Raw genomic sequence first — 67,196 nt, forward strand, 5'->3', positions numbered from 1 at the left:
CACAGCAGGCCCAGGAACAGGAGAGGGATTTGCAGAAGGATGAACTGGCTTTTAGTGCTGGGCTAAGCAGTAAAAGGTAAAGAAAAAGGGAAGCATGGAGCAGAAAGGTAGGGAGAAAAGACAGGTCTAAAGAGAGGAAGGATACAATACCTGAGCAAAGGTTTTTATTTTAAGTTGAAAAGAGCTCTCATTGATTTTCCTAAGAACAAGCAAAATTTCAAAGCTATCATCAATATACGGCATTTCTGACATGCTGGGGTCAAGTTCACATGTGTGACTAGGAATAACAGATTCTCTCTACTGGCATTTAACTGTATCATCTCCATTTTCAACCTCTTTGTCCAACATCTTTCTGTTCCTTTTATCAGTCTCTCCCTGGCAGCAGTTTAAAGTTGAGTATATGATAAGTCTAGTGATTCTAGCTGGTTGCCAAATTACACAAAACAACCACATGCATTCAATATTTTAATGTGTGATGTCTCCAGAGTAGCAATGGGAAGGACACATTGCTCTTTGGAGTGGTCTCAATTATTTAGCTTATCTGTTTCAGCTACAATTCTATTTTAATCAATTCTACTGCTCAGTTTCTTTGAAATAACAAAAAGACCATCTCTTCTATAATATAAATGCAGACTCAGCAGTCTAAAATTACATCAAGAGAACACCAGTAGATTTATGCAAGATATATTTTGACCCAGAAAAATATTTACTACTCTGTCCTAGCAAACAGTTTATATGGGCAATGAGCCCATATACGGGATTGCAAAAATCAAAAGGAAAAAAATGGTTTTGTTCCATAACACATACATGAAGTATCACAGTATCAAACATTGTTCTCTACTGATGCTTACATACTGTCAGAGGTGAATGTAGAGAGCACTCAGCTCTGAACAGACCATCACTTAAAATATCTTCATTTTCTCTTTGAGTATTTATGATCCCATACTGTTTTCTTATACTTGAGAGATGACAATCACACACCATTTCTCATCAAGTGTCCCCTTTACAGGTCTTTCACATTGTAGAAGTAACACAAACACAAATGTCAATCAATCTTTGCTTCTAGAACCGTGTAAACCATCAATATGTAAATGTAGTATATTATCTGAATAATCCTTTGGCATTTATTTTAAGTCAAATACTCTGAGTGCTGACTTATATAAATATTATGATAGCCATGGCAAACACTCCAGCAGGGGATATCAATATTTTAAATACAACCTAGTTCCCATAAAAATCCAACACATCATAAGATTGTTGTCATTTACACCACTACTTTAGAGAAACTTACAGTGATGCGCACTTCTACCAGTATCATTCATATCAACAAAATGGTAAGCAAATAACTCTCTTATGATGCTTATCAAATGTGTTTTTTTAACATCCTACAAGTTTTTTACAAACCACAATCCACTGTGCATAAAATAACAAAACAAGACTATTAAAGTAATGAACTCATCTGCAAACAGAGCTCAGATGGTTCTTGAGAGATCATGTAGATTAGCTTTTTTCCCAGTGCAGGATCAACTCTGTGTATCATTCCATGAGAGATAACTTATGCTCAAACATCTCCAATGATGATCTATTCCATTACCATTTCAAACTGTATCATACTGTCAAACTTAATCTCCTCAGACAGACTAAATCTCCTGCTCAGCCTTACAGCTACTTTTTATGTTCCTGAAGACTCTTACTGAAGTCTACCCTCACCCTTCCCACCGTGAAGCATTACTTCTCATTTTGTCAGCTGTACTCCTGTTTCCACAGCCACTATGATAATTGCCTTTCATCTACCCCCAAATAGCAGGGTATCACTAACTTATATTCACGTTGTCATCCACTATTCTTTGCAGACATTTTTTTTCTGCAGAACTGGTTCTGATTTGTCACTTGCCATCCTATGCTGATCACTACACTCAGTTGCATCCCCATTCTCTAAAAGCATTGCCTCAAACTGTCAGGATCCTTTTCTAATCCTCTCTTTCAGTGTGCTTGTAACCCTGCTGCTATCTGCACATTTAGTGAGTGTGCTCTGCTCCAACATGAAAGTCACATAGTAGAGTTGACTGTACTATGGATTGTGCCCGATAACTTTAGGGAGAGGAAAGTATGACATACATTTCATAACAGGATGTTGATGTATTGTTTGTGTTTTAGCCAATATACTGTGGGCTGAATTTCTCAAATTTGCCTAGTAAAATACAAAAGGAGAAATACTTTTCACACTATTCTATTTATTCCCTAAATGGAAAGATTATTACATGTTATGTCCCCTTGTGGAATATACTTGTATTTTTTTTCTTTTATAATTCCACTAAAATACTGTCTGGAAATGTAGGAACAATGAAATTTTCTAGCATAAACCGACTTTGTTGCAATCCCGAAGTCCCTCAGAAGAACACCCCACAGATGGCACTGAAGCAGCATCAACTTCAGCTGACAGAGAAAACTTGGCCATTGTATCTCACTTGGTACTTTTTTAATCCAAGTGAGCCTCTCTCCAATGTTTAATTTCCAGTTCACTGGATTAGTGGTAAGTGGCGAAAGATGCAATAAAGATCGGACAGTGGAGCATTCAAACAGTATTTCTCCACAAAGACTTCTGCCATGGCTCCCATGGGGACCATCAAGAGCCTGCAGTTATGGGTGGGACTGGTAAAAAAAAAAAACCCTCATTGCAGACAATACCCATCACATTGGGTGCCTGTTCTACAGTAACACTGCAAATAGTCAGTCTCTTCTCGGGGAATCTGTTGTGCAGCCACAACTTTAATGACCAGAGTACTGCAGATTGCTCAACAATAGTCTGGTATTCTGGAGATCATCTAGCAATCTTGTTCCTGAATTTCCAATCCCTTTAGCACAGTCGAGGATTGTAAAACTACTCCTCCTGATGCATAATATTCTTCCCTGGAACTGGAGGGTGATATGAAAGAGCAAAAGTAATACGTCTGCCAACTGAAGAAAAGAAACAGATTCCTTCCATGAAACAAGTCAGGGCATCTGAATTTCTCTGTGCACATGTAGAGGTGAAATGACGATTTCCTCCTAGAGGCTTGGAAATCTTAGATCAAATAATCAACCTGCTAATTTTTGGCATGCTTTATAAACCAATAGTCTATTAAAGAAAAAAAAAAAAAAGCCTTTTTCGATTGGCAAATGATTTATCGTAACTATGTTGACCCTGAGCAGCCAGTAGCAACTTTGCTGAAGTTGCAGCATGGATATATTTTTATATATATGCATGTATAGTACATATATATTGTGTATAGCTGTACTTCAGTTTGAGGAAAGCATGTCTTGATTTGGCACCAACATACACTGTGATGGAATCATTGGCTGGAACAATTTAGTTACTTCATAGTCAGATTTAGAAATATGCCTGGCTATGAGTATACTTGTGCACAGAGCCAGAACCCAAGTTGTTTATACCCACATGCGTGTGTAGAAAACACCCTTTCACACTAAAATCACGTCAGAAACAGCATCTGGTTGAGAAAACCTAATGGAGTTTATCCTCCAACTCTTTTGGTGTTGATACCTCTCCCATGCCTCATAGTTAGCACCACTGCCTGATACTGTCTTTTCTTTCTTAATATGAACTTCCAGCACCTCTATCCCCCATTCCACCTGCTCTGCCTTTAAAGCTAGGAACTGCTCACAACCTCAGTCACAACCTCCTCAAAACTCTGCCTCAAGCATCTCTGTTTGTGAAAGCTCCTTGTTCTTAAATTCATTTCAGTCTCCCACAGGAGAAGAAAAGCCTGTTTGGAGCATCCAGGTCATAAGCAAGAAGTCAGTAACTACATGTGTACACAGTATCTCTGTTTCACAGACATTATTTCTAGAACAGTACCACAGAAACAGCCACCTCATCTATTTTACAATGGAAATCCTTGTAACTGCCTAGTACAATGAGTACAGCTCTCAGCAGCATCCTTTATATTTCATTTATATATAAGACGTTTTTCCTGTGGAGAAGAGGCAGCAGAATCCCTTTGCCATGCCTATTACGAAATACACAACTTAGTAAGCCTGGCTGGAAACACAGGTTTAATGCTCCAAATGAACTGGAAGAAAAATATCTCTCAGAGACAGAAAAAAAAATCCCTTGTGTACCCAGCACCATTACCAGGCAGCATTAACAACGTTAGTATGGAAACTGAAGCAAATTATATCAAAGTTACCTATACTGTGCATGGTTGGCTTGTGTTGTAGCTCCTGACAGGACTGCAGATACGGCTCTAACCGTATCATTCAGACAGCTCCTCCTGTGTTTCAGTGTGTGCCCATTGCCTCTGGTCCTGTCACTGGGCGCCACTGAAAAGATCCTGGCTCTGTCCCCTTTGCACCTTCCTTCAGGTATTTGTACACATGGATGAGACGCCCTCGAGCCTTCTCTGTGCTGAACAGCCCCAGCTCTCTCAGCCTTTCCTCTGAGGAGACATGCTCCAGTCCCTTCATCATCTTCATGGCCCTTTGTGGGACTCTCTCCAGCATGTCCATCTCTCTCTTGTACTGGGAAGCCCAGAACTGGACCCAGCACTCCAGGTGTGGCCCCACCAGTGCTGAGTAGAGCAAAAGGATCCTCTCCCTCAACCTTTTCGCAACACTCCTCTTAATGCAGCCCAGGACACTATCAGCCCTCCTTTGCAGCAAGGGCACATTGCTGGCTCACAGTCAACCTGGTGTCCACCAGGACTACCAGGTCCTTTTCTGCGAAGCTGCTTTCCAGCTGGCAGTGACTCCCAGTATGTCCTGGTGCCTGGGGCTGTTCCTCCCCAGGTGCAGGACTTTGGGTTTCCCCTTGCTGAACTTCATGAGGTTCTTGTTAGTCCATTTCCTTTGCGTCATGAGTCTTTAACCTTTTTTAGGTAAAATGACACAGAATTATTTGCATAAGTGTTCTGTGAAGCTTTCATATGCCTATCGTCATTTTCATTACTCGTTTAAGATTTTCTATAACCAAGTGCTTCACTACCAATAAAAGGCAGGCTACAATTGAAGACTTTTTTTTGTGTGCATAAGGCATCCAGTGGGGAGGCCAGTGCCTCTGTTAGCGTTCAATGTACATGTTAGTGAACCCAGATCAACTAAGATGTCACAGCACGGGTTCTTTACTTTCTTTGTAACTGTTGTGGTTTTGCCCTGTCAATGAGCTCAGCTAGCTTGGGAGCAAAGACCCACTTTCCCCTTGGAGAAAGATGAATCCCATCTGACGCCAGCAATGCTGTGTAGGCCATCCCATTATTGACAAACCCCAAACTGTGGTAGTGACACCAGTCACGGAACCATGCATTAATAGACTGGGCCCATCTGTTTCTTCCAATGTCACTGCCTCCAACGGGAAGGAGATGAAAAAAGATAACCTGTGCTTCACATTCCCTTACCAATCGTCCCAAGGCCCTGAAGTCTCTTTTGATTGCCCTTGGACTAAGAGTTGTGGCTTCGTTGCCACCCACATGGAAGAGCAGTAATAGATAATAGTCTGAGGGCCGTACCAGGCGCGGAAGTTTCCTAGTGAAATGGCATGTTCCTAGGGTTACACTGGCATAGTCTGAATTTCTCAGGTGAAATCTTACTGAGAAACTCAGTGTAACTGGCACCTAACTTGCAGCAAAAATGGCCTCTTCTCTGTTCTGAAGGAAATAATAATAGTAATAATAATAATAATAATTATTTATCAACAACACAATAGGTCTTACTCGTTACAGCATTATACTAATGCTTGCAGTAGCAATTTTCAGAGATTTGGTTGATGTATTGTAATTTCTTTTGCATTTTTGAGGAGTTGAGACTAAATGTTTTGTTTGGTACAGTACTGCCACAAATGATTACTGACTTAAGTTCAGCTCCGAAACAGGACATACATGGAGTTTAGATACTTGCATTCAAAAGCAACATCCAAAAAACCCCTTTATTACCTAATAGGCTGGAAGACCAGGCACCTAACTTCAGTATACCCTGTTCCAGTTTTGATCTGACATTTCCCAGGTTTGCACTTTCACCAGACAAGAGCACATCATGCTAAGCACTCTGAATAAAGAATAGAAATGCATCCCCTGCCCTACAGAGCTGTACTGGGTCTGGCCAGGATGGAGTTAACTTTCTTCGTAGCAGCCCACATGGTGATGTGTTTTATAGCTGTGACCAAAACAGTGTTGGTAAGACACCAATGCTTTAGCTACTGCTGAGCAGTGCTTGTACAGTGTCAAGGCCTTCTCCGTTTCTCACTCTGCTCCCTGCAGCAAGTAGGCTGGGGTGGGCAAGAGGTTGGAGGGGAGTACCGAAGCACGCATGTTCATTAATTGGGTAAGCCTGCTTTTGCAGTTCACAGACATTCAAATCTTCTAATCCATGACAGTTTTGTGCAAGTAACATTTGAGGATATTATCAGGGCTGTTCCTGGTAAAGGAGCATATGTAAAGGGACCAAAGATGGTATATGATACCCAGTGACTTATGGATACTAGACTGCACATTCCACATAGATTATTACCAAATATGTTGTTTAAATATTCTGGCAGCAATGTGTAGAAGGATGCAGTGTAACTAGACTTCATTTTAAATTACTTTAAGATCTTACTATAATTCATTCCAGAAGTGATTTTTTTTTTTTTCTCCCAGGAACCTCAGCAACTAAACTTACAATTCAGAAAATCTGCAAATTTTCTACTAGAAAATAAGAGTAACAAAATGATGCATGCTTCAAGAATCTAAATCTAATTCTAAATAATCTTTGGTATCCAGGAGAAAGAAACAGAGAAAAACAATTTGGAAAGATACAGAAGAAAAAGTAGATGCAAAAAAGGATATATATTCTATTTAAAATGTAGATTCCTTCATGACAGTGTTTCAGCAGTTAGTATACTTAGTAGAGGTGTGAAATTTCTGGAAGTGATTATCAGAACAAAGTAATTATAAGGGTCTCCCATTTGCCTCCCAGTTCCTCAGAAGACTGGATACAAAAAGATGCAATAAAGCATCTTGGAGAGTAGGAGTTTATTAGGATTCACACACCTGAATATAACAAAGAAATTTTTCATTTTCAGAGTGTAACTGGATGTGTAACAGCATTTAATGTATGAAATATCCTCTTTCCAGGGCATTACTGAAGTAATTTGCATTGTCATCTTGTCAAGCAAAAACTCCACTAAATGATACTTAAAAATATACAAGCTCGTATAATTTAGTTGACTTCTCACAAATCAGCAATTTGCAGAGTAACACCTGACTACTAACACAGCAATGAAGGTAACCTGACCAAACACTTCTTTTCAAGCAAAACTCATAGCAAAGACAACCAAAAAAAATACCACCAGTGCAGATCTGCCATTTAACTAGTAACAGGTCTGGTGCTTTTTTTCTTTTCAGCAGGTACTCCTCAAAACCAGTGGATTGTTGGGGTATGTTTTATGCAGTATTCAGGTTTTAACATTACTGTATCAGTATATTAGTGCTCAGTGTGGTGGGTGTATTTAACCTGGACAGATACAGAATACTCAGCAACAATTAGGCATTTGAGAGATGTTATATATTCATTCAATGAATTTCCTGCACTCATGAAACATTCATCCATCAGATTTAAAATAATATTTTTTGTGAAATATGTATGTGGCTGTTAAGGCAAGAAAAGCATCCGAAAAGAAAGTGTGACAAGTGGCTTGAAAATTAAAGTAGGGAATCTGGCAGAAAGTCAGACAGGTGTCTATTCTTGGATCAAATTGGTTTTTTTTCTTGTAACCTGATTTATTAGTTAAATTCTGTTTGTTCACTGTTAACAGAACTTGGTTTTATGGATTTTGTTGCAGGTTGGAAGAGTCTGGAGAGTGTACCAAAGCTGGTGTCTGACTATATGGCAAAGAAATTTTATTTGCATGCCTTGGTGTCATATCCATTGCCATCTGACAAAGATCAATGATGCTTTTGACCTTATGATTGCAGGAAAGAGGTAAGTTATCAAGAAATCAAATCTACCTTATACTGTTCATGAGGTGTATTTTAATCATAGAAGCTGAATGTTTTGCTGTCCTATGAGTCTATCATCATGGATGCATTTAAAAAGAAAAAAGAAAAAAAAAACGCCTTCAAACACTCCAAGGAAACCTCATTCCCGCCACTAATTCATATCTAAAAATGAAAATTAACATGCAGTCAATAAGGCTAAGTATTTCCACAGCTTTAGATAGCTGGTGCTGAGTCTTTATGAGGAAAGCAAATGCACACTGAAATCTGTATTGCTCTTTCAAACTGAAGTATGTGTCTGGGCATTTAGGCCACAGTAAGAGAGTTTCAAGAGGAGTTAGCCTACAGAACCTAGAGCTTTCTACATCTACACCCCAGCTGACTGCAGTAACTTCAAGCAAACTTCTACCTTGCTGGAAAAGCTTCACTACTGAACTATATAACCATCATAAGCTGACAGGATAGAGTCAAAAATAAAATTTTCAGCTTACATAATAGAAAATATACAGGATTGGGGCAGACACAAGAAGCATGGAGTGGGAGAATAATTTAACAGATCACAGAGGTGTCTTGATTGAGGGATGTTTGAAAATACTTTGTCTTCACAAATATTTTTGTCATACTCTCTTTCAGGTGTGACTTTACCTGTGTCAAGGGCAATTTACCAAAGAGCAAGGGTAGAAAACTTCCCCAAATTTCTCTTCAGCATGAGGACAGTTTCTCTGGGGTTTCAAAAAAGTTACGGATCCAACCAATTAAGCTATCACTTTTGCTGCCTGCCATAGGACAGCAATGCTACTAAGCTGATGAACAACCCACAGCGATAGGATTGTCTGAAGCTGTAATGGAACAGGAATGTCTAAAGACAGTAAGTGAATACTATACATGTCCAAGTTCCATATACCGATGTTTTGTGTTTGTGGGTTGGGCTTTTTTCTTAAGTTTAAAACAAACTTTTACGTGGCTGATTTTCTTTCAATCGAACTGTCCTCGTTGTCTAAGGATTGATCTCAAAGTTTTGAAGACTCTCACTTGAACTTAAGCCTTATTTTTGTCTGGTCTCATTATTTAACAAATTGATTTAATATTTAATATTTAATATTTAATGTTTGATATTTACTTAATATGTATTAAGAATTAATATATAGTAAAGAAAGTGCAGCTCACACAATTATAGAATGGTTAGCACTGAAAGCTAATCAGGGACAGTAGGTAGCTCTACAGTATTTGAAGCATATTATATAAAGCAGTAGATAGCTTGCTTATTATCGTGTAACATTTATACATGCATACATGGTTGTAGTTTCATTTTTGCAAATGCTGTCGTACTTTTAATATATTTCCAGCACCAATAATTTAATAAATTTCCAGTCCCACAGAATATTACAGCATAACTGTGCAAAATCTTGCCCAGAGAACAGAATTGCCACTGTGAGCGGGTCATTCTGATAAACAGACCTTTCTTTCGGGTGCTAAACATTTGACTCATAACACTGTAACGCTTTTTGACCTCTTTTGAGCAACTCTTATCCCAGTCCATAGCTCTTTGAACTTCTGGAAACCCTTCAGCACGATCAGCAATCACACAGCCCATCATGAACACACAAATGAGTTATCAAAGGTTAACAAACTCCACCTTGTCTGCCAATTTATAATAACTTCTGCACATAGAACTCACTTTGCCCTGCTATAAAAGTTACCTGTAATTCTCTTAACTACTTTTTAAGCATAAAACAATAAGACTGCAGGTAATAAGATAAAAGCAAAGTAACTTGTTAAATGTTTTGAGTTCTAGCACTTCCCTACCAAGAAAACACTACAAGAATTTCCTCCCAATAAACAGTAAGTTCCCCTAATACTGCATGTGTGGCTGCATAGCTTTAATTTAATACTAGTGACACGTCTCAAAAAAAAGTAATCAATTAGCCTAGTAACTCTGTAATAAATACAAACACAAATAGATTTGTGCAGGATTGGCAAAAAAAAAAACCAAACACATGACACTGATATGTTAGAAGCAAACCACCTCTTCCATCTGTACCATCATGCATAAGTTTTGCTCATTTCACAGAAACATTAACTTTTCATTTTTGAAAAAATCTAAGCCTAGATGAAAGAAAATTTGATTGCTGTAAAACAACTCTGCCTTAAGTCAATTGTAACTTGCACTTCACTAATTATTTTGAACTGTTGCTACATGAAAAATTGTGTATGCACTTCTGCGTAGTGGTGAGTTCTATCATTATAGCAGTGCCACCAGGTGGTTACCTGTCACTGCTTTCCCTGCGTACTGCCCATCCACTTCTGACCACCCTGGAAGAGTTGGATTTCAGCACAGCTCAAGCACCTGCCTTCAGCAGACCTCCGTGGCCGAGGTTTGCCCTGTGCACAGCGAGGTGTGTGGGCACATGCATGTGCAGCTGCCAGCTCCACAGAACGTCCTGCCATCCTCGTCGCTAAGCTCTGCTACCAGCCGCAACATGACGAGGGCCAGTGAGAAGCTGTTCGGCTGCCCATTCCTTGAGCCAACAAATGCGTTACTGCTAACTTTCCAGTACCTTGGAGATTCTCCTGCCCCTTTGATAATGATCACTAACTGGGCAGGACTTCAAATTTCAGCAGATAATTAGAGAGCTCCTCAAGTTCTGCGTGGTTCCTAAAACATCACTGGTTTCACAGCTGACCAAATAATTATGTTTGAAAGACATTTATACATACCAGAAGAAAATGCTGTCAAGTGCAAGCAAGGAGGTGCCAGCATAACCCTTCTCCCACTTTTATCTTTAAAGTTTCCCTTGCGTAGTTAGTTTAATATTAACATATTGGAATCAGCACATAAAAGATCAGCTTTTTGTGTTTTATTTGATTTTCAGTGAAAGCAAATACCTGGGAATATTTAATCACAAAACTCCCCAAATTACTTATTTCCATATCTAAAATATTAAAATTTTTTCAGTATCCCAGCCTCGTGTGTCTCTACTGCAAAGCTGTCATGGTCACTTTCATATTGATTTTGAATACATCTAATTAACATGGGCCTTTGTTTTGAAAAGTTATTTTACTTTAGTATACTTTAGTATTTTACAAGGATTAATTAGTGAATACTAGCATTAATTAGTGGAATTATTCCTAAAGTTTTTCTTTGGAACCAACTGTTTCTTGAAATACTGGATAATATTTTAAATTTATGTTTGTATTTTAAAACAAGAATATTTTATTAACTAAGAATTATCCAAAGAAATATCAACCAGCTTTGAACATTTTAAGTTAAAACAATTTTGATTTTTTTAAATGTTTCCATTTTTCAACCAGCTATATTTGTACTTTACAAAAATAAATTTATGCCCATTTGAAGAATGACAAGAATTTCTAATTTTTTTTTTGAGTGCTAACCAAGTATTACTCTCCAGTATTTCACAGGAAAATGTAGGAAAGCTCAAATCAGAATTCAAAAGGCTGTTTTTTAGAGCAATGGCCCACAAAAAGACTGCTACACTCAAGCATCCACAGCTGAAAGCTCTGCACAGGTTATCTCAGGTTTAATTGGATTGTTCTAATGAAATGTATCTACCAGAACTACTTAAATTACACTAGTTTTATTTTGGAAATTGTATTAATAGGAGAAAAGTTACCTCTGGGTCAATCTAGCACCATTTCTGTTTGGGAAAATAAGCCAGGCAATGTTTGTGTGAATGCATTTCAGTTTTGCCTGTGGGTAGGCATGTCAGTCCCCTCCAGCCTCCCTATGCCTCGCCGACCTCTTCACCAGCGGGTGAGGTTGCAGCCAGCAATTACAGCGCCTGACCATCACCTCCTCATTCCGAGGAGAACCACTGGCACTCAGGCTGCCCCAGCACGAGCACCCTGGCTGATCACTTGCATCTTCTTTCAGCATATACTGGCTGCCAAGTTTGCAGATGATTTGTTGCCCTGCATCTTCTTGTACTTTGAAGTCAAACTAAGGTACAGAAAACCCTCACTAAAAACTAACGCCTCCAGGATGGGTACAATAATACAATTTTTTAAAAAAGGAAGGAGAAAAAAAAAAGGTAATGCAGATCCCTAGTTGTTTTGGGCTTTTTCCCCACTCACCACACGGAACAGAGAACATCCTCCCAGGCCTCTCTCCCACATGCTCACAATGCTTCCAAGCCCTCCTCTTTTCTCAGTCCAAACATGCTTCTGATCAGCACGTAACATCTGCTGGAAGAACACACCAAAACCAACCCAAGGTAAAAACCACAGCAGCAGTGGGAGCCTTCACCTACAGAACTTCCCTTATATAAACCTGACACATACGTGACAAAGCATAGGAAGTTCAGTCAAGCGCACAGTGTAGTAAATTAATTTACTTGCATGGTACTGAGAATAAAAAGAAAGTTGCAAAACCACCTACCATGTTCAGGGGCTTCCAATAGTACGCACCAGCACTGGAGGCAGCATCCAACTGCAAGGGAAGGAGAAATGAAAAAAACCCAACCACTTCAAACTCTGAAATTGGATGATGAGCATTAAGGAGTTATGATTCATGTATCTGTGCTTTTGTGTCCCAGAATCAGTACCTGCAGTTTCCAGAACATCAGATACTAAGAAAAGCTGAGCATCTGCGGAGCTTAGCTAAACATATAATGTTTGGAGGCTTTTCGGAAGCACTTACAAACCAGGGGTGACCAAGGGCATGAAATGCACAGGAGAGGTTGGCAGAGACAAATTTAACCAAGGAAATGGAGAAGGCCTGCTTTGATTTCAACAACGGGGTTTTAGTGGTAGCCACTGAAGGAAGGAGAAACACAAACTGAAGTAACTGTGGAAAGTCTCAAGAAGGCCATGGGACAGGCAGCCTGTTCACATGCCCTTTCATTCCTTCTCAGCACCTTTCATCATAGGTGAAACCTGTACAGCTGTTTCATTGCCCAAATTACCTTCCAGCTAGGTGTCAGCTTTCCTGAGCCCACAGATTTAATCTGTATTAGTTACATTATTAAATGTTATTTTTATGTTATTAAACACTGTATTTATGTTGTATTATTAAAGATCATTTTTCCCCCAAGTTGGTGCTGTTGTCTAACTGTGGTATTTGCTGACCTTTGTTAGCATGCCACCAGAGAATGAAACTTCCATTTTTTACTGAGGGGGGGACTTAGCTACACCCTGCAATTCCTCAAGCACCAGCACCTCTCACGTAAAATCCCAACAGCCCATGGCAGAACTGCTCACCCGATCTTAGGCAGCCACGCCTGAAGGCCTCACAAGCAGCCCTTCCTATCCTGCCTGGAGAAAGAAGGTTCTTCAGAAAACGAAACAACCGTGTGAGCTGGTTAACGACCCCACCTTGCGGCGACAGCCCCTCTGCTTCAAAGGCTGCCGGATGGGATCTGAGGGGGCCCAGCCAAAACTGCCATCTCCCTGCAGATCCCTCCCCTATACTGGAGAGGGGCTGCCTTCACCCGGTTTGAAGCACACGACTGCCCAGTAAAGGCTCCACCGCGACGGGCTAGCCAGGCGAGCCTAAATCCAGGTGCGAGCGACCCACGCTGGAGGCGTGAGGGCAGCTCCCACCCGTGGCCAGGCGAGATGCAGGAGGTACCAAGTATCCCCGGGCCGGGTGCAGGAGGAGGAGTCCCCCACAGACAGAGTGTGTCAGGGCTCCCCAGCCCGCCGCCGTCCTCACCTGCGCTCACCGCCAGCCCCTCCCCAGCGGCCGCTCCGCCCCACAGCGCCTACAACGCCCGCGCTGGGGGGACGGTGTGTGTGCGTGTGTAGTGCGCATGCGCGCCGGCGGCGGGAAGACGCGGCCTTCCTCTCCTCTTCCGTCGGGTAGCGGTAACCGTGCGCCATGGCTGGCGGGGTGAGGCGGCTTGCGCGCGTGTGCGTTCCGCGGGGGCGCCCGGGGCGCGCGGAGGGGCGTGCAGCCCCCGCGCGCGGGAGGCTGAAGCGGGCCTGCCCTGTGGCCGCGGCGCTGGTGGCCGAGACGGGCCTGGCCTGCCCTGCCCTGCGGCCGCGGCGCTGATGGCCGGCGGTGCTGGGAGGCTGTCCGCAGCCGGGGGTTGCGGGCCCTCGCTGATGTCTTTGCGCCCGCCTGAACGCTGCAGTGCGAGCCTAAACCGGGGTGCAGGGGCTGGCCTGACGCCTCCTTACTCCTGTCCGACGCGTGTAAGGCATGCGGCGGAAATTAGTGCCGTTATTTACACGTGGGAGGCTCCTGCTGTAAGTATTTGCAGGATTGCTCCCAAAAACACACGCATTGCTCCCCGCCGTGTGTTATAAGCAACCCCCATGCACGGTGTTTGGATCCGAGTGTTCGGCTTGTGCGCTTAGACCGATTGTTAGTCGTGGTGATGGAAGAACGAGCAGAAGACCTTGAGCTTGCAGTGGTTTCCTGCGAGCTTTGGACAGACGTGACTTGATAAGCTTGAAGGAGGGGGAAAAGGGATCGCTGTGCACGCGGGGAGGGAAGGTGCTGGCTCCTCGGTGCGCATTCAGTTGCCACAGGGCAGTAAGGAGCGTGTGTCGGTGAGGTGGCAGGGCTGGGAGGTTTAGACTGGATATTAGGAAAAATTTCGTTACAGAGAGAGTGGTCAAACATGGGAACAGGCTGCCCAGGGAGGTGGTGGAGTCAAAAAATGTGTGGATGTGGCACTTCGAGACATGGTTTAGTGGTCATGGTGGTGTTGGGTTGATGGTTGGGCTTGATGATCTTAAAGGTCTTTTCCAACCTTAATGACTCTGTGAAATAGTTCAGCACAGTTCACCCTGTGTGTGTTCTTCCTGTGGATGTTGAGTGGGAGAAGAACGAATGGGTGCATGTGGGAAGATGCCCCTTTGCAGTGAGAGCGATCACAGAATCGTAGAATCTTTGAGTTGGAAGCGACCTTTTAAGGTCATAATCCTCTGCAGTGAGCAGGGACATCTTCAACTAGATCAGGTTGCTCAGGGCCCCATCCAACCTCTCCAGCAGTGGTGCCAGGCCATTTTCAATACAGCTGGACCCTGCTTGCTCTCAAAACCATTGCCTGGCAAGTTTACTGCATTGCTTTCAAAACATCATGATAGTCCAAACCTACTTAATACTGCTTTAATTTCTTTGCAGGCCTCTAGCACCCTGGGTCTGAGTAGGCTGTGTGATCTCACTTGTCCAGATGCTGAACGCTGGTCCAGGCCAGCGGCAGTTTCAGGGCAGACAGGGCAGCTTCTGTTGCTAACAAGAGCTCCATTTCATCTTGAGTGAGATAGCCAATCGTGCGTATAGCTACAGGCAGCTCATCAGTTGTGTCTCTGTGCTAATATAAAACTGAAGAAGCAGTGAAAATTGAGGGTTTTTTCCCCAGTTGTTGGCTTCAAGATTTTCAGCAAAGCAACAATGGAAAGCTTTGCATATCGAAAGGTCAGGAGATGGGGCTTTTCTGATATCCACTCTGAATAGTCCGTGGCCTTTATGGCTGTATGAACTGAACACAATTTCAAAAGCCAGCTTCTTTAAAAGTTTCTGAATCAGAAGTTACTATTTCAAAATACGATTCCAGATGTGTGATGTTAATTTTAGGAAGACCAGAATTTTTCCTGTAAGGACACTTTTTCTTTTCTCCCCTCTTTAGTCCTGTGCTTAACTAAGCTTGTGGAAATTCAGGTTTTAGAAATGCTCAGTCTCCTGTGTGAGAACGAGTTACTTCATGAGGGGAGGATGAGAGATGGATTGAAAACGAGTAAATGATTTTACTGAATGATGGCTCCTCTTGGACTGTGTGCCTTGCATTTAGATTTCTGGCAAATCATTTGGTTCATTTAGAGATTATAACCAAATGCCCATACTGTGACTCCACCATTAGGAGTATTTTTATAATATTTACCCTGGTAATAAAAAGCAGGGCAAGGGGAATTCATGGTTCTAGGTTAAGGGTGTTTCTGTCTAACCTAGGTCCCTGCCGGCAGTAGGAATGGGTACCTGTTTTCTGTTCCAAAGTTTCAGGTCTTTTAAGGTTGGCAGTATTTATTTTAGCAAGTTTAAGCCAAGGTAAACGTCTGCAGTTCTGCTATTATGGGTACAGCGAGGGTGTTAACTGGTTCTGGCGAAGTCCGATACAGTTTATGACTTTCTGTAGTACTTTTGTTGTACAATAAGCTACCCATTATTTTCTCCTATGCATGCAAGTGATGAATCAGACCTGGCTAGCTCAACAAGTGGTCTTGGTGCTGTTATTTCTTCCAGGTAGAGAAATTTCAAAAAGGCTGGATGACTGTGTGTCTGGTCTTGGGAATTTGCATTAATCCCCTTTCAGTGATTCCACGGGAACACTGCAGCTAGTTTGAACACGCAAAATATCATTTTCTTATATTGGTTTATAATGCGTGCTGTGAAATGCTTCAGTATTTCCAACTGTCCTAGCAATGGCTTAGACCTTGTTTGCATGGAAGAAAATTAGTGCAAGTCTTTTGGTATAACTGAAGTATTCCAAAACACATGGACACTGTTCTGGAGTAGATTACCAAGGGATCTGTTCCAAAGCAGTCTAGTCTGTGACAGCATTCCTTGTCAGGTTTTATGGAGATAAGATCTTTAATTTGATTTCACAACATGTCTGTGTGTCCTGCAGGAACCTATTGCATATCACATTTGCTGAAAGGCGTGTCTGTCAGAAAGCAAAATTCAGATTAATTGATACCCTGCTCATTTTATCCTGAAGGACAAACTCGGAGTCATGCTGTGTAAAACTGACATTTAGGGCTACTCTGGATGCTTACCCTTGTAGCACCTGAAGCTGCTCTTGGATTGTAGTGCTGTAATGCCTGCCGATTTCCTCAGTCAGTCATGCATACGTACCTGTTGATAGGATTGGATTTACAGACCCACAAATCCTGCTCTTTCATCCAGGCTCTGCACTATTTGGCTTGAAAAACTTCCTGGAATGCCTAGGTCTGGTTGCAGAGCAGGATTCGTCATGGTGTTGAGAGCAGTGAATGAAGACTTGCTTAACAGTAATCCACACAGGCTCTACAGAGGTGTTACTGCACAGTTACTCACTGACAATAACCATATAGCAAAATCTCTCTGGTGCCTGTGCATCACTGGAGGGCTTTGCATGTTGGCTGTACGCACACACACACCTCCTTGCCAAAATCTCACTTGGAAGCCGTCCCAATAAGGAACAAGAAATTCACTCTTGATGTGGGTCTCAAACCATTATATGATCTCCAGATTGCTTTCTGAATTTTTCTAAGTTCGAACACTCTGTGCTTGAGGAACACATCTCAAATGAATGCCAGCCTCTTATTTTAAACCACCATTTCTATTATGCAATCTTCCCATTCCTACTGCTCATTTCACTGCAGTATTTGAGTCTCTCCTAAGTACTCCTGGATTTATTATATTTTTTGCTCAAGAAGAGAATAACATCCAAATTTCAGGTCTTGGTTCACTCATTATTTAGCTTCCTGAAAGCAAATGTAGGGCAATTAAGCCTTTGTGTTGAAGTGATGAACTTCAGATTTGGGATTCTTTCCAAAAGCCAGTAGTGTTTCTGTCATTTTCTAACTTGGCTGAACAAGAATTACTTTAAATGAACCATGCAACAGATGTCATCTTTTTTTTGTTGTTGTCTTTCAGGTTATTAAATGCAAGGCTGCTGTTGCCTGGGAGGCAGGTAAACCTCTCTCTCTTGAGGAGGTGGAGGTTGCTCCACCAAAAGCTCATGAAGTTCGTATCAAGGTAATTAAATCAATTGTTAGCTGTATGCATCGTATTTTGGAGCACTAAGTATTAAAGCTGAACAGTTTGTTTACCAACAGAAGGAATGTTGAATGGGTAGCATTAGTTCACTGGTATCTTCTTTACAAAGAGGAAAATTATGGTATTTAGATCTTCTGTTTATGAAAAACACTTTTAATTTCTGCTGATCTCACTTCACAGTCTGGTCTAAAGATCATGGCTAGTTTTGGGGATCAGTGACAGTTGTTACAGACTAAGCTCCCACAAAACACCTGAGCTAGGAACAGCTTTGATCCTGTTTGAAGGGCAGCAGCTTCTGACCTGTTGCAGCTGTGTAACACACTGGATTTTACTTCAGTCAGGCCATAAGTTACTGACTGCTGAGCTGTGATTGTTCTCTTGGGTTCCCCATTCCCAAGTTTCTGATTTGATCAGGACTTTCCAGTATCCCATAGCTGCCAAAATGTATACATTAAGGTGAAATTTCTCTCCGTAGAAAGGGTCTCTGTGTGGTGCTTAAGGCTTAAACTGGATTTATGCAGTACTGAGAGTTCTGTATGGTCTCTCTGGTCATTTTACCTTTGAGAGACTAACATTTCAAATCCGAGATGCCAACCTACTTTGAGACAACTTGGAGCACTGATTTCTAGCTTTAGGAAACCAGATGTCATCTTCTCTCCGTTTCAACATCAGAATTCTTGATGGAAATGAGAAAAGATGTACTATCATGACTTTGCTTCTTCAAAGTAAGAAAAAGTGCCTTGCCTTGGCACTGCTGTGCCTTGCCAGGAGTGAAAGTATGCTGGCCATATCACAAACGCTGCTAGGATTGACAAATTTGTCCCAGCAATTGTTCTGAGTTTCTGACCAAAGGGAAATATTTAGATCTGTGCTGCTATTCTGTTCTTCAGTGTGCCTCAGATTATATATTTCTTCACAGATAGTCGCCACTGCTGTCTGTCACACTGATGCCTATACTCTGAGTGGTGCTGATCCCGAAGGTTGTTTCCCTGTGATCTTGGGTCACGAAGGAGCAGGAATTGTAGAAAGTGTTGGGGAAGGAGTAACAAAAGTAAAGCCAGGTAAGAAAATACCTTACAAATTTTCTGCCTTCCTTAAAAGTGTTACTTTACTACAAGGTCAACTGTCAAACTGTGCCACTGAAATGCTATACTGCAGGAGTTAATGTAGATTTCTCTTGTCTGTGAGATAGAGCACTAATCTATTCAATATGCTCTTGTTTAATGCTTGAAAGAGCCCAGCATACCAATTTCTTGAAATTGGATCAATATAGTTAGAACAGGTTTGTTTTTTTCAAATGATAGTTGTTACCTGTTGGTTTAATTAAAGGGCTGAAAAAAGTTTAATGATATTGTTCACTGTTGATTTGTGGTTGTTTTGTTTTACAGTAACATTCCTGTTTGTTCTAGAATGATGAACTTCTGCTGTCTGCTCAGACATGAGAAAAGTGTTTTATCTCTATAAACAGTGGTACTCTATGCTGTAAACAGTTTTTAATACACAAAGAAGGTTTTAAGTGAACACAAGCTCACATAAAAGCCATGAAAATTGAGTAACTTCATTTTTTTCCTAATGCCTTGCTTGACTTGATAACTAGTCACAGAATATTTTTTTTTTTCTTAGGGGACACTGTTATCCCTCTATACATCCCCCAGTGTGGAGAGTGCAAGTTCTGTAAAAATCCTAAAACAAATCTGTGCCAGAAGATAAGGTCTGTATGCTTTTTATTTTGACAGACAGTATAGTATTTGTCCAATGTATACTCACTCTAATTATCAAAAGTAATTGACAGGAGTTATCTTTGAAGAATAAATCTCTTCATGCATCATTTAATGACTTGTAAAGTACATGTTTTAGGGAGTCAGTTATGCACTACTTTCCATTCTTCCTTAAAATGTCTTTTTTTTTTTTTTTTTTTGCCTTTAAATAAACCTGTTTCTCTGTTTTCATCTATGTGAAGGTGTAAACTGCTAGGTTGTGTCCACAGCTTTGAAAACATAAATGCTCTGACTCCACATTTAATCCATACTTAAGGGAAGCACTTCAGGGAATTCAGCTCTCGGTAGTCAACACCAAAGCTGTCAAGTGGTACAGAACTATAAAGAAAGCACTTTTTTCCTTAACGCCCGCTTCCTAGCTAAATTTCCAGTTCCCATTCTGAAAAAGTCTCCCAAACCCAAACAAAAACTCCAATGACATAGTTGACAGGTGCTATTCAAGGGAAGTGTACTGAAGGCGGTGAAGATGAGGGTGTGGTACCATGGCATAAGCAGTTAGTGCTGGTAGCTAATGAAGTCAACACGTTGATAACAAAGTCAACATGTTGATAAACTCCCATTTCTTTCACTGCTTCCGTGGAGAAATTAACAGCGTGAAGTTTTAGGAGTTTAACATGTAATTTCTGTGAACTCCTGGTTTTTTTTGAATGGTTAAAAAATAACGGTGCAAGTATGCCAACTGCATCTCTGTGCTGCTTAACAGATACTGTCTGGTGAGAGTATTTACTGCTTAAGACTCTGACTGTACTTTCCTGTGTTTGCCTTAAGAATTACTCAAGGGAAAGGACTGATGCCTGATGGTACCAGCAGATTCACCTGCAAAGGAAAGCAGATTTACCACTTCATGGGGACTAGCACCTTCTCAGAGTATACTGTGGTGGCTGATATCTCAGTAGCCAAGATAGATGCTGCAGCACCTCTCGATAAAGTGTGCCTGCTGGGTTGTGGCATCTCTACTGGCTATGGGGCTGCTGTTAACACTGCTAAGGTAAAGGCTGTGGCTGCCTCTGGCTTTTCTCTATGACTATATCTGAGCCCAAGTACACAGATAGCTTAGGGACTAGATTAGCACTGTATACATGATGTAGCAAATTTCTGCTTTTTCTTCCTCTTCAACCGATGAAGTTTAGCTAAGAATTTCTAACTTCTCCCTAAAGGCCGGATCAGGTTAGAAGAACCTGATGCCCTTTAGAAGAAATCCAGGTAGAAGATTTTCCATCCCTTTTGATACCAGATAAATTCCTTTTCCATTTCATCTTAATCTGGCTGCAAGTTATTCTGGTAGTTTGAAGCTCAGGGTGAGACAGCTGGAGCATGAGTGTAGGGGAGGTCATGGGAGTCAAGTCTCTGGGCAAAAAGAAAAGCTTAGTATCTAAAGAGCTTTTGGATGAAATGTCTGTCTAGTTTCCCTTACCTAAGTGATAAAGTCTCATAGCTATATGTATTTGCTTCTGTGTTTCCTTCATTACAGACTTCTTAACCTGTCTTTCCCACTCATGGGGAAAGATGAATTTTCTTTGTTGCTCATGGCTATTCTCGTATTCCTAGGTGGAACCTGGCTCTACGTGTGCCGTCTTTGGTTTAGGAGGAGTTGGGCTGGCAGTTATTATGGGCTGTAAAGTAGCAGGAGCATCCCGGATCATTGGCATCGACCTTAACAAGGATAAGTATGCCAAAGCCAAAGAGTTTGGAGCTACTGACTGCATTAGCCCTCAAGACTTCAAGAAGCCTATACAGGAGGTGCTGGTTGAGATGACTGATGGTGGTGTAGACTACTCATTTGAGTGCATCGGTAATGTTGGAGTCATGGTGAGTGTTTGCATAACAGTAGTACATAGTGGGAGGGGATAGCTAACTGCCACTTAGTTTAGCTAAATAGCAAAATGAGCTGCTCTCTTGTTACAGAAAATGTGCCATGCCAGTTTATTTATTTTTTTAAATAGTAATGATAATTGCTATGACTAAAAAGGCCAATTTACATCCAATCCTAATTATGTAATGAAAGCAGATGCTACTTCTTAGGTTGAAAATGGCACTTGTAATTTACAACCTTTCTTCCTTAATGGGAGTTCTTTGAAATCCTGAGTTTTCTTATGTTGACAGTTGAAAAATTAACAAAACCCACACAAAATACTTTGTACAATAAACAGTAAAATCTCAAGGACCACTTGGTATTTCCCTAATTCCTCAAATAATGAATTTAACCTTTGGAAATGCCTAAGTATTACTGAATGTAAAGCTAGGTTTTCAGGAATGACAACAGCATTCCTAACTGTCAGTAACATGGTCTACATTGTCTCTGATGATAGTTTATCCCAACTCCCAGTGGGAGTTCAGAGTGACTTTTCCAGAAGCCAGATGGGATAAAAAAAGAGCAAAGTCAATCTTAGCATAAGATTCACTTATCAGTATAAGGGGTCTGAACCAATGGAAAATTTAACATAACTTTCAGTGTATTTATTGTTCCTTAAATACTAATGTGGTAATTCATGAACTGGGGGAAAGGAAGTGCAACCTGTGCCAGTCTACACAGCATAAATGTTAGCAATAAACACTCTGCTTTGTCCTATCCATCTGTGAAGAGATCTGCCTTGGAAGCCTGCCACAAAGGTTGGGGAGTCAGTGTGATAGTCGGAGTAGCTGCTGCTGGTCAGGAGATCTCCACACGGCCATTCCAGCTAGTAACTGGGCGGACATGGAAAGGGACCGCGTTTGGAGGTAACTCTCTTTTGATGTGGGGATAAAAAATAATTTGCTATGGGTTAAAGCTGGGAAGAACACAGCACTTTGCTTTTGCTTGTGCAAGAAGTGTACTACTGTCAGGCTATTCATAAATGCTGTGTTGACTTTTAAGATAAAGACTTTTAAAATCTGGTATTCCTACAGACGGGCTACAAATAAACATATTGGTAGGGTATCTCGCATATTTTGAAGGGAGAATACAACTATATGCCATCAGTACTAAAGGAGTGGTATAGAGGGATTGCTTTATAACCAAGTGAAGGTTTGGTTCAGTTTGGTCCAGTGAAAGGACCCAGTCTTTGGGGAGATGGGAACTTACATATTCCTATCACAACAGAAACATGCTTGTGTTGCTTAATCACCAAGCAAACTGTGGAGCTAACATGGCGGGGGGGTGCTATAAAGAGCTTTAAAATAAAAAGGAGCAAGTGCTTGATACACATTTACTGCTGTCAAACCAGAAACACGTTGGGACTTTTACAGCTCCAGATAACTTGGGGATTCAGTAATTGCTGAAGTTCATGGAAGTATCCAACCTTGATGTTATTATTAGACTGCCCTTTTTCCAATTAATACAAAACTTAGTTGGGTTATAAAGATACATAGAGGGGCTGATAAAGATGCCTCATGCATGCTTTCCTAGGTGAGGGCTGCCGTTATGTTGAATGCTGAAATACCTAGTGAAAGGTTAGTGTACTTACATGTTTGGATAATGTTTGCTCTTGCCAGACCTAGCTGTCCTCTTGCATTCCTTACTCACTGCCTGAGTAAGGCAGCAGGGACAAACTGGTCTCAGTTCCTTTTCATATTTATCACAGAAGTGCCTGCGTAAGGGTTGCATTTTTCCTTTCTCTCTCTTTTCCAAGGTGGATGGAAAGAGGAAAAACAAATGCATGCTTTCTGTCTTTCAGGCTGGAAGAGTGTAGACAATGTACCAAAACTGGTGACTGACTACATGGCCAAAAAGATCAAGGTTGATGAATTTGTGACTCACACCTTGCCTTTTGACAAAATTAATGAGGCTTTTGAGCTGATGCATACAGGAAAGAGGTAATGTTTGTAATATTGAAAAGTGTAGAAGACATTTCTTGATGAGACACTGTCAAAATATAGGTTTCCTGCTCTCTGTCATGTTTTAAACAAGGAGGATAAAAGCTGACATAAACCATGCATGTTCACTCTAAGATAAACAAATACACTTTCTCTGAGCTTCTAGGCATGTGCCAAAACACAGGCAGAGAGTAAAAAGCATGTCACGCTGATAAAGGGGACAAGTCTCTTCTAGGCTTCCAACATTGCTAAAACATTCTTCTTCAGAAAAAGAAATTTAAAGAGACTGAAGGGGTGTTCACATTAATACATTTTTACAAGTCATTAAGCTGTTAGTCTATTTTAATTAAATAATAAATTTCAGTGTGTTTTCAAACTATTTAGGATAGATTACCAGCAAAACCAATCAATCACTTTGAATGTTCTTTTAATATGGTACATTTTAATTTTTTTTTTCTCTAGTTTGACCTGGGGTAGAACATTCATATGATGGCTTTATATTTAATATACATCAGTTTCTGCATTTATTAAGACAAATGGCAGTTTGGACTGTTCATACTGCAGACTTAGGCCATAGCTATATTGAACTTCCTAGTGAGGCCCAACTCCACTGCACATTGAAGTGACCCTACTTGCTCATAAAAAAAACGGCTGGATGTGTGGTAAGCCTTGCTGCCCCTACAGCAGTATACATTGCAAGTAGTGATCAACCTGCAAAAGCAGTGCAAAGTAGGGTATTCTTACCAGAGGATATATTGGGTGATGCTTGTAAACCCTGTACAGATATGGGCATGGATGTGCTTGTGGGGAAAACGGGGAACAGCATGGGGATACTGTGGCAGAACTTGTATCTGTAGGTTAAAATCTAACGCAGAAAAAGGGGAAAGGATTAGACAGTTGTAGCCTAAGGTGCAATCAAAGCTTGTCCTGCTGTGTCTTTTCAAGAGCAGGCCCCTTTTAAATGTGAGTTTTAATGAGATGCTCTGTAATTTGTTGGAAACTCAGAGACTCTTAATGAGATAGCTACCAGTGCCTCTAAGAGTAGAAACCAGCTTATTTAGGAGACTAGTTCACATATTTTAAGAATGTGTTTTGAATGAGGGGAAGAATCAGCAGGTGGACAAGAGGAAAAAATTGGAGACATGTTCTAATAAAAACCAAAATCTTTTCCTGCATATTTGCACTAATGCAGGCAACTTCATTTATCCATATTTAGGTTCATCTGCAGATGGATAAATAGTTACCAGCATTATCTCAAGAAACCAGCATGGTCTTTGTATTTGATCTCAATCCATATTCATGTATTGTATGCAACTTTCTCAAAAGTAATAACTTTATCTCATATGTATTCCTGTTTTGGATGAGTCAGTTAACAGTAACTGCACTTGTACTTTTTAATATTGGAAACAGTGCATCTACACAAATTTCATCCAGTAGTTGATGCCCTTTCCCAGTTAAAACTTCTGTGTCATTTCAATGCTTTTTTCTTACATGAGCATGTCCTATGAAACTAATAATGAAAGTTACTTAAAATTCTCCAAGCAGCCAAAAGGGAATGCGTGTAAATATTAATGTTCCTGATTGATATTCTTGACTAGCTGCTGAAAATTGACACTCATGTAGTTTGAAAAAGCTTCCATCTTGAGTAACTTACTGGGGGAGAGACTGAAAAAAACCAAAGATAACAAGCATTACTAACCCATGTTTAACCAGGATTTTTAATAAATATTGCAGGCATAAATATAACTTCATTCTTACAAGAGAGAGAAGTTAAAGTATGTCTTGGCAATGAAGGGGAGGGGAGAAAAGGGGAGAAAATGGACTTACTGGTATTTTTATTTTCTTTTCCATTTTAAGCATTCGAACTGTCCTAAAGCTTTAGAGCCAAACGTGGACCTTCCAGTTGGCCAGCAACATGGTAACTGTCCTTTTATAATGGAATTTCTGATAGAGGGTAGAATCAAGCAAATGAAAACTCACTGGGCCTAAGAAGATGATGTATTATAGGGTGAGCATTCTGAATGTTAAATAACAAAAAATTGGTAACCACTGAATAGTGTTACATAATTAGTATTGGTTGTGCAATGTCTGTTTCTATACTTGTTCTTCAAATTCAATCTACTTAATAAAATCTTATTTCTAAACAGTGTTGGACTTACCATTAAGACTGATTATGATTGCTGTGTCTTACTGTAAAATCCTTAGAGGAAAGCCATATGTGTGTACATGACAGAAGAGAAGACTTCCTCAGAGTCAATATGTGGGAGCAAATGATGTGGGATTCATTACACTAGGCAGTTTGCTAAGCACAGGTGGGCTGAGAAGCAGCATTGGTGGGCTGTAACTGTGCTGAGAGAGGGGCAAGAACTCCCACCAGCTGTCAAGCTTATGAGGCTATTCTAGGACTACAAAGGCCATCCAGTTCTACCTTGAAGCCAACTGTAGAGCAGTGTGGTTGGATGTATGACCTAGGTGTCCAGGTGTACCCATGTTCACTTCAGAAGTCCCTATTCTGCCTTATTTCTTACTTGGCTCCCTACAGTAGCTGTAGGCAGGCCTCTTGCAAAGAAGATAGCATAGACTACTCCAGTCACTTGCCCTAGTAGTGTCCTCCAAGACTTCAGCAGCACAGTTTTGCCATTTCAGTAAACACTGGCACTTGAAGCAGCCTTTGCAGCCAACACTGCAAAATCAGTGTGGGATTGTTACCTCTAGTCAGAAATATGATCATGATACCAGTGAAGCAGGGAACATTACTATTAGAGCAACAGTTTGTTCTACCAGGGAACAAAGAACATTGCGGGATGAAGGCTTTGAGGTTTTGTGGGTTGGTTTGTTTGTTGGAAGGGGAAGGTATTAAATCTTAATTTTGGAGTTGAAGGTTTTTTTAAGTGTAGTTGAAGTGATCTGACTAGATAAAGTTTCTTTGAATTGAAACCTGAAAGGAGTGCCACAGGTCCAGAAAAAACAGAGGAACAGCAGAAAACAGACTGCAAAGCAGAGGGAGAAAGGCTACCCAGTTAAGAAGTTACATACATAAAAAGTCAGTGCTTTTCAGTGAACCAAGGACACTGATCAAGAGAGAAGTTTCATGTTTTAAGGGAGCCTGGTCAAAACAACTGTTACAGAGAACTCTGAATGCAAACAGTAATCTTAGAAGAAATTCCTTCTCAGCACTAACAACTGCCTTACCCTGAGACACTGCTATACAACTCTAAAATTACAACTTTTCCATTTGTCATTGGAAAGATAGCCCTAGAGCATTCTGAAAACAGTTGAGGTAGCTCCATTTCTAATTTCATTTCCGGCAGAATAAACAACAAAGTTAACTCCTGTGAATGTCATAATTCATTTTTGAGCATCTGGAAGAAATAAAGTGAATTTGTACCAGAACATGAGCCCTCCAACACAGCAGTGAGGCAATTCTTAGTACCTTGTAGCTCCAGAAATGCTGGCTGAACACTGAGAATTCAGTAGAAAACTTGCTGTCAAGCTGTTCCAGTGAGAGTATTCTACAACTACAAGATGGTATCAATAGAATATTAGCTCAACATGTTAGCAGAACTACCCCCCAACTGGATCTAACAAACAGATGTAAAATACTTACACTAAACAGTTGTTCCTCTAGGCTGCACAGACTAGATCAAGATCATACAATCATGTTGTCTGCATTACATTATTACTTTAGAGAACCTGTGGAAAGCTAGTCTTGCAATACCAGGGTAAGTCAACAACAGCCATTTAGTGATACCACACAACTTGGGTCAGAGACTTACAGCTGCTTCTCAGCCTGAAGAACTGATGTCCTAACCATTACATAGCAGACTACTTTGTCCTGCAATGCAGTTGACTGAATGGAGCATGTTTGAAGTAGTCTCTTTGAAGTTGCTCTGCTAACAAAGGGACTCAAACACAAGAGCTTGTGCCCCATTCTCAGTGATCAAGGTACTGTATTGAACTGTACCATCTCGACAACTGTAAGGACTTCAATGGACAAAAAGTTACCACCAAATGACTGCATGAAACGTCTATGTACTCTGCTGGCTGTCACGTAAAAGATGCAGCTTCTCTCCTCTCCTCATGCTGTTACTTTTATTCAACATTAGCTATCAAATCTCTCATTAAATACTCATGTCAATTAGCAGAAACAGTATGAAGAGCTTCCGCACTCTCTTATATGACAGTAAAGGGAAAATACTTTAAGAGATTGTTTCAGAACTGATTGTAGGATTGTTTTTTGCAAAAGTGTACACAATTTCTATAAATCTCATTACAAATTAGATTTAAGTTAGGGGTTTTTGGTTTGTTTTCTTTTAAGTGGATAGCAACTTCTGTAAGAATCCAAAATAGATAATTTCCCAAATCCAGTCAGCACAAGTCTAATAGGTTATGTTCAAGCAAAATTACAGCTAGATAGGTATAAAAATAGACTTTCACAGTATTTTTATTAAATAAGTTTTGTTCTCCAGGCTGATGAGCTATCTCATATTGAAAGAACTGGTGTTAGATGCCAGTTTTCCACTTGTTTAAAAATACTGTAGTACTATGAACTTGGTATAAAAAGTTTTCATGCTGTGATTTCAATTTATAGGCAGAAATGCTTAGCATCATACATATATTAAAAACATGCAGCATTAGATTTGGTTCTATTGGTGCAACAACAAAGAGGTATTCAAGTGGCACATTTGCAGGTTTAAGGGTGATTTTTAACTGGTTGCATGCATGTACCAGTAGGCCTTGTACTAGTGCAAGCAAACCTGGATATAATTGAAAATGCCCTGTCTAGTTTTGCATCAAAAAAAAAAAAAAGTTATTTCTGTTAAAAGCAGCTGCAACTTTTATTTTTATAGACCAAAAATGAAGCCCGCCCCCCCAGTCATACACACATATATAGAAAAGGCAAGACCGTTGTAACCATTCAAGTGAATGATATGGTGGGCAAACCTCCAGGACAGTCATCTCCTCAATACATTACATCTCATTCAACACAGGTAATTCCACTCAAGTACTACAGTCTGTTTTGTTAAAATCTATACACGCGCACACACACATACGCACGCACACACGCTCTATATTCATCATTTCAGGTCACTTTACTGCATAATTAAAAATAATAATAAAGGTAATGAAAACATCGCAATGATACTCTTACAGCAACAGAGGTCTGAGGCACTCAGGGCACAGAAGACATTTTCTGGCAAATTTGGTATTTGGTAGTACACACGAGTCCCGTTCTAAGAAGTGCTAACCCCCTTCCCCCACCTAAATTCTGCAGTGCCAAGGGGGGCTGAGGGTATGCAGTACCTCATATGCTTGGGTCTAACATGGCAACAAATTCACCAGACACCTTGTAAAAGGTGTATTTTATGCCCATGATTGTATGATTTAATGTCTGCATTGGTTTAACTATTTCTTGCATTACAGTGGTATAAGACTAGGTCTGCAACGGGGTCTGAAAAATTTTTCATTACAATTCAGCAGAAAAAATAAATTCCCTCAGCAGAAATATCAAAGATGATGGAAAGGAAGTGGGCATGGGAAAAAAAAGGGGAGAGAGGCTTAATCAATCCACACTCCTTAACATGACAGTTTTCAGCTCATCATGATGCAGGAACAGAAAATGAAGGGGTATATATATTAACATTGCCCACTCTATATCCAGTCTGAGGAAGAAAGATCTGTTTTCATAGCTGCCCCCCTAAGACTTTCCAAAAGCATGAAACTCACATAACTGAGGGAGGAAAAAATGACCTGTTTGACAGTTACCAAAAGAAAATGAATACAGCATTGAAGGTGTTTCATTTTCTCACACTCAGACTTGTTTTGAGATACATACTCATGTCACTGTAAGTCTTGCAAATCCAATCCCCCACAGCTGCTGTGGATGTACCTTTAGAAAATGCCCCGCAGTTAACACATGCGGGGATCCCATGAATCATGGGATCTTTTTGGTTCTCGTTTCATTCCTTTACCTAGATAAGTCTGATACATCAGCTTCACCAAGCTTTTGGGAGCTGCCTGCAAATACTGCTTCGCCGAGAAGCAGCTTATTCCTGGGAGCTGCATATAAGACAGAATTTATTAATTTTCCCTGTAGGAAGCCCATACTACCAAATCTCCAGCATGAGAAACAAGTCCTGCCATTAACACAGTGTGTCACCTACAGTTGCAATCACCACAGAGGCCATCAGCAGAGAGATGGGGACAGAATTAAAGGTAAGGGTAGCCTATTCTTGGCAACATGCATATCTTTCTCTCTTCTGCCCCCTTCTCAACTGATAAACAAACAAGGCCCAGCCCATTAGAACAGTATCTGCAGAAGCAGGAGCAAGTCTTTGGAACTAGAAATGCTTAAAATCTCAGGTGCCACTCACATACCAAGAGTGAGAGGGCACACTGAAGTGGTGAAAAAAACCTGGATCCCAAAATATCAAGTCCCAGTGGGAAAAGTTACCCACACTTTTCTATCTAATACCATGGCAGCAACAGAAGCAATTGTGGGTCTAATTGGAGGAAAGGTGCTAAAGAGGTAATTGAAGAAAAAAGAAAACTATAGCATGAGTGTTGTAGGTAGGAGGAAAGCAGGAAATTCTTTACATTATTCTCTGCTTTTCCAGACATTGGGTCAGGTTCAAGATATTCCTCTCATCTACAATCACTGAGAACAAAGTAAATGATGAACTCTCTCTATTCTGTACTCTTAAAAAAATGCATCGTACAGAGACCAAAAAAAAAAAAAGTATTGTTCAGATCCACCTGCTCAGTCTAGACTATCACTGGGACATGAAATGGGGACGAATACTATCCAGCCGCCGGGTCAAGATCTCACAGCCTGTATCGGTGACCAGAAGCGTGTGTTCAAACTGGGCAGATCGTTTTCCATCTCTTGTTACTGCAGTCCAACCATCAGGCCATGTTTCATCTTGCCAACCACCTAAAAACATAAATGATGACTTTTTGACTGTTTTTAAGTAACAGATATCAGTTCCCCAAAGAGAAATGAAAAATCTATCTAAACTATACAGAATAAAGCCAGCATCCTATTCCATCACCACTTAATAGTAAACAAGAGTAACCGTTTTACTCCATTGCTGAATTGCTCACCTTCACAGATCATTGGTTCAATCGTAAATACATGACCTGGCTTCATAACTCCAACTGCCTTATTTTCTGCAACAAAATAAACACTCAAGTTAGAAAAAGTGATCCCATTTTAGTAAATGAATGCATCCTTGTCCTAGAAGAATACAGCAGGACTACTGTGAAGTCAGAAAAGCCCTTCAGAGATGACCTGTTCACTTGTCTGGTTTTAATTCTACATTAAGGTTTCTCTTAGTCCTTTCCTTCTCCCCCCTCCTCCAACACCGCAATATTTACTCAAGGAGCTTAAAATTAACTGCTGTCTTTCTCTCCAACAACTGGAGTTCAACTCCCAGTTCGATAAAAAACACTGAACAAATGTACTACAGGAATTTCTGCAGACTTCTATGATGAAAAACTTCATTAAAAAAAAAAATCAATAAAAATAAGAAGCACTTAAGATACTCAGAGAAGGCTTGAAACCTCTTAATTTGTTTCCACTGAACCATAAGCTTCAATAAATTGTCAAAATATGATGGCTGTTAAGTAATCCAGTGATTCCATTGATGAACGACACATTGTCCCCCTCATTACTCTCGGTAATGGGGTCATAGCACATAATGCTGTATTTCTTTAGCTAACAAAAAAAGGCAGAGAATTTCAAGGCATCCAGGACAATAATACTGGTGCTTATTATATACACTGAAAATGTTTATGGCAAGGTGCATGAACTGATGCACAGTACATCTCTGGGAGTGTAGTTTGACTGAAGCAAGGCTTCAGCCCTTTTCTCCTGCCCTTTTTCACCTTGAAGAGCGGTGCAGCTTAGATCTGACTCAGCCTAGCATGTGAGAGCTGGAACAAACTCCAGGATTGCACAGGAACCGTTAGCTCCAAGCTACTTTGCTGCTGTAGACAATTTGCATCAATTCTCACATACAGATTCTCCATCCCCCAGTCTACTCTAATTGTATAAATTTGTTAAATTGCCTAAATCACCTAGATGCTTTAAAAAAAAATCTCAGACATCAAGCTGACACAACAGCAACCAGAACAGTTTTCTTTTACTTAAATGGTCTTGCTTCTATCTCTATCATCTGATGGTATTTCTTGCTCTCAACACTCATATTTAAGTTTCTGGTCATCTGCATCTGAACAAGTTTTGTGCTTCATTCCCTGTAGTTTTCATGATTTTGTTAAATAATTTAAAGGCTTATAAAATCAGCTTTTTGCTTTTAAAAATCCTTTCATAGTAAGCCAGAAATAAGCATCAGCTTTCATTTTTTTTCCTCCAAGAGGCTCTAAGTCCCTCAGTTTTTTTCCACTTTGCTTTTCCTGTGAATCTGTATTTAAAAATACCAGAAAAAAAAAAAAACTAATGCATCTTCCTTTTTGGGAACAGACATTTGGTTCAATTAAAAAAAAAAAAAAAAGTTCAAAGTTCCCAACAGCCAGGAAAGAGAAATTTCCTTTTTCTCAGACTGCATTTTAATTGGTATAAAATGCACTCCACCTCTGAAGAATCCAGATTTTCTTCATTTTACATTACAAAAAGTAAACACCAGGAATTGGTACCCTTCTACCCTATGGAAAAATTAACTTAGGGAAATTATGACATGAAAAGTCAGGGATTGCTAGATCATAATCTGTAACTATAACCTGTGTTAAAGCTCGTTAGGAAATGGGAAGATGGAGGCATCTGTCAGGTCTGAGGAAATAAATGTCCCACCAGGGGAGCTCTGCAGCTGAAGTGGGTATGAACTGTTAATTGCTGCTTCATGACATTTACTCTACCCTTGGTTGACCACTGGCACTTAAGCTTCTCTCCTTTGCCTCTGTAGATGCTGTTTCTTAGTCCTGCTGGCAAAGATTGTCATGGGGACATTGCCACTTCTAAAAACTAAAGCTGAGTACCTGCTGGGGGAAGGGTCATTCCTCCTCTGCCACACATTACAAAGAAATTTCCAGGAACACTAGATCATAATACTCAAATGAAGTGAAACATAATAGGATTCAGATTCATGCACAACACCCGCCTATACTATTCAAAAAGCCTTTTATTTACATCTGGAAATGGCAGTACGTTTTTGCTTAGACCTTATAGGATAAAAACATTTGCCCATTCACGTCAGACAAGAATGTCTGAGGGATTAATTGGGAATTCAGGCAAAAACCACTGAGCACTTAGCCAGTATAGATGATTAGAGTAGGCACAGATTGTCTCAGTATAATACATTCACCTTACTTAGGTTCAAAAAGTTTGTTATGGTCCAGAGTTTAGAAAAAAATTATTTCATAAGTGCAGAAATGCTAACTGGATGGCTGTCAGGTGACATGCTACTTCATTAGAATATAAGCAAGTAAATTGGGTGCATTCGTTGCAAACCACTTCTTGTCTACAGGACTACCCAAAAGGGAATGAATACTCACTGGCATAATGCGGCACATTAGGAGCCGTATGGAAAAGTTTATGGATTCCATGCCCACAGTAGCTCCGAACCACTGAAAATCCATTTGCTTGAGCATGTTTCTGAATAATGTTTCCCAGTTCTCTGTACCGAACACCAGGTTTTACTGCAGAATGAGAGAGATACAGATAGAAATTTATAGAGCTTGCTTTCAACATAACTAACGGTCAAACAGCATTCAGGCTAATATCTTGTAGCACTCATGGCTTGTATGGCTACCTGTTCTAGTATACAACTTCCTCTGATCACTTAATCCATCAAGTATGTAAGTGAGTGCCATAACACGAGAGGGAGGAAATAGTCTCATATAAAAGAGAAAATGAGAGAAAGAGGAAAACTCGCTCTAGAACACTACTTACTTCCTTTCGTGGATGTAAGTGCTCGTATATTAAAAGGATGTTGACATTTGAAATTAAAGACTACAAGACTTTCAAAGTACTTGGTAACTTCTCATACCTAGAGTTGCAGTGCTTCTTTCAATGAATGTATGAACTATATTTTAATATACTCTTACCTCTCTACTACCATGTGGAAAGTGCACACAAATAGAGAGAAAAAAATGATTATACGTGAAGGACCAAGAAGGGGGGGGGGGGGGGGGGGGCGGAGATACAAAACGGGTATCTCTACTCTTAGACAAGATTTTTAGTGCCAAAGCTACAGCAAGTAAGAATGTTCATATTCAGGACTATCTTTTTTGACAATCCTTTTAGGAAGCCTTAAAAGTTGAAGAGTTTGAAACAGAAGAAAATGGTGTGAAAAATTCAGTCTGAGCACTTGGACAAGGGAGTAATATACCATAAAAGCAACAATGCCTGATCCATCAGCTAATGAAGATACATCCCAAAAGCAACCTTAGGCCACTAAAAAGAAAAAAAAATGTGAATGCTATTTCAAGGTAATTCACAACTCCCTGGATATATGCTGTTCCTTCAGGAGCCAGATGTTGTGTGGTTACGTGGAGCCATCTTAAGCAGCGTTCAGATATATGAACTAAAACTTCACGTGAAGCAAGCCATTTAGTTCAATTCTCTACTAACATAAACAACTGCAACTTAAATCAGTAAGCTGAATTTACAGAAAATAACAACAAATTTAGATTACTGGAATGTGCATGCTTTTCCTGAAATAAAAAAAAAAAAAAAAAAAAGACACGGTGGGGAAGAGAGGAAAAGTTAATCTCCTGGTTTTGTGCTAAATAGTTGTGAAGTAATACCATCTCCTTTGGGCCTGACGATACGAGGCAACTCATCTCAATGCAGTAAGGAGCCCTCTGCTTCTCTCCCTCATACATCTCTCCTAGTTAGAGCTCTGCTGGTCCAACACCAAGAAATTAAGATGATTTAAGCAAGAGAGAGGTGACCCTTTTTAACAGCTGAGACACTTGCTGCCAGAGTTCCTACTAGCAGGGAATGTCTAAAACCCATTAAAACCTGTTACAGCATCTAAGAAGTTGGTAATGAAAAGTTACACTGAGAATTTAAATCTCATGGTAATGAGCACAAAGGTGAATTTCTGTCATAGTTTATACATCAAAGCCAGGATATGAAAGACAAGAGACAACACATATAACACTTGCTATAGAAATAAAATATAGCAGCAAAGATAAACATTATTCTGATTTAGCTCTGAAAAATAAAGTGGTCATTTCCAAATAGTAATCCCACATAAATAGGTAAAGTATATACTGCAGAGTTGAGCTGTGAAGAATTTTCTTGATCACACAACGGGCACTCAAGACATCATTCATAGGGATATTTTTCTTTTCAGCTTGGCTAGCTATTTCCAAATTATTAACCAAAGTAAGTTCATTATATTATTTTTCACTTACTTTTGATTAAATGCAAGTTTAAAGTCTTCATATATAGCACCTTAAACTTCAGTCTTTAAAGGCTATGATGTGAGTAAATTTTACTTGGGATTTTAAGAAGCTGCAGGGTATAAAACATACAGATGATACAAATATTTCCAGGGACTTGAGAGATTCTGGTTTTGTTTTCTCTGTCTAAGAGAACTTGGTATATTACTTTGTGAATGAAGTTGAACGTGACATTCTCTAGCTACCTTTCTAACTCATTGTATGTCTCAACGAAGCTGTCCTGAATTATATCTAAGCAACATAATGAAAGTTCTGTGGGTACTGAAAGATATGGATCTGTCCACAGTTGAAAATCAAGAGGTCATCATTAGCTTTATGAAATAACTATCAGGTTTGGCGGGGGTAAAGAGATATGTTTAAGTGTTCAAACAGTGTTCTACCTTATTGGTTCATTGTGCAACACCATACAAATTATAAAAGTAGGAAGCCATACTTTGGTTTTCTGAAACACACTTTGTTCTTCATGTTCTCTAAACTACTCAGATCGAGGATGTCTTATTCTTCTAACTAATAGTCTGAAAAGGCTGTTTCCGTGTAAATATCATCATTCGTGGATCAGCACAGCATCAATTACATTTTCCTTGTCAACCCACATTTTAAAGAAAAGTTGCAACCACCACCCACAGAACTGTGCTATTTGAAGAATCACTGTATTACACAACATACATCATCTGCTGGTGACACACACCCCAACGCTTCTGTGTTCTACAACAGAAGTCACTCCCAGGTAATAGCAAATATGAGCACTCATGTTTAAGAACCAAAACCATAATGCTTCAGGCCCTAGCCAAAGGGTTTACCTGCATCGATGGCTTGCATTAGGCACTCATAAGTTGTTTGGACAAGCCTCCTTGCACCCTCATCAACTTCTCCAACATAGAATGTCTCATTCAGATCTCCATGGTAGCCATTACGATAGACAGTAATATCCACTGCAAAGAATAACAGATATATTGTAATATTATCACTGTATTTCTCACTTCTTGATTTGTGAAAGGACAAAACACACGTGTGAAAATGTAGTATTGGAATTGTGAAGTTATAAGATTACTTTGGAAGAATTCCAGATGTAATCTCTTCCAGCAGATTCAATTCTCTCATGCTTATCCTGTAGATTTGATAGAATTAATTAATAAGATAGTGTTTCACTGGTCAACCGTTTTATTTAGTTGGGAAAAAGAGAACGGGAAGAGAAAGAGCCCCACACCGATGTAAGCTTATGATTGGTTTTCTAGGTAAATATAAAAACAGGAAAGAGAAGTTCTTTGCTCCATGGTGATGTACCTGGTTAAAATATTTTCTTAGAATTAATTCCAGCACTAATAGGGGAAAATTAAATTCAAAAAGGTATGCAATACAGCCAAAAAGGTAACATTTCTTGAACTTTAAATACACAGCAACTGTCCAATAGTATTCCTGACTAAGAAAAATACTCTAGATGACTTGAATCTTTTTCTTTCAAATGAAAAAAGTTTAAACATTCAGTATCGGGTAAACAGCAAGAATGAGAAGGGCATGCTTAAACAACTGTGGTTTAGAAGAACATACAATAAGAGTTTAGAATTACGTTGCAGCAAAACTCTCACTTGTTTGTGTATAAAGTTTGTTGTAGACTAAAAGTGGTATAAGTTATTCTTGAAAAAAATAGCAGCATAAGTAGTTTTAATGAGGGGAAAAAACAATCTTTCTAGTTTAACTCATTCAAAAAAAAAAAACCCGCGTTTTTGGATTAAGAACATACATACAAGATGCTTCTTGCAAACAGTCCTTTTACAAAACATGGGAACAGGCCTACCAGTTTACATACAGCTGTCATCTATTCTTGTATCTTGTCTCTCATAGCAGATGACTAAAAAATTAAAACCTACTGTCACATAGTCATTATGTATAGAAAACACATGCAAAATATTCTAGATTTGCATATCAAGTTAGTTTCCTGTGGTGGAATGGGTACTTTTGTGTTTAACAGAATCTGCCAGGAGTCTAAGAGGTCTAATAGCTGCTACAGTACCAAAACCTAGAACAGATATTGAACTGCTATTCATGAAGAAATCCCCTCTCACAGGTAAAGAGCCATGAAGTAAACTGTAGTGAGCAATAATACTTTAGGAATATGGTATATGAGCCGTTTAGAGAGACCAGTACAACCTTGGCAGGAAAATATGGGAAAAAACCTTGGTGTCAACAGTAAACCTGCACTGCGGGCAAAGACTTAAGAATGAAATTAACACCGCACAAAAGCAATACTGCCTGTTGTGGATGCATGCATGTGCAGGGTTACACCATACTCACAGCATGACCGCGTGGAACTACTGGAACATTTTGACCAGTGTACATATCTAGTAACGTAACAGGACTGCACAGAAACCAGCACTCTGGTAATGGAACCAGATAAGGTTTTTGTGAACTGTCTATCAGAGCTCCTCAGCAAAGAGGCTATCTCTATAGGCCACGTGATTACAAGACTTTCTCTTGACACTGCCAGATTTGGCCAGGACACCTCACTTTGCAGAGAGATCAGCTTTGTTTAAGAATCTGCTCCCAGGGAACAGTATAACAACAAAATGTTACGATGCCCTGCTCAGAACAGGGAATTTGACTAAACTAAAGTTTTAACTAAAGAGAAAGATGAGCCCTTTCCCTCTATTGGGCACACTCCCTCCAAAGTACTTTTTCTATCGCCTCCTTTGTACCCTGTTTTGTTCCTTCTTTTAAAGAGGCTTTTGAGCCACTACCTTACCAAAAGGAAGCCTACAAGACTTGAAAGCCTTTTGAGCTCATGGGGAATGCACGTTCACTCCACAAAATGTGAACCATTTTGTAACAAGACCTACTCGACTACAAAAGAGTAAACTGGTTCCTCCTCATCAAAACAAAGCAGAAGGCTCAAAACTTGGGCAAGTGCAGTCAGGGCAGGGATGTGAACAAAGGTATGACTAAACCCTCTTATAAAAGGTGTTTTCTAGTGCTGAGGTACAGCCTTGGCATGCAAATAGCGGAGAGGTAAGGCACCATGTAGTTGAAGCCAACCTAGTAAGCTTTAACTGGTCGTCTTAGTTTGGACTCCAACAATGCCAGAAAAGCTGGCAACAACACAGACCTCTGCAAAGGCATCATCTTTGAAAGTAAAAAAAGATAAAGGAGCTTTGGCCAAATGGTTACGTGTAGGCCACAGCTCAGAGCTATCAGCCAGACCAAATCTGACCTACAAAGGGGCAGCAATCATAAGGCTTGTTCTGAAAAGGCTGGTACCCACAGCACCAAGATGTAGACTTAGTCACTATTATTGCATGTTAATATATATCAAATATCTGAAAATCTAAAAGGGTTCCAACCTGCTCCTAGAGGTAGGATAAACCTTAGGATATGCTGGGTATTTATTTACAGGCAAGAGAAAAGCAAACCAATGCAATAAATAAAGGTGCAAATGTTTGTACAAAACAAATGTCATTAATTTTTACTGCCAAACCAAGAAGAAATGAATGAGAAAACAAAAAATGGTCAAGTAATTTATAAAAGTATCCCTCACCACCCAAGAAGGCATTAGTACCTCGAGTACCATGAACAAAAAGCAGCTGGTACTGTTAGACTGTGAGAGGCTACAAAAAAGGGTATGTTTTTTAATATGCACCTATACAATGCCTCACCATTCGGATCCTTTACAGTCATCATAGTCATCATGTCTATAGCAAAATCTTAAGGATCTAGAGCCATCTAATTAAGAATTTACCCAGAACTAATCCAGTTGAATAATTCAATATACATTTTATTCACTGTTTATACAGTCTGGAACAACTGGAACCTAGCCCACAAGTGGAACAGTCAAGCACTATACTAATGCACAGACCAGGGCAGAAAAATTATAAAGCTCTTAAAGTGGAGCAAACTTTTGAAATTATTTAATTAAATAAACTCATTAATTTAAATATGTAAAGAGCAGAGGTTAATTGGTAAATGAGAACAAAAGCCTCTCAAGAAGCTATTCCAATCATGTTGCCTGCTAGTGAAACCTCACCTTACTGCATGGTTTAACTGGATAGAAGGTAGAAATGTTGAAGGTTAATTTTCACAGCACTTACCATTAACAATATCTCCCTCCTGCAATGGCCTCCTGTCAGGAATTCCATGACAAATCACTTCATTCACTGATGTACAACACGACTTGGGGAAATTATAATAATTCAGAGGGGAAGGATAGCAATTCCTTGCAATACAAGCCTAATTTAGAAAATACAATTTACACTTTACATTAGTAAGGTCCGTACAAAGAAAAAAGCATGCACAACAGCTTTACGATAAGAACGATAGGTTGAAAAGCAGTGACTCTTGAAAATAAGATTCTTCAAGCATTTTTTGGCATTATGGTATTTTGTTATGCTTTTACATTTCTTACCAAGAAGAAAGTAAAGCTACTTTAATTTTGTTTCTACTCATTTTTATGTTCAACTACTAATGCTGAAATATGCAGGTTTAAAACAATGCATGGCAATATTTATTCAGCTAAAAAACCAGCCATTTTCAATGACTGCTTTTAAGTATCGGTCTAAGACTTTAAGTATTTTTGCAAAACACACAAGTTAGACAAAGTAACATTTAGCACCACCCTTTCACCCATAGCTTTAAAAACTAAGCTGTTTCCTTTTCACTCTAATAACATTTTGGGGATTTTTTCAAAACTGACACATACATGTTATATATACTTACATATACAAACATATACACACTATGTGACATACTGAGCAATTCTGGAAAAACAATACTGTGTTAACTTTTTTATTTTAAAAATAATACTGTTTTAAAACTACCAAGTACCAATTAGGGATATCGGTCAGTATCAACAATCTGCCATGCAAAAGTTTCCAAAAACTGCTGAGGACAGATAACACCATTTTAACTACTAGTTGTTCATATTAGACATTATGCATAAGCAAATACTTTAGTGTTTAATGCAGTTCAACAGAAACCTCCGGCCTAATCAAATCAAAGTTCAGTTCTCTACAATGTTGGCTCAACAGCTGCAAATGCAGATAAAAAGAACAGCAACCAGAAAGCTTTCTAACAAACTTAACTATACCAAAATCATTGCGCACACAAGTATCCTCAATTATCAGTTTACATGCCGTATAGAGAAGACAGCAAAGAAAAATAAAAATTACACAATTGAAGTATCTATGAATAGTCAAGCCAGGAAAATACTTGAATGTGTATTTCAAATACTTTGCTGGATTATGGCTTTAGTTTGCCTGACTGCATCAGACATCTTGTTTCAATTCTCTCTCAGGCTCCTCAGTTCTGATTCACAATCATAAATAATTAAACTTTCTCCTCTGTATGTCTTAACCAACAACACAGAGCACAAAAAGTCCATGGCCTACATAGGATGTTCTTTATATAATGGTATCTGTGGAGAAAAAAGGGTTTAGAAGACAGAAAATTTTATGATGTTAACCAAGAAAACGGGTGAAGAAACCTAGAGGGAATCTGAAAATGGAAATCATGAAAGGAGCTGATACAGAGAGAGGCTCAGGAGTTCCTAATTCATTTTGAATCTACCATTGTGCTACAATGTATTTCTAACATCTGCACTACCCACTAGCTTCAAATTGAGAAACAGTTCAAAATAAAGAAAAGGAATTCATGCAACAAAGAAAACCACACAATAATCATTCAAAAATAGAGAGACAGAGAAAAGCCCTTAAAAACACCAGAAGAACAATAAAATAACCTTACTAAATGGACAGCATGATCAATTTCTTCAGTAGTTACACCTGCTTTCACCATCATGGCAGCAACATCCAATACTTCTCTAGCAAGCTACAAACAAAACAAAAGTACAGTTAAATAAGACCAGGAGTACTCCCTAGATTAGCAACCCATTTTCTACAGCTACACTGAGATTGTTAGGAAAACTGGGTAGACCTGGGCTCTAGAAAGACTTCAAGATGTGTACAGGTTATATTACCAAGCCACCTCTGTGAGATTTAAAAAATACCCCAATTAAGATTTGGACCCCAATTTCCTTGAATACCATAAACTTAAATCAGACTACCTAAATACACTTCAAAGTTTGACTTTATGCATAAGGAAGTGATTACAACAGAACAGCTCGCTTTCAAAAATTGTTAGGGATGAGGCTCTGTTTTGCTTTCTAGTTTTTACTTAGTACTAACTCTAGGAGAGGAAAAAGTTCTGTTCTCATTTGTGCACTGTAAAATATATTCTTAACAGTAACAACATTTCAGCCACAGATTATCTCATTAGTATCAACAAAGCCAGAAAACAGATAAAAGTCATCTTTCTGCTTGCAAAATAGTCTACTGTGAACTGGGAGAGAGGGGAAAGAGAAAGAGCAAGAAAATACTAAATTTCCCAAACTATTTTTCAGTGTTTAAAAGTGGTTTGAAAGTTTGTACTCTCCAATGTGCTGTCACAAACTGGTAAAATCACTATAGATTTTTAAAGAATAAAAGACACTTCATAATGAAAACCAAAGTCCCCTTACCTTACACACTACTCGCATCCCTTCTATATCCTCAGATGAGAGTATTTTTATTTGAGATGTTCCTTTTAAAGCCTGTTCTGATTCAGACATTCCTGAAAAGAAAAAAGGGGGAAGAGAAAATATTAAAGAAATAAAACACACCCATGTTATATAGAGGAGTGATTGCTACACATGTCCAATCAAGGAACTTACTTAGCTTACCAATGGCAATAAAAGTATGTACTTTCTCACCACAGACTAAAGTAACAAACCCATCAAGTCCTAGCATTATCATTGTTATCTAGACTGATTTGAAGTCATAAGCCTTCCACAGTATCGTAATGCCCACATGTGCTCAGGATGCCTGTTCACTTACCGCATAAAACCATGATGTCTAGTTAGTCAAAACAACCTTAAAAATCAGGTTTACAAGGAAATTATTTTATTCATAGAAAAATCTTGTTTTCTTTTTTTTAAGCTGCTTTGGAGAATATATATAGTAATAAATAATATTCTAAAAGAGCCATAAAGGATCATATAAGTTTGTGAATATCTCTAGTTATACTATTGCAATAATAGGCTGATGAAAACATGTAAATTCTTCCTACCAAATTCTGTGCAAGCTCAGTTTTATAGTTGAACGACACCCTAACAGACAGTATTTTGTGTTGTTTAAATATTTACATTCTGTAAAGAATAACTAAAGAACAGCTGAAGATTTAAAAATAATTATAACAGACCTTATGGCAGCTTTTTTGGGAAATGCAAAGCACCAACAATGATATAAAAAGGGGAAAATACCAAAACAAACCAATAAGGAAGCAATTTTGAATGTATTCCCTCTGTGTCCAAAAATAGATGGAACTCTTATATCAGTTTTCCTTTGGGGGTTGCTGACTGCACTTTTGTTTGGTTTTGTTATTTTGTAACACATTTCCAACAGCTACACTGAAGTGATTGAGAAGGGCTTAGCAGAATACACCCGTGACAGCCAATTTATTGCTGTTATGAAGTTAACCACAGGACTAAGACTTGCGTGGGTTTTTTTTCTTTTCTTCCCTGAACACCTTTGAAAGATAACATATTACAAAGTTTGGACTTCCAAAAAACACTTCTAACCATTATTTCTGAAAAATCACTAAGTTAATATGGGGGAAGATGACGTAGACTGAGAAGAACAGATAAAAGAAGAGGTTCCCTTCTCCAGCATCTCCTTCATGTTTTAAAGGCTTTTTCAATTAAAAGGGAAATAGAAAGCAAACATAACACTCCATAACTGTGATTTGTTTCAAGTTACCTAGTGGGTGATCAGCATAATCCGGTCTCTGAATATAACTTGGCACAGGTCTTGTTGGTGTCTAAATAAATCATAGACAAAGCTGGTTAGGTTGCAAGAATACTTATTATAGTCACAAAAACAGAGACTCGTGCAGCAAATTAATTATAGCGAAATATGGATAAATCCATTTAGAAAAATCTGTGAAGTATGCAAACAATCCAAAACAGTTCCAGTTTTCATTTCTCAAAGATTCTCCTGTTACTCTTTATTGGTTTCATATTATGCAACCTCTAATAACAATAGCCAACTTCACAGCTTTATAAAAAAAATAATCAAACTTTAATGTGTCAAGTAAATTAAACTGGTTTTATAACATATTATCCCTGTTACATTGTAGTGCTTATTCTGCTACTTTCCAGACTGCAAATGCACTGGGATCCAAATACATCCCTTCCTCTCTCTGGTTATTAGTGTCGATTAGCAAGATTGTTATTTATAATCATCATCCCTAGTCATTATAACTTTTTATGATAGTTTCATTTGCATCAATCCTACAGCAGTCAGATGACAAAAAAGCAAATGTTCAGTGTTAACACTACTAAACTACTTGTCCAGTGACATATCCAAAACACCCTTTTTCCAATGACACTACCAAACACACGTGGGCTCAGGGTCTGGTAGTCTGTTTTCTCATGAGCCTGTACTAGATGGAGAAGACTGTAGAAGGATGCCACAGGGGTAGCATTTCTAGCACAGGCCAATTAGAAAACACACATGTAAATAAAATGCCATTACTTCTGTAAAAATTTTAGCTTATTCCATGTACAAACTTGTACCAATTTAAAAATACAGCTATACTGAGGCTGTCTTCTAAGCCCACCTTTCACAGCTAAAGATGTTACCGGCCTCAGTTATTGTTCACCATTCCACTGCTGGAGATTACTACAACCTTTGTTCCTTCAGCAGAGCTGCTCACCAGAGTACTCACCATAAAATAATATAAACCCATTTACTTAAATTCTAAAGCAATTCACCTGAGTTCTTCTGAAACAATCTGCTCCATTATCAGTGAGAACAGTAAATACCTAGGGGAAGACATCATCTGAACTAGCAGCAATTTTTTGCAGAATGAATGTCAAAATATACAGCCAAAAGGTATGAGCTTAAGCCTGTTGCGGATGCATGTTAACTCACAGTCACTTCCTTCAATTTAAATATCCTAAGAGATAGATTAAGTTAAATCAAAATGAACCACAATAAGGACACAGTCATATATGTCCTTGCCATCAGGTTCAGATTAAGACGCTTTCCTCTCTCAGACAAAATGTGGGAAGTAATCAGGTCAGGATTGGTCCATTAGTTGCTACAGAATGTAAATGTGCTGAGTACAGAGTGGTACCTATCGCTTACCAGTGGATAGTGTGGCCTGAGTTTACCAGTGTATCTATAACCAGACCAGGGATTTGTGTTAACATCACCTTCCAGGGTCCAAGAGGAAACTTCACGCTTAGCTTTTTCATCTTCTGAAAAGACAAAAAAAAAAAAAAAAAAGAAAAAAGAAAAAAGAAAAAAATTGCAGCAGCAAAATCAGTCCTACTAAGAATAAGAACTGTGGCATCCAGAAAGTTACTTAGAAGTACGTAGGTTTAGATTTGACTCTTTCTGGCATTTTAGATACTGATAAATGAAACTGTAAGTAGCAGTTATGATTTTGTATTGCCCATAAGTTTTTCACATTCAAAATTCACATCCTGCCAACTATCTTCATTCAACAGCAAACTGGGGAATGTCAGGACAGCAGTACTGAATGCACAAACAAAGCGTAGTAATTATTTAAGTTGATCTTCATTTGTAGTTCTAAAACATAGTTCTGTGCATGTTTTCATTTTCAGGAAAAAGCATATTTCTGCAGAAACACTCATTATCCCTTCAATTAACACTCTTGCACTGTAGATCAATGTTCCTTTTTTGTGATTTCTCTTAGCATTCAGTGACAGAGATGACCTGGGGTGAGAAGGAGGGTATCCAACTGTTAGTTTCAATATATGAAGCCTGCTACCCCTCCAGATCTGATGGAGAGAGTACGGGTGCTGCCACTTCTGCATTTCAGGACAGGCAATGCATGCACCTTACAAGATGGTCCCAATTTGCTGAAGGTTCCCAGCTCTCTCAACCTTGGACATTCGTGTCTGATGTGGTCCAGTGACTAACTTCATGTACAAATAACACAGTCCTAACAGGGCAGATTGAAGGTGCTTACATAAAGGATTGAAGCAAATAGATCACGAGCATTACCAAAAGGAAAAATATTTACTCGGAAAGACGAGGCAAGGATTAAGAAAGAGCACAGTAGCATCAGTCTAACTCATAACCTGATAATTTAAGTCTGTTTTCTCTTTTTATATCTCACAAGAATGAAGAGATGACAAAAGGTCTGCCATAGCAAGTCCTAATAGGAGTTCTTCAGAGTCTCTGTGGCTGACAGCTGAGCCATTTGCTCATATGACATTCAGTTTAGATGAACCACTTTGAAATAATAATTTAGAAATCCAAAGTTTTAACAAACCGATATTTTGGATTCCCTTGAGATGCTTTAATAGCTTGTTGCATTGAGGTCTTGAGGGCTATCAGAACCACGCCACCTCAACTTTGGCTCAGCAGTTATCCAGGAAGCCAACAAGATCATGGACTTAGTGGAATCATAAAAAAATTTGCTGTCAGATAAACAGCAGCATTAGAAGACTGCACCAGAGGATTACTAGAAGTACTAACAAAGACAGTTTCATATCCATGCTATGGATATCCTAATACAAAGTCATAGGATACAGAATGCAAGTGTGAACTATGAGACCCCTATACTGGGAAGGCAGAAAGAAGGAAAACATTTGTAATTGTCTGTGCTACTCCAACCTATTAACGATGTAACACCTATCACGGAAAAATTTGATCGGGTTTTAGGAAAGGAGGAGGTAAATTACTTGAGGATTTGCATTTCTGCCATGCCGCTTACCTTTTAACCCCACCTCTGTTTTAAGCAGGGCTTGATGAAGATGGGCAGGAGGGGGGCGGGGAAAACAAGGGAGTCAGAACTGGGGTCTGCTCTTTCTTTTTGTTTGTTTGGTTTAAACTCATTAATTATTTTTACTACTCAGGTAAGGGAGAATATACCAGTCTACTAGTATTTTTGTGCCAGAGCTACCAGCTATAACTAAAGCATACAGATACTCCTATTACTTTCGGCTAAACTCAGCAAAATCCTAGTTATGATACATCCTACTATCAATGGCTGCATCAGTGCACAAAAGCATTTTCCTTTTTTTTTTTTTCCCCCAAAGGGGTACACCCCAAATGTACTGAACAGATGCACTCTGGATGGTTTGCTTGCATTCCAGCAAGTGTCTAATCACAAAGACTTCACAAGAACCTTTCCCACTTTACTGCCTTTTACTATATTAGATGCCAAAATGTTGTGATGGAACAAGCCTGGCAATGCCTTATAATAATGGTTTATTATTCTCCTTTCCCTTGCCTTTCAGCATCCCTCTTCCTCTGTTCTTATACCTGGCAATGTAGCTGAAGGAATACTTCATACAAATAGAAAAGGGAACAGAAACAGAGACTTATGTACCACTGTCTCTGAAATTTTACACAGATCTTTAGATTACCAGAACTGGACATAATTTCAGATATGTGGAATCTAGTGCCAGATATCTTGGAAAAATTGATACCAAATTCAAAACAGTATTAAAATTCATTTTTAAAATGTACTTACTTGCTTTCTTGTGTAATAACTTGTGAGTGGCCCAGCTTCCCTTAAAGCATTCCTAGAATTGCAAACAAACAAAATATATCCATGTATGTTTGAAGTAGCATTATCCTGGACAGACATGCCATCTCCACAAATACATAGAGAAGAAACAGTATTTTAAAAGTAAACTAGAAGACTGATTTTATTAACCCTTGTAGCAACATGCATTAATGCGACTGTAACTTCTAGTCTTAACCACAGAGAATACTACACTCAACAGCTTATGAGCCAGAATAGACAGAAAGCACAGCCAAACAGATGCACCCATCACAGTGAAACACACTGATCTAATCTTACCTACTAAATATTGTCCCCTTATTGTTTTAATGACTAACAAAATGCCACTATTGCTCTGAGTTGGCTGAAACACAGAGTCTATCTCCATACCAGATCTTACAGCATTGCAGTGGGCACGATGGTCCTCTCTTGGCTCCTACAAGAAGCCATCTCCTCCTGCTAATTGTGTCCTTTCTGCCTCCTTCACCAGCAGAGGAAAACAACAGAGGCCAATCAGCACGATTACAGGGGAACAAATGAAATAGATGAAAGGGGGGGGGAAGTGAGGGCTACTGAATGGAAATAGGAAATGAAAAAAAAAAAATAGAGAATGTTGAAATCGAAATCAAGAAAAGAGTGACTGTGAAGGAGTTCGTCTTTTTCTCTTCTTCCCAAGCACAAATAGAGCAGTTCATGTGACGAACAATGCATCAGCAAAGGGGCAGATGGAAATGGCTGGCAGCTGGAGAAGAATAAAGAAAGACTAAGATGAAGGAAAGACATGAAAAAAGGAGAGATTTAAGTAGAAAAGCTATAGAAGGAGAATTAAAGGTGACCCTTTAAGGTGCTAATTAGGACATTACTTGGCTTTGCAGCAGAAAGTCTAATTCAATGGCTATGCGCACTCAAAACAACCATTAGGAAACATCTAATTCTGATCATTTACAATAACTGCTGAATTTCTGAAGAAAGAGGCAGAAAGCAAACTGTTCTCCTTTATAAGGAAAGACAATACTAATGCTGAGTCATCACTGTAAAACTACCATCCAGAGCCAACAACTGATTCAACCTAATGTGTACAGCACTCAACCAGTCCAAGACAAGAGATCTGTAAACTAAGGTCGGTGTGTAACATTCTACCCCTGCTTCATGGTTGCTATTGAGCAGCCTTAACTGTCTACTCTTACAAAGCCATCTTCTCACCATTTTCTCGTTAGTCTTGCAACAAGTAGTTATCAAATTGTATCCACAAAAACACAGTAAAGTGGGGCACCTATGTTCAAAGAGACCCTGTTGTGCACTATTTCCCTCATTACCAAAACCAGTTGTTTGTTGTCTTCTCCTACGCCACATACACACTCTCTGGACTGGCACTCAACATGCCATGGTGCTACATAAAGGTCTGGGCAACACGAGGCTTTGAAACCAACACTTCAGGTTACCAGAGAGAATGTCTTTTTGAACAAGAAGCAGAAGATTTTACTGCCATGCTTGTATAACCCACTGCATAGACAGATATTTGTGCTGCACTATTATCTGTTTTCTGTTGGATAGGGGGGAGAAAAGGAGCGGGGTTTAATTGAAACCTATTTTAAGAAAAAATTAAAAAAGCTAAAAACCCTACTTCAAGGACACTAGATGCACCAGAATGGTTTTAATCCCTTTTTAAACACCAGGCCTCTGTTCTGAAGCAGAAGAAGGATTACACAACAAAGAAGCAGCTACCAAGTCTGCAAATCTAGAATCCACTTCTTGGGATATAATGGAGCATTTGGGGAATGAAGACATACATCAGCTGTGGTAATTACTGGTTGTAGTTCATTCTCTCCTTCCCCATGAAATGTTGGGGTGTATTCTCCAACGCACTCCTTTCTCTGATGCCAACAGTCTTTCCTCTTTGCTGGCCCATAACCAGAAAACACCAGGCAAACACCAAACTGCTGGCAGTATCATAACCTGACAGGCTCCATTTTGGCTTTTTATTTCCTGCAGCTGTAAATAACCTAAGAGTATCCTGCATAAGGCTGCCATATGTCTGAGTTTCCCCAAACATGTTTCCCAGATTTTGCTTGCCCTCTATTTCCAGAGGAACAGCAGCTCTGTCAGAACTACTACAGCACAACTCCAAAAAAGCTGCTGTACACTGGGACACCCCAGACATGTGCACTATATGCACATCAATCAACTGGAACAAGTACACACAGCAAGTCTGAAGCATTTTTGCAAGCACAGGCTATTACACATGCAGTATACAATCAACGAGTATCTCCGTCTTGGTCTGACGCTTTTGGAAGGCACTCAAAGGATATGCTGCACATCCACCTTCAACCCATATATTTTGTGTAGGATCAGTCATATGCTTCCTGTAAGTACTGGACCTACCAGGTACACACAAACTATTTATATTCAACAACTTACTGCAGAAGTAGTAGATTGCACATGCCTGCAGAGCTCTGCCTTGGCAATTCCAGATAAAAATATGGCAGCTGTCATCTCACAGGTTGGAGAATCATAGCTCTGGCAACAAAGCTCTACCAATGTACTGCTGCATATTGCAAACATCCTCACCTTCCACACAGCAGACTGCCTGACAAGCCATGGAAGAAAGACACTCTTTCTCTCCATCTGGGCCACTTTCTGGAGAATTTTCTGGAGAAAATTCTGCTTTTTGATGAGCCTTCTCTGCTGAGCCTTCTCCTCTCAGCCTTCTGCTGAGACATTTACTTCAATCTTCCTATTATCATTCCTGCCTCTAATGATTCTTCCATGTTCCTACATCATATAGAGATCAGGACAGAAAATTTTAAATTTTTAAATAAACAAAATCCAGGAAAAATATCTAGGGTGATTTTTAATATTAAAATTAAGAAATTAAAAAAATTTTTTTCTGATGCAGTTAAAAAAGGAACATATGACCTCACATGGCTATGTTTGAAAACATTAATTAGCTTCAGGGGGAAAGCACACAGGAATAGTATGAATTTGGCCTCAAGTTTCTTGGAAGACTTCCTGGATTTAATTTCAAACACTATATTATCCATTAGTATGTCTCATGTTAATATCCCCACCCTTCTCACCTAAAGCATTTTTATTGCATGCGTTTTTCATATAGCAATCAAGACGGACTTGGAAACACTGAAAAGGACTGCATGAGAAGAGAGGTCAAATGTATGACCCAAAAAAAAAAAAAAAAAAGAGGCAGAGGGAGGAGGGGAATCCTCAATTTGTTTAGAGCAATCTTGGGTACAACTATTCTACCAGCAAGAAAAATACAACTGTGATTTTTAGACAGAGGCCATCAACATATTCAAACCTTTAACAACATTTTTGGCCTCAAGCGATTCTTAAACCAATCCCACTGATTCTGTGTTTAGAGAGAAGCTCAACCCAGTGTTCACCAGAACCTGTGCATTTACCAAAAGGTAACCAAAGGGGTAACCAAAGGCACAGCCTAGAAAGATTCCTCTTGGAACACCTCATGGAAGACATGTTACTTCTCTAAATGATTTTTACCTTAAGGACTCAGCCCAACATCTATTTTACTGGTGCAAATATTGACAGAATCATGCAGCATAGCAGCATCTGTTTTACAGTAGAGTGCATTTTCACTATGACCACAATGATCACTACCAAATACCTTAAGCTTTTTTTCTTTTTAATCAGCCATTGAAAGAACAAAACAATACCCTTTAAACCAGTTATTGAGCTACTTAGCAAGGAATATTTTTTCCCCTATGTTTACCGTCATCTTTACAGCAGTAACAGGGAGCTTCTTTTTCTTTTGGTTCATATATCCATGCAACCTGATTAAGAAGTAGAAAAGCACAGCCAAGTGCAAATTCCACAGTAGAAAAGGGTGCTAAATCAACCAAGATTAGGATATAACTACACTACAAACCTCTGTATAGCACAGATATAACCAAACTAACTTTAAATAAGCTACCCAAGTACAGGAAGCTAAGCAGGCACCACAACACAGAATTCAAGGCATACTCACTGACTGTGTTTCTGAACTGCCTTTGGAAGGTAGCAGCTCATTTAAAGTTAGCTCTGCCAACTCTCTGACAGCTATTTCCAGCCTTAAGGCTGACACCCTTCTTCAGCCTCTCCTTCACCTTCTACTGCTAGTTTATACAGCCTGGCATTTGACACTGTAAATACACCTATCAGCAGGTACGCAAAAACCACCCCACTGTACAGTTACTAAGAACTCAAATTCATGTCCAGCTTCCACAAAATTACCCCTCTCCATCCACTCTGCTCATCATTTAGAGATAGTGATGAATTTCCAATTCTACAGGAAAAAAAAAGGCATCTGGAAATGAGACTATGGGGACAGACTGGCTGTCTCTTTGCGTGTCTTTATACCCTGAATTGTAATAGACAAACATCTAGGAAACAGTGTCAAGCAGTACACTCTATTTAAAAATATTCTGAGCAGTTTTTTTTAATATAATTTAAAAATGTCCTTTGGAATGTAAAACTGTCTCAGGCTTAATCTGCGATCATGTAGTTTTGCTTAATGAGAACTCATTTTTAACCAAACCACCTTGAAGATATGCAAAACAGAAGACAAAAAAAAGCTTAAGTATGGCATTTAGCTTAAGAAAAATATCAGGTTATCAGTGATACATATATTTAACACAACACAGTTTAACCGTACATTTTATCCATAAATACAAATATGTTGAAGAATATACCTGTCAGCAGGTACGCAAAAACTGCCCCACTGTACAGTTACTGAGAACTCCAATTCATGTGCAGCTTCCACAAAATTGCCCCTCTCCATCCACTCTGCTCATCATTAATACATTTGATGGTAAAATAAAACAGTTGCCTCTTTTTAGCATACTGACCACTATTCTTTTAGGTGCAGTACAAGCCCACAGAGACAGCCTCAGGCCTGAAAAACTCAGTACAAAATTCCCAAACTAGCCTAAGCAGTATACATGACTAGTCAGTTTTTCAGAAGAGCTGAATATGCATTTTCAGATTCAAATCCAAAGGAAGCACCCACCAGCAGCATCTTGGTATCAGCAATGTTGGCTTTCTCCTTCATCTAAAGCCTGATCTCACCCAGAGACTCCTGGGTCTCACATGACAAGGCCCGCGCTTTGAGGGGAAGGGACTGCATTTTGCAGCTCTGATTCAGATTTACAGAGCTATACAAGTGGTGTCTGAGAGTAGAAAAGGAACAACAGACCAGAGAAATTCAAACTGGACCACGCTTCCAGTATATTGAACACTAGCTCAGAAAGCCTGCCCTATAGGAGTCTAAAATTTTACTTTCAGAAAGTTATGAGGGCTCAGCATTCATGCCTTGACAATAACCAGCCATTTACCACAGACACAGGTATTTATGGTGGTTTATAGGCAATTAGAAATGTCAGCTTCCTGGTGAAGGTAATCTGTCAAAAGATCTTCTAGAAGGCAGTATCTTCAGAATGCCATTTATACCAAACGAAACCCATATGTGTCGCAGTTGGATCCAAGCAGCAGGTTCTAGCCTATTTTAGGTACAGCAAAGAACAGTGAACCAAGAATGAAATACGGCACTTACGTCCTACGGTCTGACTGGAGAGAGGACAAAAAATAGTTTCATCCAGGTCCACTGCTCCCTGCTCCCCAGCCCCAACAAACTGAAGGTGAAAAGAATCAGCAAAGTGGGGGACAGGACAGTACCACTCTCCTCTTCAGGACCACAATTTTTTCACAAATTACTGTGGCCTCGAGTATCCAAAGCTGTCAAGGGCCCAGGTCTGAGTCTCAGTGAAAATGTGCTTCCCAGAAAGGAGTAAATCAGTATACAAACCCACTGAGAAAACACAGCAGCATTTCTTTCCTATCACTGGAATTTAACAAGTCATACCCCACCTCAAATGGAAAAAGCCCTGTCTGTGGGTACCCACCCTTGCGAGAGAGATGCTGCTGCCTCTGTACAGTTCAGAGAAATCGTTTCCCTTCAAACACATAAAGCACATGCCCAACCACTGCTCATGTGCGGCAGCTTCACCACATCACGGTCCTCACTTTTAGACTCTATAACCAGATCACTTGATTGACATACCTGATTCTCATTGTGACTGACAACACACGGGCACACAAAGCAGGAAGGGACAACCGTGCTCCTTGAACAAGTTAGGGCTACTATTCTGATAGCTCTGTGGCCTCCACCTCTCGAAGAAAAGAAAATGCAGCCCAGGCCACTGACTTTATAATACGAGAATGTTTCCAGTATGTGGCTAGAAATAGGTATTTCTGAATTTGGCTGGAGAAATATCCCCACACCAGCATCCAGTCCACACCGCAGAAAACCTCAGACTACTCTGTTTTGTCCAAGACACTTATACAGGTATAAATAGTATGAGAGAGGAAGTTTTCATGTTAGCCACACAAAATTATTAATAACAGATCAATTTACAATTAGAAGGCTTATATAAAAGTGGTAACTGGAGATCTCAAAAATAGTTACTAATTTCCCTCTGTTCATCATTCTGCAGCTTGTAGAAGGCATACAAGAAATAGAAAGTGTTTCTGTATTTAAACACAAACTGTTTATGTATACTACATATAATTTACACACAAGCAATGTGTATCTATAAAGGCAGATCTCACAATAGCAAATTCATCTTAGTAAGAGGGACAAGCCACTTGAGATGTGATGCTGGGCACCTGTGTTATTTATACATTCAGAAGATACAGCAAGATACAGTAATTCAGTCCAAGATGATGAACACCTGCAACACTGTAGTAAGTCTCTACAAAAGAGAAAGCAAGACAGTGAAAGAAGGTATCTGGCAGTGGCAGTGCCTGATTTACTAGCCTAAACGAAGACCTTATTAAAGGTTAACAGAAGACAGAATCCTTCAGCAGAACAGTCCCCCTCCTTACACCTTGGAGTGAAAGAAAAAAAAAATAATAATAATGCTGGGGTTACACACACCACCTCAGAACTCCTCCACTGCTAAAAGCCATCTTTACCCCGTCTCTATTACCAGTTCAAAACCTCCCTGCTGGGCTAGAACTCAGCTGCCTTGGTCCCCTTGAAAAAGGAAAGGAAACCACCAAAGAGCAAACTTTGGAAAAGTTTCACAAATGCTAACCAGTCCAGTACTGTCAGTTGAATCTCACTGGAAGTTCAAAGAAAATTTCCTGGCTTTTAAGACTCCTTTGCTTATCACATGCTTATTTCAACAGCCAGCCAGGTTATCAGCGGCACCTCACCTACCCTCCTGCCCGTGGTTGCAAGACACCCGGCGGAGCACTGTAGTGAGTCTCCTCTGTCGCACACACCAGATGATGGGGAAAGCTGGAACCTCGAGGCAGCCCCATGCTCAGCCCCATGAAAGACACTAAGGGGGTGGAGGTGGGGGCTGAGGGTCCTTGCTGCAGGCTGAACACATGGACTCTTCTCTCAGTGCATGACATTTTTTCCATGTCTTGAAAACAGGCTGCCATTAATTTCTTTCTCTCTTCTGTAACACATGATGTCCCAAAACCTTCAAAGCATCTTTCATATGGGGAGTAACTACTTTACCGATCAGGACAGCGAGGCACAGTGAGAAGGAGCACCACACCCAAGGTCACTCAGAAGTAAGATGACTGGGATTCCAGGTTCAGTATTTTATTTTCTAGGTAGGACAGCTTTACAAGCATGTAGTCAGTTATCCAGCAGCCTATTTTAACAAGCTTATAAATATGTCTGGTAATTCCCCTTTTACCTTACAACAGTAGCAGATATTTCAAAAGAATTAAACCTAATATATAGATAACAAGTCTCTGCATCCTATATAAAATTAGCTGAGTTGGGGATGGGACAGAGGGGAGTGAAGATGTTACTATAACTCCTCACATAGGCTTGTTTGGTCTGTTAACAAATGGTTTTGTCATCACCAACTAATATTTGTATACGCTGAAGATGCATTTATGATGAGTTTTACATCAGACATGTCAAAACGGGTAGTAAAATGCAGAACAAATCCTACCAACTAGCTATAAGCACCACATGGGAACTAGAGATACAGAATCATCAGAACAATTTTGAGTGGCAGTTGATCTAATCTAGCACTGACTCCCAGCATCTGGCACCAGAGACTTCAGGGGAAAGTACCAGAAACCGTGCAGTGGGTGTGTTACCTGCACGTGGGAAGTTTTCCCCGAGTCCTATGCTAACCATAACTATCATCCTGACTCGGAAAAAAACTTGTTCACTTAGTAAGTTAATTTAGCTGATGTGACTGAATGATTTTGTTAAGTTTATCTACAAAACTTATATGATCTTACCCTGAATTATAATTCTGACAATTAAGTTCACCAGTAATCTCTGAATTAAATGCATACTTCCTCACTCATGTTGAAAGAAATTACACATACAAAAAGTTCAAAGGATTAGGCTATTCATTTTACTGTGCATTTTGAAGTTATTAAAAAAAAATGCCACCACCAAACAAAAAAAGCCACTCAGCAGCTATCAGACGGCCCTTTCTATTTAAATTAAGGACCAAACTATATTAGCACTGTGGTAATAAGTGAGGATAGCTGAGGCCTACAGAATATGTTTATCAGGATTTGACGGTTGTATGACAACTGGCCTAACCTGAATCTCCCTGTTTGGTACCTTTAGAGTAAAATAGCCAAAGATATTTTAAAAGAAAAAGTAGAGCACCGAATTATTTTTCCCAAAAGGCCTTTATTTAGCTCAAGGAAACAGAAAATCTGTTTTCAGAGCAACAAGTCCCCTGGCGTTTATCAAAGCCAAGCAACTCCAGAGCTGGTGCAGACACACAAATGCCCAGGCTGGAATTTGATGAGCACGTCTCATTTTGTCCCACTAAGCCTTTATTTTTAAAGCGGGGGACACCCCCACCCCCCCTAAACCTTCAGGCACATCAAAAAAAACCGTCCACTCTCTCACGAACGCTACGGCCGCTCTTTAGCAATGCAGTCCCGCATTACCCCTGAGGAGCGGAGGGGCTCCCGCCCCACCCGTGACCACCGGCTCGGCACCCCCCCCTCCCCCCCCCCCCCCATGCTCCAGAGCGGGAAGGGAAGGGGAACACGAACGGTTGGCAGCTCGGGGGCCTCACCTGAGAGCAGAAGTAGGAACCCTGAATACCCAGCTTAAGGCAGGTCGGGCACTGCAGCTTGGCCTCGCTACTGCAACCGGCCGTCTCGCAGACGCGGGTCTCCACCGCCGCCATGCTGCCACAGGGCTGCCACAGGAGCGGCGAGCGGCGGGGGAGGAGCCGCCGCCCGGAGGTGCCGCCGGCTGGGGAGGGCGGGCGGGGAGAGAGGAGAGGAGGGGAGAAGCGGCGTGGAGCAACCCCTCAGGGGCCCGCCTCTCCTCTCTCCCCGCCCGCCATCTTCCGCGCAGACGCCAGGCGAGGTGGCTGGTGCCTCAGGTCCCCTTCAAGAACAATCACCGAGCGATTAAGGGAGGAGAGCTGAGGGACGGGGGCGGCCTGGTTGACAGGATAACCCGGGCCGACGGGTAGCAGAGGTAAGAAGAGAAGCCAGGCTCCTAATTCCCCATCTCCTGGCTTCGAGGCGTGTGGCACGCTGTGGATCAGTTAATTTGTAAAAAGTGTGTTCACCCTCGTATTTTTCTGTCTTGCTGCCGTTGCTCAGCAAGATCCTAATACGTGCGTGTGGTGCGCAGGATATTTTGTATGGTTTTGCGTGAGATGTGCGCTGAGGTCGACTTGTGTACGTTTCCATCTGGCCAGGGAGAAGTTCGTTAGTCTTTGCTTTCCTTCTTTTTTTTCATCGGTGAGGCTGTATCCCAAATTTTTCAAGCATACCTGCTTTATTATGCAGTGCAGTGTTGGTCTGTGGGGCCGTCGATGTAGTTTGTAAGAATGCTTTTTCTCTATTTTTCGCTCTCATTTGGAGGGAGGGGAAAAAAAAAATCACAAATTCAATATTCAGTAAGATAGTAACAAAAGTCAGAAAAATAGTCTGCAGAGTCACGGTGGCATTATCACAGGACGGATGCTATTTCTTCGTCTGGAAAGAGAAAGATTAGATACCAATGATCTCTCATAAAAATAAGTGTGATTAATATATACGTTATGTTTCTCCCATTTACATGAGTTGATCTTGAAAAGCGTACTGTCTGTGCCTATAAAGCTCATTGTGCTTATGTTCTCTGAGTAGTGACACCAAAGGTATTGTTAATGTGTATTAAAACATCTCTAACTTAATATCGCTGCAATACACTTTTTACTGGTTCATAAGTGAAGAGGAATCTGCTTTTAAAAAACATGGAGAGATGCCTGTTGAGTAGGAGAATAGCTGCAAAAGACTTCAGAGCACTTATCTGCTAGATCCAGCCATTAGTGCTGGGATTCCCCTCCTTGTTTAAATCTCTGTTGTCTTCCCACTAGCTGGCAGGCGCAGCCTATGATTTCAGTCAAAACTTCGCAGGATTGGAGTCTGTCTCCCTGCTTCAATGTCATTGACTTCAGTGAAACCACACCAAACCTTATTCTAATCTTAGTAAACAAAATATTCTCCTCATTTCCTGGCATCCAGATAACTCCCTGGAAAGTGTGATTCAAAATCCATACTATAATCTCAGTATTTTCTGCAATTTTGTTCTACTCCTTGTGGTCTTCTTGCCCTATCTTTAATAAGAAAAATATTTATATATCTCCTAGGCTTAGAAGCCAAGTGAAAATTTCCACTTACTAACTCCAGAACACAAAAGCATACATCCTATTATTTTGTCAGAATAAGTCTATTCATCTAAACATACCTGCTATCTTATGACTGTAATTGGTAAAAAGTGGCTAAGTGGCCCAGCTGATTTGGGGACCAAGGGAACAGATGACAAAGCATCTGATCCTGGTTTGCTGTGTGATAAAAACTTCCATTGGCATGGTCAGACAACCGAAGGAATTTGATGCCATGCTGTTACTGAAGTGTAGTTGCAGGTGGACACCTGTCTTTCTGACAGTTCTCACCTTCATTTCTCAAGTATTGTTAACACGTGTATCCACCTGTTGTTCATAGAAAGAGAGTGCTGTGAGAGTGAATTAGGAAACATTTCTAGGATGCTTGTAAAATACAAAGATTACAACTACTATTTTCTTCAGTGAGTGAAAATACCTACCTACTGATTTGTGCAGCTCATGGTATGACAGCATTTAGGTCCAAATTCTGAAGACAGACAGGCAGCCAATTGCCAACCAACATCATGAAATATCTTTAAAGGACACATTCACAGACTGTGATTTTACATATTCCAAATCCGAGTCATTATTAAAGGCATGATTTAACCTTCTTAAAGCAAAATGTTACTTGAATGGGCAGAATTGCTCTTAAATTATTCATGTTGCTAGCAGGTATTGTACTGTGTACAGCCCATGAAAAATCAGTACTCCTTTTCCAAGTAACCAACAAATCAAGCTACCAAGCAACGCAGGAAGCAACGCAGGACAGATACCTTCATAGTATTTAGTTGCTGCTTTGTGCCATTTAAAGAACCCGGCGGAGTTGTAGGCATCATTTACCTGGTAAAGCAGGGTTTACAAGTACTTGGAGTCACTGACATGGTATAAAAAACCTGAAGCATACTGGTTGATCTAGTTTGGTGTCTTCTGCTCAGATGTCATCATCTGCTGCTTCATGAGATTTCAGTATAATCATCATTAATAATTTAGGGTACTTTACAATATTTTTTGAGTATTTAATTCACATTTAATTTCATGTCTGAGTATAACTTTACAATTTATTCCTATTTGCGTCTTTCCATATCCTTATTGGGACAACGTTCGGATATGTTTGTGCTCATTTTTTAGTGGTTGACTACAGGTCAGAAAAAAGAGAACTCCCATTCTAATTAGTAGACAGGGTTCCTTCTGTTACTCGGTTTCATTTATTTGCTGCATTTCTGAAGTGCAAAATAAAAGCATGCTGTTTCCCTGCTTACTTGGGGAAGCCACGGATACATATATTAATTAATCTTTAAATATATGTAATTTAAAGAACAATGAGCTCCCTAATTGAGGAATTAACAAACTTAGAATCACAGAATCATTCAGGTTGCAAAAGACCTTTCAGATCATTGAGTCCAACCCTTAACTTAGCACTGCCAAGTCCACCACTAAACCGCATCCCTACGTGCCACATCTACACTCTTTTAAATACCTCTAGGGATGGTGACTCAACCACTTCCTTGGGCAGCCTCTTCCAATGCCTAATGACCCTTTGCGTGAAGAAATTTGTCCTGATATCCCATCTAACCCTCCCCTGGCGCAACTTGAGACTGTTTCCTCTTGTCCCGTTGCTTGGTCCTTGCAAGAAGAGACCGACACCCACCTCGCTACAACCTGCTTTCAGGTCGTTGTGGAGAGTGATAAGATCTCCCCTGAGCCTCCTTTTCTCCAAGCTGAACAACCCCAGTTCCCTCAGCCACTGCTCACAGGACATGTGCTCTAGACCCTTTGCCAGCTTCATTGCCCTTCCTTGGACATGCTCAAGGTCTTTCTTGTAGTGAGGGGCCCAAAACTGAACTTGCTTACTTGTCCTCCTCAGTGTTTGGAAAGAACACAGACTGCATTTGCGGATCAAACTAGAATAACTAACTCTGAAAGATTTGACCTAAGTTTTTGTTGTTATCATTGCTGTGATGGTTTTTAGTTTTAAACAGCCCTATATTCTCATACCCATAGTAAAAATTATGTGGATTCTGTGGTATTTCAATGCGTTTTTTTTCCAGTTTGACCTTGATTGTCTGATTTGGTAAGTGAATGGATTTGGGCCTCCTGAAGGTCCATCCACTGCCATTTCCCATTTTCTGGTGGCCTACTCATTCTCACCAGGGAAGTTCACAGACCTTTGCTGTGACCTTCCCTGAGTAGAGGTCATTTTTTCTCTGTCAGGCTATTCATGTCACTTTTTAGTTGCCTATCCCCCCTGCGTCACAGACAAACGCACATTGAGGCGCATGAGTCAGAAATTTTACTGCCCATTCATGATCCTTGATTTATGCTAGTGCTGTGTTCTTGCTGTCCTCCCAACTTCTCCAAAGTGATGCAAGGCTGGGAGTGCGTGAGGTTAGCAAACGGGCAAAAGGAGAGGTCAGCAATGTCTCATGGGTCAGATAGCTGCTGCAAAAAAACTAGAGCAGCTGGCAGCTAAGATAGCTCCTAGTTAGGAAGAAAATGGCCACTGTTGAAGTTATTTAATTAAGAGAGTGCCTTAGCTGCTGTTCCCCCTCTTCACTTGGCTTCTGCACATTGCAGTGCTGGGGGTTGGGCAATTGCACTTTCTCAGTGAAGCTCTTGGGTATAGTAGCTGTCTTCTGTTCAGGCTCATTGAAGACACAATTAAATGCCTCTTTGTTTAGCGATAGCTGAAACAATGCAAAAATACCACCCAGGAGCTAGACCACATGCAAATGTGCATTATTATGGCTTGGCCAGATGGTACGGGCACTTAGTGAGATTCTCGCACCAAATGCAACAGTGATGTAGGTTGTGTATGTCTGTATGTCCATGTAAAAAAGAGAAACTTCAGAACCATCACAAATGCTCACAAAGACAAATGTCTCAAAGATGGCCACAAAAAATATGTAGCGTGATCTTAAAAAATATGAGTGAAAGTGAGCACTTTTAGGAAGCAGTACCCAGAAGAAAAGAAAAACCTGTGGTCGAAGCGAAATAGTCTTACTATGGCTAGAGGAAGAAAAGAATTTATAAACATCCTTTGTAAATGAACAGAGTTGCATTAAAGAAATAACCTGTCTCCATTTTTTCTCTTTAAAGAAAAAAAATGTGGGATTTCAAAGTCTTAATTCTGTAAGTCAAAAGAGGTTGCAATATATTGTAAGCCCCTGCATCACTCTTATTCCTTCTATTGGTGGAGTTACAAACTAAACTACTGAACAGCCCGCTACAGCCACAGTTCAGACTGGAGCAGGCTTACTCAAAGCTAATTCCAAGTGTGCTTTCTTGAGTCGTGGTGGAAAGAAAGATCCTGAACATTCTTTCATTTCATTTTGCTTGTTCAAGCCGCGCTGCCTCTTGCAGCCTGTGTATTAATATAATGGATCAAAATCTCTGCTGTGAGTTAAGAACGATTCTGTCTGAATTCAAGAACACTCTTCCAGTATCCAAGAATCTTAGTGTTTTCCAATATATGCATATGAAACTGGTTGCTTATCATGGGACAAGAACAAAGGAAAACAAGCTGTATCTTTTTAAACAAAATGGTATTTTATAAAAAGCATTCCTATTTAACCAATAAGTTGCATGCTTTGAAGAGAGAAACTCTACGGATTGTAATATTTGAAAGAATCCACGAATGTGTCTTGAGGTGATAAAAATTTGTATTCTTTACTACGAAAACAGAATAAAAGTCACGGAGTCAAGTTATGTCCCAATGAATTCAATGGGAATGTTACTGATATCAACAGGGTTTCACCTAGTTTTTGTCATTAAAGTCAAGGCCATAAACTTAATTAAGACTTAATAGTTTTGTTTCTACTTTAGATATCATGGACACTACTATGAGACATTAAAAATTCTTTTTATTTTCAGGTTTCAAAATCAAACTAAGATGATCAGATTTTTAATCACATAAAACACAGTGATTCTAAACGTGTTATATCACTGATGTGAGCAATCTGCTCCATTGCCACTCAAATCAGTGAGGTACAGGTGTGCACATCAATTGGAGCTTATACTTGCAGACCTCTGACTTTGATGAACACTTTGCAGAATGAAACAGATGTTCCTAACAACTACTGAAATTCACACTGAAAACCGATAGAATTCTAAAGTGTGCGAGGATTACAGAAGATGAGATATTCAACATTTCTTAACTTTAGACCCTTCTTTTTTTCCAGTATAAATTCCAAAGGTGTGATTTTGTGGATGCATCTGTGATACCTCTTTGCCTTCTATCTTGATTTTACTTGTTAGTTTGAAGATGATGTCACTTGCAAGGCAGCCACAGCACTTCTGGAGATCTTGCTTATGTCTCTCAGTGACTCAAAGAAAAAATTACTGTAGCTCATAATCCTCTCTTGGCTATTATAAGTTGTTGGATAACATCTGCTGTCCTCTTTAGAGGCTTTTTGCCTCTGTAACTCAACAAATCGAAGAAGAATGTGTACCAAATGACAACACATGCTTTCTTCCTATTTGTGCAGTAATAAGGTAGGCTATGTTCAGAACTCAGATGTAATATATTCACCTATCTTATTAAACATTGTTAGTAAGCATACCTGTCTTATAGGGGACTTTATGCTGTTATCCCTGTACTGTATAAGAAAAATGAGAATCCCGCCAAATGCTACATGATATTCAGTATCATTTGGCAGTTAACACTCATTCACAGTTCTTCTCAGGAAAATTACATTTAAAGCTCTAAAAGGTAGGTCTCTACACTTGGTTCCATGAGAATAAAAATACAAAGTTAAACACAGAAGAAGCTGAAGATAAAATGATCAGAGAGGAAGAGGATTCTGGGTGGATTATCTTTATTTATGTTAAGACACTTAAAGGCAGGGTTAAAACAGGCGGCAAAGAATGTGCATGGTTGCCAAAGAAGTAGAATGGAATATCAGATCCACCTGGCAGCATATTAGGCAAATAAATAGGAAGGCTTATTAATTACTGTGTTCACATTAAACAGTCTGTAAAGAATTACTAGGAACGAAATTTTGTAAAATAGGTAAAACCAAGAGTATGTCACTGGACAAAAAATAATGCTTCTGCATTCTACTTTCTGAATGTACAAATTTAATAAATTATGTTCTTATTTTGCCATCATAACATCGTTTGGCATTATACAGGGTAGGAAGAAATATTTTCTTTCTTAAGTTCTGCTTTAGTACTGGGAAGATAAGTCCCAGTTCTTTTCTTCTGAAAACTTTTTCAGTATTTATTTTATAAAACAGTATTATAAAACATTAAGAACTTAAATATATTTTTGTTGTGTTTTCCTTTAGAGATGTCAGGTGGCAGATAAAACATTACTTTATTGAATCCTCTGCTTTTGCTAAATAAAAATCAAATCATAACACTAAAATGAATTCCATGGCAGAAAAAATACAGCAGAAAATTTACTGTTCCAATACTTTTTCATTATAAGCAATGGCCATTCAGTGATCTACAAACAAATATAGTAGAAGGCAGCTTTATTCTATCTCCTAGTAGTAAAGAAACAACAAATACGATACCCTGCATCACCCTGTTGTTTCAGAGATTATGACCTCTCTTCAGGATTCTGTACTGATACTGCCAGTAATAGATACTTTTTATAAAAACATTCACATATCCATCCCCTGTCTGGAGTCCTATAAAAATCCTGACGTCCTGAAGCAAAGCCCTTTGCCTGAGTACCATAAGCCCTTCCCAGTACTTTTTCTGCTGGCACAGTATATCAGCACCTCTATATAGCACCTCTATAATAAACAGTAAGTCTCACAGTACCATAACCTCTGAAGAAGCTATTGAGCCAGGCAACATTTTAGTCTGTGTTGGCCAGATTTCAGAGTGACGGGAAGTTCCTTTTCCCTTAAAATGATTTTGCTTTTGGAAAAGCTGCTATTTAAATAAAATACAATTAACAAACTTACTAGAAATCAAAAAATATCTGCATAGGTTAACATGTCAAGCCTAAAGAGGGAGATTTTAGAGGAGTACAAATAATTACTGACTTGTTCCATAATTAACAAACCCAATATTTAGTCTGGTTTACTAATAATGAAATGCCAAGGAGGACCAAGTTTATCAGTAAGGGCAGAAAATACAGCAGGAAAGGGAGACTTTATTGCTTGTATGTAGATTGTACAAATGTTACACCTAGATGTTACACAGAGACTGACTTTTTAGACAGTTTCAGTGTCTCTTCTGTGGAGCAGCTTGTTAGAAAGCCCACAAGAAGATAGACAGCTTTTGACTTCACCCTGAGTAGCATTCAGAATCTGGTTTGAAATCTCATCTTTGAAGAGCCATTCTGTGACAGCCACCTTAGCATACTTTGATGTGGTATCATTGCAGGAACAGCAGCAGCCAAAAAATTCACAAAATTCGTCCTCAGTTTTAAAAAGAGGACTTTTGTCCTGCACTTTGGCCACAACAACCCCATGCAACGCTGCAGGCTTGGGGAGGAGTGGCTGGAGAGCAGCCCGGCGGAAAGGGACCTGGGGGTGCTGGTTGACAGCCGGCTGAACATGAGCCAGCAGTGTGCCCAGGTGGCCAAGAAGGCCAACAGCGTCCTGGCCTGTATCAGCAATAGTGTGGCCAGCAGGAGTAGGGAAGTGATCGTGCCCCTGTACTTGGCACTGGTGAGGCCACACCTTGAATCCTGTGTTCAGTTTTGGGCCCCTCACTACAAGAAGGATGTTGAGGTGCTGGAGCGTGTCCAGAGAAGGGCAACGAAGCTGGTGAGGGGTCTGGAGCACAAGTCTTATGAGGAGCGGCTGAGGGAACTGGGGTTGTTTAGTCTGGAGAAGAGGAGGCTGAGGGGAGACCTTATCGCTCTCTACAACTACCTGAAAGGGGGTTGTGGCGATGAGGGTGTTGGTCTCTTCTCCCAAGTAACTAGTGATAGGACAAGAGGAAATGGCCTCAAGTTGCGCCAGGGGAGGTTTAGATTGGATATTAGGAAAAATTTCTTCACTGAGAGGGTGGTCAGGCATTGGAACAGGCTGCCCAGGGAGGTGGTGGAGTTGCCATCTCTGGAAGTGTTCAAAAACCATGTGCATGTGGCGCTTCAGGACATGGTTTAGGGGACATGGTGGCGCTGGATTAATGGTTGGACTTGATGATCTTAAAGGTCCTTTCCAACCTAGTGATTCTGTGTAAAAATAAGAGAGTTTGTTAGAAAGTAGCTTTGAAAGTGCAGCTAAGTTAAATTCCTAGAGGCAGCAGGGAAGCTATTTTAACGTGCACATTTTAGAAACATAAGGTCTGTACAGATATATGCACTTGGTTTGTTAAGGAAGGCTTGAGAATGGGCAAAAGGGAGACAGCACAGGTAAGCAACAGGCTAAAGGAGGCTATTAGAAACAAGAAGCTTTCTTTAAAAAAAGATGAAGTAATACTGAAATGAGAAAAATAGAAAAAAACCACATATTCCTGCAGATTAAATGTAAGAAGACAGTTAGATTGTGTCCCCCGAAAGGAATCAAAGCTAATAATAAATCTTTCTTCAATCCTTAGGAACAGGAAGCCTTCCAGAAGTCTGCTGGACTAATTGATAACCATGGTATTAACAGGAATACTCAAAGAAAAATCAGGCTGTTGCAGAGAAGTTCATAAACTATTTGAGTCAGTGTTCACTAGTGGATGTCCTGGAAGTGGAAGGGATTTTGAAGAGAGGATGGTTGAAACTGCTAAAAATGAGCAGTAAAAAAACACTAGGACCAGATGGAAATTGCTGACAGGTGTATGTAACTACAGTTTTAGACGTGTACCGATAGCTGGCATCTGCAGGATGGCAAATGGGATGTCAGTTTTTAAAAAGAGTTCCATGGAAGACAGGGTGCCTCATGGGCTGGGGCAGGAAGTCTGCTCTGTCTCTCTTGCAAATCAATAGAAACTATGGTGGGCATTAGAACTAGCGGACACCTGGATAAGTATGATCTACTTGGAAGAGTCAACATGACTTTTGTAGAGGGAAATTCTGCCTTACAAATGCACTGAATTCCCTGAAGAGGCAACCTGCATGTGGAGAAAACTGGCTTATATAGTCTTAGTTGCATTTGCAAGGGGTAACTTAGCTGCTTGGAGCAGAGAAGTGAATGCGTACCTGTCTGAAGCATCTGGAATATTTATTTCCAATCACACACTTCTCTCCTAAACAGCTGTTTCTCTCACATCCTCCCAACACCATCCTTAGATACCTGGTTCCCTTAAAACTTAGAGCTGAATAAGGTGTATCTCAATCCCTCTGTCACCTCCCTTAATTTCCTCTGTTCTCAGGAATGTAACTTCTTACTTCCTTTCTGTCAGGAGATGCGCAATAACTCTGGAAAGTTATTTCAAGGGAGAGAGCTTTAAAGGGTAGATTTCTATGGGGAATTGAAAGCATTTTAACCACTATAATTAAAACCCCTCTGTTCCTCATGCTGTGCCTCCATTTCTAGGTCACCCTGAAGAGGGGATACTGCAGGAATGTGAAGCAATGAGCCTTGTCTCAAAGCCTGAAAACACCCTGCTTGCTAACGAACTCTTTAGCAGGTAAAGCAGAATGGATGCGTGCAGATCCCCTGCCAGACCTTTTGTGAAAGGAACATTTCAGAAGTAAAATTAAATGTCTCTCTCCGGTGGCTCACAGGAATTCTGCACTGCTACAGACTTCCCTCATGGAACCAACTTAGAGCTCAAACATACTGTTACACCTCTCATACTGCTGTATTTCTGCTGTTCATCTGATCAGGTGTTGGTTTCGCTCATGAATTGCAGTCTAAAATATCAGCTCCACTGATCTTACTTAAGATCTTATTTCTTAAAATAGCTCCATTTAATTTTTAGACCCTTTTTTGTAAATTAGGAGTGCTGTGGCAATTCAGGTGTCTTTTACAGGCTTCTGATCTCTTGTGGAACTGTCAAAAATTTCAGCTGTGGTAGGTGTCATTTTGTGTTTCATTTCTGCAAACCCTAGTTTGTCCACAGCAAAGCAATAGTTTTCTTCCATAGTGGCTGGAATAAATTTTTCAGAACTTCTAATTCATTTAATTGGGGGCCAAAAGCTGGGGAAAATGTTACTGCTGCAACCCCTGTACTTACTATGGTCAGAAATATGATTCTGATTGGTGGTGGAAAGAGACTGAGTCAGTTAAAACAGTGGAGCAAAACATCATCAGTGTCAGGCGTTAAGGCCTCTTGGTTTTAAAATGACAGCCCTTCTGTCTTTGTCTTCTCTTTGAGAGGACTCCACCTCTCAGGATTCTGTATTTTGAAACATTTTCTGAGCAAATAGGAACAGACATGATTGCTCTCGTGGAAACATTAGCTTTTTAGTAAACTAGCTTTGGAGTTGTTACTGACAAACAAATGCCTCTGTACTTTCAGACTTATCCTGACCAAGGGAAGAAGACCCATCTGCATGGCAGTTCATGTGCAGGCACAAGAGCAGATAAAACCCAAAATGTTCCGTGGCCCACCAAAGCGGTAGACATTTGGTTAGAGGACACTGTGCCTAGGTGAGCCTCACAGTGCCTTAAACTGCCAGACGGGCTTAGGAATACAGTGTCCTGTGTGCTCAGGACGGTGGGAGTTGACAGTGTCTGGAGCTGTCCTTAAGAGATGCAGTGCCCGTGCATCCCTTAGATAGGCATGTGCTTAGAGCTAAGTACAGTTCTTGATACTCTGAATTATTGGGGAGAGACAGTTTTGTGCTAGACAGAGACATGCCTGACAGTTGCTGGTAGCGTTGTATGCCTGTGCCTGCCCAGCCTGCACACCCTGGCTGCATTGCCTTTCCATGCTGGGAAGAGGTCTGGCTGAGTATTGCCACCTTCAGCTCCCCGTGGTACAAGAAGGAAACAGGGGCCCATGAGCTAAGAGGGACCCGCAGCACACTTTGACCAAGTTCCTGATGTGGATGGCTGGACCAAGGTGTCCAGGGCTTGGCAATTTGTTCCTAACATTCAAAACTTCAGCACTCTTAGTTGTCAAACATGGCTAGTCTTTCCTTGGCAGGAAAGCACCTCTCCTTTCCCTTCTCCCACACACCTCAGATGAGCTCTAGACAGGCTTGGGAAGTCTGACATGATGGCTGAGGGTAGTGTGAGTTTCCATGTTTGCATCCTTTCACAAGAAAAAGGAGGTCTTAGATGGGCTGGGTTTACATGTACTGACAGATGCAGAGTTGGGATAGTGAGGGGAAGAGACAGAAGCGCCTCTCAGTTTTCTCTTATCGTGCATAAAAGAGAGGAGTTAAAACTACCTCCCCATGCAGGGAGGGCATCCCACCTTCTGGCTTCCT

At 40.0% G+C, this 67,196-nt stretch overlaps 2 protein-coding genes across 2 annotated transcripts; one reads left to right on the forward strand and one right to left on the reverse strand.

Moving 5' to 3' along the window:
* Positions 1-13,538: 13,538 nt before the first annotated feature.
* LOC309404413 (alcohol dehydrogenase class-3) lies at positions 13,539-25,140 on the forward strand (the record flags this gene model as incomplete). The annotated part of the gene is made up of 9 exons (XM_081998884.1): positions 13,539-13,709; positions 17,566-17,667; positions 18,608-18,749; positions 19,312-19,399; positions 20,235-20,454; positions 21,015-21,275; positions 22,049-22,184; positions 23,120-23,258; positions 25,116-25,140. 9 exons carry the CDS (start codon positions 13,539-13,541, stop codon positions 25,138-25,140), a joined length of 1,284 nt encoding a protein of 427 aa, XP_081855010.1.
* Positions 25,141-29,316: 4,176 nt separating this feature from the next.
* Positions 29,317-55,450, reverse strand: METAP1 (methionyl aminopeptidase 1; the record flags this gene model as incomplete). Its single annotated transcript, XM_081999017.1, has 11 exons — positions 29,317-30,192; positions 30,363-30,428; positions 32,769-32,912; positions 35,486-35,617; positions 38,765-38,903; positions 40,416-40,499; positions 41,188-41,279; positions 42,464-42,524; positions 43,856-43,968; positions 46,218-46,269; positions 55,337-55,450. The coding sequence occupies 11 exons, from the start codon at positions 55,448-55,450 to the stop codon at positions 30,032-30,034; spliced, it is 1,158 nt and encodes a 385-aa protein (XP_081855143.1). The 3' UTR covers positions 29,317-30,031.
* Positions 55,451-67,196: the final 11,746 nt, after the last annotated feature.

This window comes from Phaethon aethereus, assembly GCF_964289735.1.
Source record: "Phaethon aethereus genome assembly, chromosome: 4".
In the NCBI taxonomy this organism is placed as follows: Eukaryota; Metazoa; Chordata; class Aves; order Phaethontiformes; family Phaethontidae; genus Phaethon; species Phaethon aethereus.